This window comes from Coturnix japonica, chromosome Z (genome assembly GCF_054131305.1).
Source record: "Coturnix japonica strain WE chromosome Z, WE-NBRP24, whole genome shotgun sequence".
NCBI classification, from domain to species: Eukaryota; Metazoa; Chordata; class Aves; order Galliformes; family Phasianidae; genus Coturnix; species Coturnix japonica.
The window spans coordinates 39,895,480-39,967,568 of NC_140702.1; the positions used below are offsets into that span (position 1 = coordinate 39,895,480).

Below are 72,089 nucleotides of genomic sequence, written 5' to 3' on the forward strand. Positions count from 1 at the left end.
GCTAAACAATCCCAGCTCCCTAAGCCTCTCCTCATAAGACTTGTGCTTCAGACCCCTCACAAATTTTATTGCCCTTCTCTGGACACATTCCAGGGCCACAATGTCTTTCTTGTAGTGAGGAGTCCAAAACTGAACACAGTACTCAAGATGCAGTCTCACCAGAGCTGAGTACACATCACCTCTTTCTTTGCTCCTGCTGGCCACACTATTTTCTTATACAGGACAGGATGCTGTTGGCCTTCTTGGCCACCTGGGCACACTGTTGGCTCTTGTTCAGCCAAGCATTGACCAACACACCCCCAGGTCCCTTTTTTTGCTATGCAGAAGCAGAAGCTCACCGTTGCCTGTACAGTTCTCATCAGTGTTGATATAGCTGTGAAACAGATTTATAGTCCTATATCTTTTCCATACCATTTGGTGTTCTATCTGGACATAAATAAGTAATGAATACTTGGCCCCTAAAGTTCCCATCTTTATTCATCTCAGTATACATAAACATTCACTCTCATTTTGCAGAGAAATCCTTTGAAAAATTTAAAACCTAGAGATCCATAAGTTTAAAATTTATCTTTTGATTTCAGAAGGATTGCCATTAGGATTGTCAAGTATTATCAGTGACAATATAGTGTCAGGATTGTCAGGATTACTATCACTGCTACAGTTTTCCTGAATAAGAAAAGATAGTATTACTGATATCTTCTGTTCTACAAGGTAAAAGCTGTTATACTATAGCTGCCAGGATCAATATTCCTATTCCACAAGCAAATTTAGACTCAACTTGGTTATACTGTACCTTTCCCTTTGCCTGTTGATAGGCAGCTTTGATCTGCTGACGTTGAGCATTTGTTCTTTTAGTCAAGATGTCAATGATGGTGGCTTCATCCACACCTATAAATTACAAAATGATTGATAGATTAGAAATGTTACAGTGCACCATCAAATAACAGTTGTAATATTTGTTTGTACTGTGTCACATTTTGATTGCTTGACACAGCAAAGTTTAACCAAAAGGAAAACTGTACTCATCTATTGAGTTACAAGAGATGCCATGAAGAAACCTGGTTGATTCCCATAGAACTCAGAAGCCTATATTTCTACAGTTTAGTATAAAAAAGACTGAAAGTGATCTGAGGGCAAAACTAAACATATATACACATACACATACACATACACATACACATACATATACATATACATATGCATATACACATACATACATATATATATATATATATATAACAGAATTAGACAGCATACTTATTTAAACTCAGCAAGCTAAACTGAAAAAGGTTTCAAAGCACAATTATAGTGTCAAATGTTATCTTCATTAAAGAGAGAAATGTAATAGAAACACACACTACTTAATAATGTAATGTGGGCATATCCACTGTCTATGATTCTATGGAAATCAAATTATAAAAAGACTCAATATAGTATGGTATCTTTTGTGTTTTTTTTTGTAGTTTTGTTATTTTGTTTCTTTGGTTTTTGTTGTTGTTGTTGTTTAATATTCTCCAGAAATTAAATTCAAGAAATTCATGAACTTTACTGTGGTATTAAGACCTGAAATTGTAATTCAATGTTAGACTATCAAAGAGCAAGGATTTTTACCAGGTGAACTAACTAAATGTCTTTCTGGGCTTTTAAATTTGAATCAGCTCTACTGCTTTCCATTCCCTGTGGCTCTGATATTTCATTCAGAGCTATTCTCAAGATTTTCTAAGGAAGCATCCTAATGTAGCGCACTAAGCATTTACTCCACTTACCCTTTACAGTAATGGCTTTATCCAAAGCAGAAACATCAGCTGAAGGATCAAAGTTTGGGTACGAATGTACTGCAGAGCCACCTTTTGAACTTTTCTACAAAAAAAAACAAAAAACAAACAAACAAAGACAAAAAAGCTAATTGAAACAACATTTATGCACATAAATAGTTTTACTTGTCTTAATAAGTCATGCATTTGGGATTGTTTACCAAGGACTATAAAGGAAAAAAAAAAAAAAGCTTTTCATTGTAAAATAGGTACAATATGGTATGATCACTGGATCTGTTTTTATTTTTGTTGGATTTTTTTTTTTTCCAAATTCCTACTATTAAACAGAAAATAACTTTTATATTCTTTTGAATTCTTACAGACTTTTTTGGGTAATTTGTGTCCTTCAAAATAAAACACTCCTAGAATAAAATAAAATAAAATAAAATAAAATAAAATAAAATAAAATAAAATAAAATAAAATAAAATAAAATAAAATAAAATAAAATAAAATAAAATAAATAAAATAAAACACTCTCCTAGAATATTCTAGGAGAATATTTCATAGCTCCCATAATAATGCAATTATATTAGTTTTAAAGTCCACATAATGACAATTAAATTCTACAGCTGCTCTCAGCAAAGTTCTACTAATTTTCTCTCTCACTGCATGCAAATTGACTTGTACATCGTATAAAGTGACTATGGTAGAGGTAACATTGTGTGTAGAAAATACAGTCCAGGTAAAATCAGAAAAATCAGAAAGTGAGAAATCCATGAAGATCCACATCACAAAACATTATTTACTGAAAATCACCTCTACATTCTATTTTCTTCAAGATGAAAGTTGCTTTAAAGCTCTCCTTTGGCATGCCTCATTGCTGACATTCATTTGGAATTCTGTTATGGCAGGCTGGAGTGCAATGGAAAGAGATCTGAGGAAGACTCTCCACATGCTCCTATTGTGATAGTTCTTTTCTCATCACCGTAATATTCCTTCTAATCAGGATCAGTACTGATCATCTGAGATGTTTTACTACATACAATGATCTTTCCCACCCATGTGACAGTAAGTCATGTAGTAATGTTTATTTCCTCCTTTATGTTCCAGAGCTCCAAGAACTGATGTCCTGTTTTTCAGATTAAGCATACATATTTTTCTTATGTATGTCATCAGAACAGGCTGTTACACATTCACACTCTATACGTTAGATTTAATGAGGATGACTTCAATGTGTCAGTAACCGTCCACCAGAAGTGGCAGTTCCATTACAGCAACTAGTTCTACCTTGAAACTGATTTGTACAAATAAAGGTCTTTTGTTTATTTTTTAAAATATGATTATAATAAATATGTGAATAAATTATTAAAATATTACTATATTAGGATGCAATCAAATTGGCTTCCAGTTCTAAACAGATGGAATGTTGCCACTGCTTTTCCTTCCTTTTTGTGTATTGAAGACAGTCAGTAGCATATGGTATTAAGACACATCTAAAAGCACTAGGAAATAAGTACATGGTGATAGCACTTACAATACATTCCTGCTCCTGGTTGTCCATGAACCATGCCTGCTTCAGAAATTCTGATACCATAGCCATGTTGATAGAGTCTCTGGGAAGAGATGCATCAAGTTATAAAACATTTTTCCTCATTTTCATCACCAATGGAAATCAAGATTTGACATTCATAAAACCTTTTCTCTTGAACTGTGATGTGCAGGGCTTTGTTTCCCAAGTAGTGCTATTGGAAGATGGTACACTTTTGTTACACTTCTCAGGTGACACTGTGGTTGGAAACTTACTACTCAGTTGTACACACTTAAGCTACTTAAAGAAATTTTGGATCAGAAATAGAAAAGTAATCTATATGCATGGTTGGTATGGCAATGTCTAAGTACTGATTTTCAAAGGAATGTTAACAGAAACAAATTAAACCTCTGTCTTTCTCATTTGTTAAGGTTTTTAAGTTGCTCATGTATATTTCTAACTATTTGATTCTGTTAAACTTCAGTGTTAAACAATGTTTATGTTGTTTATTGAAATTGGAGGCCTTGTGTGTTGTATTAAGGCAGAAAATAATTCTCTTAAGTATACCCTCGTGTACTTTCTTAAAATATCTCCTTAAGAAAAATAAGTAGAAATAGTCTCACATACACTATCACATACACTGTTCCTGATTTCTTACATACTTCCTCCAGTTCTACAGAATAGATTGTTACTCCTTCAAAAAGAAAAAAAACAAATACAAAACAAAGCAAACAAAAAAAAAAAAAACTTTTCACCACTCAAAAATGAATGACTTGACACTGACCAATGAAAATATTGAACTGTTTGTGATACAATGACATCATTGTGAAGAATATTCTCTTTCCTAGTAAAATCAGTGATGAAACAGAGCATAAAGTGATCTTTTATCAAATAAAGTATTTTTCAGTCAGCTCAAAGTTGATGTTTTTTCATCAAAATACAACTTTTCCAGTGGAAACTCTAAGGAAGTGGTTTTAATGCTTTGTTCTAAAGCTTACATGTAAACAAATGGATAAAAATATCTCTGCTGGTTAAACTAATTTAGAAAAACTTTTCACATTATGAAAAAAAAAAAAGAATAAATAAAGCTATTTTCAGTGGCATGCACTGTAATATAATGAAAGCTTTAGGGCACAGGAAATATAGAATATATACAAAATTATTTTTAAAAAGTAAAAAAAAAAAAAAAAAGAAAAAAAAGAAAAAAGTGATGTTTTCTCTGCAAACATATGTTTGTTATTTATGTCCTGTGATCAATATGAATGAAACAGGGTCATTTAAAGCAACAAACTCCTAAGACCATTCAATATGGTTGCAACTCATCTGTCTCTTTTCCTTACAGGAAAGTCATTCACAGTTCGCCTCCAGCTCAGCTCCACCCTTTTCTCCTATTGCAAGATAGGATCAGCCTACATTTTCTCTTCCCTAGAAACTTATGATTTTGTGCCCTTCCGTCCACCCTGAGGGCACAAAAATCTCTTTCTACACTGCTCAAAAACCTGAAACTGGCTCCAAGACTATGTTTATGTTATCAACAGTAGGTGTCATCTAGGAAAATGATCAGAATATTGTGCGGGTTGTGAAGACCATCTTCTACAAATATCACTTCCCAAGGATAAAAAAGACATTCTTATGAAACCCTAAAAAAAAAAAAATTAATCAAGATTACGGTGAATCCTTTATTACCATTGTATTAACATCACAAGTATATTTGGTCAGATGAAGTACTGTAATATCTGGAGTTTTGTTGCATTTTATAAAAGCACATATAAAGACCACATGCAGAAGGCTGAAACTGTTTTAAAGTCATCATTCTGTGTTGAGTCAAGTGGACCAGCAAGGACATGTATGTATGTGTCTGCAACTAATACACCCACTCTGTACTCCTGTTTCAAGCTATAAAACAAAGATTCACAACACCAGACCTGAGAGGGGTTGGAACAAAAACTTCATTTTGGTTGGTAGAATAACACTTCTAAAAAATAAAGTTGATGGAGCTGGCTCCAGGAAGAACTGCTAGAATCTATGTTTCTGCCTGCCCTAGAGATTTTGCACCTTGGGATAACCAGAAAGAAAGGCTACTAGCCTACCCTACCTTGGGTTTCTCAAGCCTCTAAATCATTATACCTGCAAACAGATCATGTAAACAGTCAAAGTAGATGAGAGTTGAATGTATATTCAAATTGCTATTTTAATTTAATGTGAAAAAGATATGGAAGAACTGCTGATTTTCTGCTGTATCTTCTCCTTCATTCTTAAATCCACATCAAAATCTATGAAAATGGAAAATGAAAATATATGTATTATCTTCAGAGATGTGCAAACAGAGTCATCATAGAAAACCAGGGTATTCCACAACCAACATCTGTTTCAGAGTTACTCATTTTAATGAAACATGTTCCTAGGACACATCTCCTACTTCCCAGGCTGGAAACTGTAGGCATTCAGTTGAGAGGATAGAAGATTGTGGATTTATAAATTCTCAGTTTGGAAAAATAAAAATAATAATAATAATAAAATTAAAATAAAAAATAGAAAAGTAATGCTTTTCACGCATTTTACCATTGAGAATTTGAATGATCAATGTTACAACTTGAATAAAAAATGAGAGATTCAGATAGAAAACTCTAGCTGTTGCTTCACAATAATCAGTGTAATGTCATTCTCATTCTATTTCTCAGTATCCAGAGTTGGACACACTCCAATTTTTAGAGGTTTTGAGAAAATGCACAATATTTGTTGCAAATATTTTACTTTGTATCCTCAGATACAGCTATGTGTCAAACTACACTACTCTATGCTTATTTAACCATAAAAGACATATAATTTCTGGTATTGTCCAATGCTAGTTACCAGGATTTTGATAAAAATTCCAGGTAACAAATTGTATCAGAAAAGCAGGCAGTAGACATAACAAAGTTTCCTTTACAGTGGGAAAGTCTACTGAACATAAATAACATGTCAGTGAGAAAAACAACCTCATCTTTGGAAAACCCAGTGGAAAGTGTTAGCAGAACAAACCCTAAATGATGTATCTCCTGCATACGTGGCGTTTGCCTAAGTTATGAGCTGTAAAAACAGAGTTCTTCTCTTATGTCTCTCAGAAATCCTTTGCCTCATTTTCACTCTTTTATGAGGAAGGATTTCTTTACTGTTCCAAAGCAGCAAACTGTTTCTGTAGTAGCAGCTGCTTCTGAAGTTAGCATACAAAGCACTATTTTTTTTTCTGTATTACTCAGTTTTACTGCAGAAAGAAAAAGCACAAGAAACAGCCTAATCTAAATAACCATAATTTTAGTCATTTAAGCAACTTATCTTTAATTTGTTGTGTAAGGATGAAAGAAAATAAAAACAAACAACACCAACAAAAACAGTGATTGTCCAAGACCTCCTCTGCAGATGAAATATTTTAAAAACAGAAAGAATTTATTTTGCCCACACCCATCTTTTCCTGTGATAGCAGATCCAACCCACAGAAAATTGAACCAGGTCTCTTGAAAAACACACTAGACAGTTCTTAAAGTCTGTCAGGTCTACAAACAGCACTAAAGAACTACAAAACTTACCTTCCTCTTCACAAGTATTACTTTTTAGGATGGCGAAGCCAAGATAAGTGTGCAGGCAGCTAGTGAGGCTTTTATTGTGCCAGGCAGGAAACCCCACCTAGCAACCAGAGTGTTTCTACAGCCCCAGCAACTGGCTGCTTTTTGCTAGCAGCTAAATCTGATTGCTGTCCAAAACACGGAACCACACAGCAAAAAAAGTCATTGCAAAACTATGTGCTGGGAAAGCAGGAACAAAAGGGGAAAAGACAACTAATGAATGCTCTTTGGTAGCTTTTCTCCCTTGCCTTGCCCACGTCTGTCACTGTAGCAACTGACTTAAGTCTTTCAGTATTAGAAGAGAGAAGAAAAATATGCTGAATTAAGTTTTGACATATCTGAAACAATTTTGAAGTTATCTCCTTCCTCAGAAAACTTTAAGAGAAAAGTCAAGAAATGAGTAGAAAAGAATCAGTTTAGGTTCAACTGTCTTCCAAATTCCAGTGTCTATTATCTCTTCTTTTTCTGTTCATGAACTCAGGACAGAAGTATTCCAAGAATAAGATACTGAAACTGAATAACCTTACAGTATATCAAAATAGCCTTTTTTGTTGTTGTTTTGTTCTTGTTTTTCTTTTATGGAAACAAAATACCTGGAGCCAGGCAGGCTTATTAGAAAGGCAACAATTTAGACTTACATAATTACAATTTGTTGGAACATTCAGATTATGCTCTAAAGTTCAAAGTGTGAGAGAACTTTGCACAAGGCAAGTGAGTTTTCAGCCTGCCAGAAGCATTTTTCTACAAGCGCTTCCTTGCTGTGCTGACCAGACACATCTTCCAAAACACGTCCTGCACAACACCATATTGTGCATCACTAACATCTCAGGTTGGCTCAAAGCATTATGCCAGTGAAGAAATACCAGTTCCTGAAACAGACACATTTGTAGCTACCTGTTTGGCCTCCTAAATGCTTGTTGCCTCGCTTCCTGCTGATCAGAAGGGTGATAACTTCAGAAGGAGGACGTGTGTCTGATGCTGAGAAACATGTATGAAGAGAATGCCAAGATGAACAGATTTTGAGAATTACAATGGATTCCTGCCAATTCCTTAAATGAATCATTTAACTGCAAATTTTTCTTAAATCACACGTATAGTATAGCAAGCACAAGCCTTGCTCTGCTCAATATAGCATTACCTAGTTTTGTAGAAGCTGTAAGAGCCCTGTGTGTGTACTCTGGAGTTTGGTTGCCAGGCCTCAGTCAGCTAAGGATCAGCCATGCCAGGGCCCTCATCACACTGGGAGCAAGGCCAGAGCCTATGTAGTGCTGTGGGAGGTGGTGCTCAAGCCCATTGTAGGAGCTGCACCCCTGGACTTGACCTTGCCCTAACCACCACCACCCTGGCACCTAGCAGCCAGTCATTCCCATGCCCATCTCCACCCCGAAGGAGATGCATAGTGCCCAGAGATGGAGCTAGCCTCATTCCTGACAGGGTTTTAGGACAAAACAGGATCCCAGGTCCTTCCATATTATCTGCATAGAGAGCCACTATCAGCTCTCAGGGTGTCCCCAAATTCCCAACTCTATGATGAGAGTTTGCACTTCTTTTTTTTTCCTCCAAAATTCACAAAGTATTTGACAAGGGTATTTCAGTTATTTTCAGTATACTGAATAACTGAGGACAGTAGGAGTTGACAGTAATACTATGAGCAAGCTGTCTACTTGCTTTCCATTTTGCTTATTTATTTATGAACTGTGAAGGATAGATTACTCCTGCCCTCCTAACCTTCATATCAGTACTAAGCCAACAGTCTTACCTCAGTCATTTTGGATATTTATGCAATTTGCTCTTTTTATCAAGGGAATGTTTGCATGTTTGCTTTGTCTATAACTAAACATTTATATTTGCAATGTTTAAATGGAAAAGCTGGAAAAATGTGTGCATTCTGGGTATTCCTAAGTTTTCTGAAGTGCAGAAATAACAACAACAACAACAAAAAAAAAAAAAAGCAAAAAAAAGCAAAAAGCAAAAAAAAGCAAAAAACAGTTTACACAGACTCGGAGCCTCCTTGTTAGCTATTGGTATTTTCTGTGGAAAGAAATTAAGACAGAAATATTTGCTCCAGACCTGAAAGAGAAGGAAATATTGTGTCACAAGTATGTAGTAACACATTCCTCCCAGGCTGACTTTGTTTTCTAAAACTCTTTCTCAATAATCAGACTATTGTTCCATTTTCCCTGCAGCATTTTAACACTTGTTTTCTACTCTATTGTCTATTAGGCCTGTGTTTCTACTTTCGGACTGATCTGACATGAAGGCATTTCACTTCAGTTCTTTTCAGGATCTGATTGTATGAGCATTTTCTACTCATTTAAAGGGTGGAGATGTTGAGTCATCTTCTTCCTGAAGCTGAAGTGAGTCACCAACTGATAGCCAGAGAGCTTAATTGTGAAAAAAAAAAAAAAAAAAGAAAAGAAAAAAAAAAAAAAAAAAAAGCTTTAGCATGCAATGTTTAGTTTTTAATAATAAACCCATCACTTGTTTCACAAAGTTGCAATTGTGCAGATCTTCAGGATCTGGTATTCCTTTCCTAGAAGTGGCAAAACATGCAGCCACTGACACTGTGTAAGAGAGATAAAAAACCCTCTTTATTTATTGTTAAACTAGGTAAGATGAATCTTAAATGCTGCAATCACTATTTTGATATAATAGCCAACCCTATATAGAATACAGTTTATGCTGAGAGAAAGAGAAATGTACTCAGTATGCAGTAAAAGTAGAAAAACAGTCGCTTTTCATGATTTGGTTAATTCAGTTTTACAAAATATACGTTCTGAGGCTGACTCAAGTGAGCAGATAGAATTACCCCGAGTTTTTCATACTACACTAGATGATAGCACAATGATTCAGTAATTTAGTTGAAGACTGAGAGGAGCAACAATCCTTACATATATTCCAGAGGGCAGCACTTCCCCTTCTCTAACTCTGTGTCTGTTCTACTGGGAATTCTTTAAAGAAGAATTAAGTTTGGGAGTGTTTGGGAAAGGAACATTCTACGTGTGTTCAGACAAATGACTTCATTTTACTAGCGACCTTCAGATTAACTACAATATAAGCATTAAATGAAAACTGATGCTAGCAAACTGAATTGTTCTGAATTAAAATAGTATTTTCCTGCAAGAACTGAGGCAGACAAAAAGTCATAAAACATAGATCTCTGCCTGTTTTCCACCAGATCAGTCACTCCTTTTGTGCAAGTTCAGGACAAGCCAGAGACACCTACAATCTAAATCTCTCATGTTCTGCACGTTGTGACTTTAATTAATCCTCACTAGTGTTTACCCACATCCTATGAAGCTGAAGAAAAAAAGACCATTCCACTTCTTTATACAGCAAGGCCCTACAGGGCAACTAGCTGTACTCATATTTCAAATAACACATACAGTAGTATAGACTATGTACATTCAAGAACATGAAGTATTGGTGCTTTATGAATTACACCACTCCTACCACAGGCAGCAGTACTTTCAAGAGAGCATTCGAGTGATCCTAGTGCACACCCAGTGCTTCTTTCATTAATACATTTTGACTACTTTACAAGATTCTTAAAGCAAGCCTCAATTACATTTTTCTGAAAAATATATTTTCTGTGTACCAAAGTACTGCCTTCTCAGATTTTATCTCTTACTTTAATATTACATTAAATTTCAATTAGATTAGACTTCAGCTGTAGAGAAAATAATTATATGATAATATTTTTGATATTATTCACATCTAATTTATATGACTATAGACAAATCTACTTACAGTCTGGCTGTGATCTTTTGTATCCATATTATCTGATGTTATAGGCTGGGTGGTATAGAGTTTCAATATAAACATGTTTTCTTTATAAGACATCATTGAAGTAAAAATAATATATATGAGACAGCTAAACAAAGCTGTGTTTTATCTGTGTGTTATCTGTTAAAGAATTTATTTTCATTAATGTATAATTTCTCATTAAGTTCATGGTTCAGATGCAGGCCTCTTTGCAAGACTGCAAATAAAAAAGATTAGCTAACAAATGTTTTTGTTATTCAAAAATGATTCATAAATATTTTTGAAGAATTTTCTAACTGGGATTCTGTTCTTACACTGCACAACATATTTATCATTAATCTCTCTCTTTCATCTTGGATTAGCTAATAAAGTTGTAATGAAACACTGAATCCTTATCCTCTGACAACAGGAACTCCATACAATTTTTGTCATTAGTTATCTTTAACACTTACTACTTATTTAGTCACAGTAAATAACTTTCCGTAATTCTAAGGAAATGTAAATGAACAAAATGTAAAGGCAGTTTTTGAGTATTATGGTAGGCTGTAGCTTGGCTATTCCAGAAGATACAAAATGCTAGAGAGCTGTTCCCCTACCTAAAGAAAAAAGGAGAAAAAAGCCCATACGGTATTTGAAACAGGCAAAGCAACTGCCTGTGAAGTAATGACAAGATGTCATCATTTCAGGAATTAGACTCATCTTACATGAGCTAGCACTTTATCAGCCATTTAATATAACCAGGAATTATCTTCAGGATGCATATTGAGAAACACGTCCAAAAGCTTTTTTGACTTGTCAGACTGCCTTCGAAGTAGAAGCCCTGAAATCACTGGTTGTGTGTGCCAAAGTAATTTATATGAGAAAATTTTTGACCTTCTAGGAAAGCTCCAGGAAAAAAAACTTTGGAAATCCTGGTTGCACAAATCCTCCTCCAAATCACAACAGAGCAAAACAAACTTTTATGGTAATAACGTTGTGACTATGGTAGTAATTCACTGAGGAAGGATTAATGTAGTACACTTGCAGTGGGAAGTGCTTTGTAGGTAAGATGAGAAAGTGGAAACACACATGTTTTTTACTCTCCTAAACAGTCTATAATGCCAATCTGAGGAGCATTTATAGTAACAGAAGTGGCATTCAAGAAAAGGGTTTACAAATGAAAGAACTTTAAGCAATTGAACTATATGTAAATTCTGTGGAAATTTCTGTGTTCTTAATGATCAAAAAAAAGTGGACCTAGAAGGGTAGAAACTGAGCAGTGTTTTCCTCTGAGCATAAAAAAGAGTTTGGACAGTGCTCCATATCTTAGAGATTCAACTCTACTACAAATTTCTGTTGTTTTAACTTCAAAGTAGTTATGACAACAATAACAAAAATTTAATGAACAAGTAAACAGCCTATGGTGTTGCCATGTGTAGATTAGATTTATTTATCTTGGGTCTTATTTGCAGTTCTAATATTGATTTGATCATTCAGCTTAGCTTTACATCTACTGCTATTTTCAAGCTCTCTTTTTCATTTAAAGAAAGTTAATACATGATGCATTTCAAAATATCTGCCTGCTCAAGTTGAGCCTAGAGAATGATGATGGGATTGAGGGTGAGGTAGAAGTGCATCTACACCAATGCATGCAGCATGCGCAACAAACAATATGAGCTAGAAGCCATTGTGCAGAAAGCAAACTATGACCTAGATGCCATTACAGAAATGTGGTGGGATCACTCCCAAGACTGGCTATATAAGCCCTCCAGAAGTGACAGATGAGGAAGGAGGGACGATAGCATTTTTGGTGAAGTCAGGATAGGGGCAGCAAATCCAGTACCCTGGACTTCTGGAAGGATGATTTTGAAGTATTCGGGACACTGGCAGAGAGAGTCCCTTGGAATTCAGTCCTGAATGATAAAGAAGTCAAGGAACGGTGACCATACCTCAAGAAGGAAGTCTTAAAGTACAGGAGTAGGGTATCCCCTAGTGCCACAAGATGATCCAGTGGGGAAGAAGACAGGCATGGATACACAGAGAGATTCTCCCAAGGCTCCAGGAGAAAAACAGAATGTTCCTTCTGTGGAAGTAAGGAGAGGCAACTCAAGGAGAGTACAAAGAAGCTGTTAGCATGTGCAGGGAGAAAATCAGAAAGGCAAAAACCCAGCCTGAACTCAACTTGGTCATTGGGGTAAAAGAGAACAATATACTCTTTTCTAAATATATTAACAGCAGGAGAATCTCCATTCATTACCAGATGCAGAGAGGAACATGACCAATGTGGACAAGGAAATGGAGAGTCTCAATGCCTTTTTTACATCTGTCTTTAAAAGTCAGACCATCTATCCTTTGGGTGCCCTACCCCCTGTCCTGGAAATCTTGAATGGGGAAGCATAATAAACCACACATGATTCAGGTAAAAACTGTTAGAAACCTGCTACTCCACTTGGATATCCACAAACCCATGGGGCCAGATGGAATCCACCTAGGGGTACTGAGAGAGATGGCAGAAGTGATTGCCAAGCCACTTTCCATCATCTATCAGCATTCCTGGTCAATCAGAGAGGTCCTGGGGGATTGGAAGCTTGACAATGTGGCTCCCATCTACAAAAATGATCATAAGGAGGATCTGGGAACTGTAGGCCTGTCAGCCTGGCCTCAGTGCCAGAAAAGGTTGTGGAACAGATAATCTTGAGGGAGATCACATAACATGCGAGGATCAGCCAGGGAATCAGGCCTTGTCAGAAAGGAAGGCAGGTCAGAACCTGGAACAGAGAGGCTAAAAGACAGTGGAGAGGCAACAGACCTGTTGGTATTGGCTGATACTCATCTGGACATGAGCCAGCTGTGCACCTAGATGGCCAAAGCCAGTAACATCCTGGCTTGTATCAGAAGTAATTTTGCCAGCAGGAGCAAGGAGGGGGTCATCCCCTATACTCTGCACTGTACATTGAGTACTGTGCTCAGTTTTGGGCTCCTCACTACAGAAAAGTCATTGAAGCTCTGGCATGTGTTCAGAGAAGGGCAGCAAAGCTGGTGAAGGGTCTGGAGTGCAAGCTGTATGAGGAGCAACTGAGGGAACTGAGATTGTTTAGTCTGGAGAAAAGGAGGCTCAGGAGAGATCTTATAGCTCTCTACTACTACCTAAAGAAAGTCTGTGGTGAGGCAGGAGTCAACCTCTTCTCCTGTGCAACTATCAGCAGGACTAGAGGGAATGGCCTCAAGTTGTGCTAGGGAAGATTCAGGTTGGACATTAGGAAATACCTCTTCTCAGAGAGAATGGTCAAGCACTGGAACAGGTTGCTCAGGGAGATGGTGAAGTCATCATCCCTAGAGATGTTCAAGAAACTTTTAGATGTTGTACTGAGGGCCATTTAGTGGGAAATATTGGTGATAGGTGGATGACTGGACAGGATGATCTTAGAAGCCTTTTCCAAACTTGATGATGTGATGATTCTACGATTCCATCTTGTAAGGAAACTATTCCACTTTGTATGTTTTAGTATGTTAAAATTAATACATGGTAGCAGACGTATTGACAATAACCATCCAGGTTAAATCAATAAAACATATCTTACTCTTTGTCTACAGTGAGGAGTTCAGAATCACTTCAGTCAGGCTGAGACCTGTTGAGAGTGCCACAGCCCTAACCTGGCTCTGGAACAGGAATTACATGATAAATTAATAATAGTAAATTATGTTTTGCTCATTGTCTACATTCACAGTATGAAAATGTTAGGAGGAAAAAAAAAAAGAAAAAGTTGAGGAAATTAAATATTTCATTTTCTTCTGACATATCTGACACTAGCTCCTTCACATAATGAGAGATTTTTGCAGTTGGGAAAAGTTATCCAAGACATCTTGAGTATTACTATTTTCAAAGTAGCTTATTTGGCAAAATTAGAAGAAAAATGTCTGTGCAGAACAGTCAGAGCTAACTTCAAAATCTCAGACCACAAAACTGACTTCTATGGAACATTAGAATAGTTTCACCTGAGAAAAAAACTTTAACATTTCATGTGGTTTTTCCTTAAACCTTCACACACATAAAAATCATTCAATCAGTCAATTAAACAAACAAAAAACCCAAAAAGAACAAAATGCAGATACAGAACAATCTAAGCTGTTGTATTGTTGTATTTTTTCTAGTGTTCTCCACTATATATTTCACATCCATTTAAGGATATTTACTGTTTGATTTTCAACAAAACAATTTGCTTCAAGATATTTGTTCCAGAGGACTGTATTTAATTATTGAACAGCAGAAATATTGAGTTTCCAGCTAAAAATTCAGATATTTTCAGTTTTCATGTTTCAGTTTTATTCTACACTGGGTTGATCCAAGGCTGCTGTTGCTCGGGAAAAAATATCATTTAAGGAGCACAATGGATTACACAGTGCAAGTCACAATTATTCATGAGAAATTTTAAAGGTATTAGTATTACTGTTATTTGGAAGAGAAGAAACTCCAAGACCTGTTTCTATTTGTTGTAATTTTCCTATTATTCAAATGCCTAAACGTACATAACTCAGAGCTGCATTTCCTAAAAGAGGAAAAATGCAGATGTGACATGTAAGATGGGACCCAGTTTTATATTAAGGTAGATTATTTAGCCCTGGACTTGCAATAAGATGTTTGAAAGAACCCAATAGGTTGGGAATATACATAAAGGAATATGAGTTTCTTAGCCCTAGAAATTTACCTTCTTATAATTGAGCATAAAATATTATTGATAACCAAACGCCAACAACAAGAATGAAAAATTCAGTCTGAAGATGACAGAGATTTAAGAAAAAAATATATATCGATGTGAAATTGATTTCTGAGGGGATTGAGAAAGTGATCTTAAGACATTTGTGCCCTTGACAATTTGTTACTTTGTTAGCCAGCACAACCAAATTCAAGATTAGGAATTATACATCCCTGAAAAGTTTAAGTAAATAAATAAATGTTATAATGATTGTTGAAAAATACAAGTTAAAAACTATCAGAACATGGTTAAATATAACTTTACATCTTCTTTATTTTATTTTCCTATTTATCAGCTTCTGAAAATATGATCTGTCAAAAGCAATTTTGTATTCATATAAAACTGAAGTTTTGAAAAGTCAAATACCTTCAGTTGTTCAGAGGATTATTTTCCTCATGTCCTTCCTCCTTTTCACCTCTTTTATTTTTTTCCTCCGTTAGCAAGAGACCAAAGAGAAAAGGAGATGTTAAAAACACTACTATATTTCTGTTTTCATGAAAAGAGAGATCACAAGACAATTCCTTTCATATATGAAAATAACTTCCAGAGAAATCTTTTATGTAAGTTCCATATCACGTTTTTTTCATCACAACACAGTTTAGCTACAGTATATTCAAAATAGAACTCCAGGGAAACTAGTCATACAATTAATTAGTTTTGTATTATTTGAAAGAAGATTTCTAACAAAAAATGCCTTCAAATAACCCACAGTGAAACTGCTTGTTGAGTTCATGATACTAAAACCTCCCTTTTAAACAACAATCTAAATGCAAGCTCTCATTCTTAATCCACTTTGACACAAGGGTGGAGTGTGGAACAATAGCAGCATAGTAAAAATCTGGAGTCACTAGTATCACTTGACTAAGCTTGATCACACCAGTCTGCAAAAAGATTATTGTGTGTTTGCTTTTGCAACTGCTGAGTAGTACTTTCTTCTCCCATTTCCTGCAGCTGCATTATTCATATTAATATAGGAATAATCATAAATTGTGTGTCCGGGTGATTCTAAGAGAACAGTATGTTTGACCTGTCACTCAAAACAATCTACCAGCTTCATTAGCTGAGGCACTTTAATGGTGATGATAAATATGTTTTACCTTTAATTAGATGTGAGTAGTGGACTTTATGCTACTATAAGGCAAAGCAAACTTTGCTCTGGTGTAATAACACCTCAATCAGTAAACGTTTTATAAACTTGTGAAATTAGGCTGAAATTACATCAAACTCCACTTTACAGATTTCCTTTACAAGTTTTGTAACTACTGGAAACGCAGTAACCATATTTCACTTTTTTTTTTTTTTTTTTTTTTTTTTCCCAGCTGAAACAAGGAAGTGAAGAGTTTTGTTAAATATATTTATGTAAACATCCTAATCTTGTGAATAGTTGTGCATTCAGTTATATAACATATGTCTTTAGATTTTTTCCATAGAATCAAGTAATGACCAGAATTGGAAAAGACCTTCAACTAGTCCATCTGCCACCAATGTTTTCCCACTAAGCCATCTACCTAAGTCAATAAATATCCAGACATTTCTTCAATAACTCCAGGGACAGTAACTCAACTACCTCCCTCAGCAGACTATTCTAGCACCTGATCACACTTCTGAAGAAGAAATTTCTTCCCAGTGTCCAACCTGAATCTCCCCTACAGTAATTTGAGGCAATTCCCTCTAGTTCTATTTCCAGTTATGTGGGAGAAGAAGCCAATGCCACAACCTCACTAGCTCTTTTCATGAAGTAGTAGAGAGCCTCCCCTTCTCCAGAATTACAAATCCCAGTTCCCCCAGCTGGTCTTCATGGCAGTCCAGACCCCTTACCAGCTTTGTTGCCCTTCTCTGAACATGCTCCAGGGCCCAAAACTGAACACATTCCTTGTGGTGTGGCCTCCTGAGTACAAAATACAGGGAAATGATCCCCTCCTTGCTCCTGCTGGCAACACTGATATAAGCCATGACATCACTGGCCATGGCTACCAGGGAACACTGCCAGCTTATGTTCAGCTGGGCATAAATCAATTCTCCTCAGGTTTGTTTCATATACTCAGTCTTCCAACCAATCTGCTCCACATCTGTAGCACTGCCTGGGGTTGTTGTGGCCAAAGTGAAGGACCCAGCTCTTGGTCTTGTTGAATTTCACTCTCTTGGCTACAGCACAGTTTATCGAGATTGTCCAGATGACTCCACAGGGCCTTCACCTTCTTACCCTCAGGCAGATGAACACTTCCTCCTAACATGATATCATTTGCAGACTTACTTGGGGTGTACTCAATCCCCTTGACCATGTTATCAGTAAAGGTATTAAACAGGGCAGACCCCAGTACCAGCCCAGTATGTTACTGCTTTGAGTTTCATCTGGCAAGTTTTGCTCTGGCAAAGCAGACATTGGTAGCCACAGAAAACAGTCAGTGGAAACCCAATCCTCATCCCCCGTTTTACTTTCTACAAGTATCCTCTTGCCTGGAAAAGCTTTTGTATCTCTTTTTGTAGATTAAATATTTAAGCACATAGAGTGGGAGGCTGACAGCAGATGGTAATTCACTCCTCTGAGGAAAAACTGGCCCTGAGAGCTGATCAGTTACAATGGATGAAGGTAATTTTTAAGGCTTAAAATTTATTTAGGAAAGAAAGGGATTTATTTATCTTGAATTATGGCAAACAGTCCATAAGAGTGAAAGGGTAGAGACAGACAAATTTTATATTTAAGAAAATGAGGTAAATTTAAAGATATTTTATTTTTAAACTTCTTATCTGTAAACAATAGTCAAAGAACAGTAGATGAGTTCGGTTTGAAGTATATCTAATCATTTTTCAAAGTCTGTCCTCAAAATACATATGTTCTGATGATAGTGATTAGCTAGAGAGTTGTATACTTACCATCATAAACATTTAACAAGGTGCAATAATTGAAGTTCTTCTACTTAAAGCTTCTCTGGTCTCTAGAAATATTTGTAAAATTTTAGAAAAACAGGATTAAATTTCTGAAGCTTAACAAGACACTGAGTATTATTTCATCCACAGCAAGTGACAGTACATGCTCATACTTTTGTACTGTCATTTAGGCATGCAATTATAGGACATACAATGTTAGAAAATGAACAGAAAAGATTGAGAAAAGGACTGGTAAAGGGCTTAGACAGTGGCTTTTGTTCAAGACTGAAAAGTGAGTTCAGTATTTTAACAGCACAAGAATATTAAGTTCAGAAATTTTCAAATGTCCAATGAATTTGTAAGGCAAGCAGCAGAGATAAAACTAAGGAGTTTCATTTGTATGGTATGCAAAAACTGTGCCAACTAAAAGGATGTTTAATAAAAATTTGATTAGTGATTAAAATGTGTTATTGGTACTTGTACTTTCTTTTGTATTATGTATTTAATCTACATATGTGATATATATACTTATTTTCTTTCAAGCTAAGAACTCTTTCTGATGCTTATTTCTCTCCTGGAATAGTAATTGTATGTTTGCTGAAAGAAAATAATAATAATAATAATAATAATAATAATAATAATAATAATAATAATAATAATAATAATAATAATAATAATAGTAATAATTTATAAGGCAAGTAATTTACCTGAGGATTTTTTCTCAAATAAGAAAAAGTAATGCTTCAACAAAAGGATGAAAAATTGAATATTTCTCAGTTTTTTGTTGTTTCTACTAGAGTTTCCACAGAGACAGCATCGTAATCATGATGTGTAAAGAGCTATCATTAAATAGCACCTGTTCTTGTCATTTTTGCTACACGGAATATCTCTTACAAGATGTTACTGTGAGTGTAATGATTTCAGGAGTTCGGGTTTTTTTATTCAGGCTCTGAGATGGCCATATACTGGGCAAAAGCTAAAGCAACTAACCAGAGCTATAAAAATTAAAATAGCTAGCATCAGCTACCATTTTTAGTTTGGGACTTATCAGAAATGTATAGAGGTGAATATGTAATTGAAAACTGAAAGTAAGATTATGTGGGTCCTTTCAAACTGTATGTAATTACAGTAAAGGTGAACAGCTATGCAAAGCCAGTAATGAAAGGAGTGTTTGCCTTGCTCCATCTTAGGGAGCAAGCTGTTGAGAAGACGGATGAGGGAAAGATTTGTGGCTTTTTTTCTATAACCTGCAGAACTAGGCCTGAAATAATGATAGAACAATCTGTTCTTACCTGTTATTAAAGACCATGGTTGAAACATTCCTGCCCATATTAGTAAAAGTATTTTGTGCTCAGGTATCAAATAAACTTCTCAAGTAGCATGTTTAAAATTTAAATGTATTGGCAAAATGAAAATTAAAGCTCATCACGGCTTGTTTAGAAGTAAATAGCACACTATTAGTGAGGCATTAAGACCTGCTTGTATTTTCAGGTAGCAGAGTAATAAGCAAGAAAAATTGGTAATACCTTGTAAATATCAATCTAATATCTTGTAAATATTATCTAATCAATATAAATGAAGCAGAAGTCTACAAACAAGTGTAAATCTAGGTTCTCAGTTTGTTGTTTTTTTTCCAATATCTCAGTGATTTAACATCAGAAACATACTCCCTCATAGAGAAAAATAACCATAAAATGGATAAATGGCATCAAGAAAAAGACTTGTGGTAGCAAAATGTTAACTGCTGATGGCAAATGTTTTTTCAAAACTAGTAACTTCTTAGTTCACGGAATAATAGAATACTCTGAGTGAGAAAGGATCTACAGGGATCATCAAGCTCAGCCGCTGGCTCCACACAAGGCTACACTAAAATCAATACTCTGCCTGAGAGCACTGTCTAAACATTCACTGAACTCTGGCAGCTGGGTAGCTAGTGCCTGACTACCCTCTGTTGAAGAGCCTTTCCCTAGACCCATAGTTCCCTGTCCTGGCACAGCACCAAGCCATTCCCTTGTACCAGATCGCTGTCACCAGAGAGCAGATCTCAGAACTACCCCTCCAGTCCCAGTAAGGAGCTGTAGGCTGCCACAAGGCCTCTCCTCAGCCTGCCCTGCTCTGGGCTGAACAAACCAAGGAGCCTCAGCTGCCTCTTATATATCTTGTTCTCCAGGCCATTCACTGTCTTTGTTGCTTGTTCCTATATGTCCTCTTTATGCCAGTGTGTCTTTATAGACATTTTTATATTATAGACAGTTTTAACATTCAAAGTATTAACAAAACTGCCTGTTTATGTTTCTCTCATGCAATAAACTCTAAGTTGAGAATGACAAGTTAAACAACATCACTGAGTGTCAGCTCTGTTAGGCAATGCCATTGGGCAAGACTGTTGCTTAAGGCAGTGTAACCTGAGAATGATAGAGAAAAATATGTGGTTTGACCAGCATGAATAAGCAGAAAAAAATCACAGTGCAGTTTTGACCAGAAAAATCTGTAAAATGCCATCAGAAATTCATTTTCAATTTACTTTTAGGAAATGAGATGGAATTATAAAGGATATTCCTCCCAGAGTGTGAAAATTTATTAATGCATGAATCTTCAGCTTAGTAACATCGAATCTAAATTAATATAATTATACAGTAACTGCAATCCTTGTTAGAACTGCAGGCTTTGATACTCTACAATAAGTTGATATCAGCATAGTGCAGTACATGGTAAGAAGGGAGGAACAGATTAGTTAGTAAAACCACACACTCTACAGGCAAACAAGAGAAGCAGACACTGTCCCCTTCATAATCATGGGAAGAGTCCACAGATGAATTGAAATATACTGAATCTTGCACCTGAGTTCTGGTACTTGACTGCTTGTAGAAGAGATCTACAGAAGCAGTAAAAATGACAATTTGTGCTTCATTGTAAGCAACAAGGAAAATTAATGTGGTCTTGATTGTCACTGCCCATTTGTTCAGGTCTTAAGGAGAGCTATTATTCTTTTCCTACTTCGGGTTTCATGCCTCATTTTCTGGTTAATACAGAAAGACTTGGTGCATCTGCCTGAGCCAAAGGAGTAGTTTTTTCTTTTGCTACAGTTTTTCTATTGAGCCACACATAAAAGACACTGTTATCAGTGCTTGGAGTCTTCTCTTTTCCTGCATTACTACTTCTTGCAACAAGTCACAGAGGATGGGAAAGGTTCCATTCAACTGTTTGGTGCATTTATGAGAAAATCTAATGTAAACACCTGCTTATTTATTTTACTTATTTATGGTAAGACCTCCTTAAAATGAATGGGTAAAATTAGAGGTACTACTAACAACACCAGGGTGGGACTCAGACCTAAGCTAATAGCCGCAACTGCTCCTCAAAAATCACAAATGTCATAAGTTGCTGTGACTGTTCCACAAACAAATCTGTCAAATAATTTTGCTTTTTAAAATAAAAATTACAGTGTTTGATATTTTGACATAAGCAGTCATGAGACACATGAGAGATGAAATACTGGTTTTTTTTGTTTGTTTGTTTGTTTTCCTTTTCTGCCATAGTCTTGAATTGTTCATTTATTAATAAATTAATTTGGGTTGAGCTGATTATTTAGTAAGATGCAAGAATATTTCACTCTATACATTATTGGTATAAATTCTGCATTTACAGAGTGAAGGACATATATATAAGCCTGGTTGATTTCTCCACACCTTTACAGATTCCTTTTTTTGATATCAGGAGAATCTCTCAGCAGTCTAAGCTGTGCCTTATGTTGCAGCAGTTGAGAATCACGTAGCATTTGTAATTTCAATTAATAGCATATTTAATGATTTACAAAGATTTTCAAAACTCTGTTATCCTGGTTGGCCTGCACAGGCTGTAGATCTGAAGCTTAATTCCTTCTGTTTTGAAAACACAGACACATTTCCCTGTTTCTTATGTGACACAGCACAGAAATGTAGAACAGTTAGCATTAAAATATCAAGGTTTATTAGAAGTTGATGTGAAGGGAACCTCTGGAGAAGGAAGCCTAAGTATGAGTGAGATGATTCTTACTCCTAAATGTTTGAACCATTTCTACTGCTGGAATTATTATTATGCATGCAAAGTAACCTACACTGCAGTATGAATAATGATGCATTAAATTAAAACTGGTTCAAAGATATAAAAGCTCTATGTGAAGTTACAAAACGTGCAGAGCATGACTGTGCTGTACCACAATCAAACTACTAATTTTAACCTCACTCTATGGAAATTTTCATCAAATAATCTGTTATATTGGGTGTTGGAGATTCTGTAAATTTGTTTTCTTTTATATTTGTTATGCTTATGGTCTGGATTTTTTATTTTATTTTATTTATTTATTTTTTTTTCCACTTCTACTTAGACCAGTATTCATATCTTGAAGAAAATATTCCTCTGTCATTAGTACCGTGGTTCTGGAAGAAGAAAAGGAATTCTGTATCTCCTACTGATGAAAGTCAAAGAATAACTGGTAACGTTAGCCTCTTCACAAACATTTGCACACACCAAATGATTAGTAAATTACCAAAATGAATATGGTACCACTGTAATGGTAGGGTTAGATTTGTTAATTATCTGTTGAAAATTTTAAGCAATATGGTACATCTCTTTGAAGCACAGGCTGGTAAAAAGATTTCAAATTGTCCTGGTTGATATTCTCTATCAGTCTCTTTGGCAGATAGGCTGTACAGATAGGCTTTAATTGTAATAATGGGATAGATTAGAATAGAGCAGAACAGGATAGGATAGGATAGGATAGGATAGGATAGGATAGGATAGGATAGGATAGGATAGATTAATATAAGTTGGAAGGGATCTTCAAAGGTCATCTAGTACAACTGCCTGACTACTTCAGAGCTAAATAAGAATTACAGCATGTTACTGAGGGCATTATCCACACACCTGTTGATCACACTCAGGAATGAAGCATCATTCACCTCTCTTGTTCCATTTCTTGACTACTCTCCTAGTAAAGAATTTTTTCCAAATATCCAGCCTGAGCTTTACATGGCAAACATTTGTGCTTTTCCACTGTATCCTGTCCCTGCAGACTAGGGAGTGAGGACATGCAACTTTATGTTTACAAGCCCTTCTCTGGGTGCTGTAGCTGATGTCACTTGGCCTTCTCTTTGCTATACTGAGTAATCTGAGTGTCCTAGTTTAATAATTTTGTAATTTTGCTATCAGTATTCCACATCATAACATCATATAAAGCATGAATAATTTTACTGAATTTTACTGAAGAAGACTCCATCTCCCAGAGAACAACATGATAGGTCACGGGACCTGGACACTATATTAACTCGGTCGCAGGCTAGACTGACATCTTTCGAGTTCTGGCATTCAGGGGTGTGTGTGGGAGCCTTCGCCGTTTCGCCTAGATTTCACAGTAGGCCTCTCGGTTTCGGGACTCATTCTCTCTCCTATTTTGCTTGATTCGTTAGCTCAATTTTCAATTATATTGTATTATATTGTGTTATCCTGTATTTTGATATAGTATTTAGTAAATAAGTGTGCCTCCTTAGATCGTTGCCACTGTTTTCTTTTCCTAATTAACTTTTTCCTTTCAGCCTAGGGCCCCTGCAGGGCCCACGGCCGCCTGTCACGGACACAGGTGGGTTTTTCGTTCAAACCGTGACAGATTTTGGTGGAGAATGCGGGCAAATTGAGTTGCTGTTTTTCTGTGTTTTCTTCTGTTGCTCTTTTAGCTTTTAACAGAGCTACAAGTTTTTTTTTTCCTGTTAAGGAGCTATCTTAGGTTTTCAATTCTGCACCTGTGAGCTTGACCTTGAAAGTCCAGGTGGACTGCCAATACCCCGGTTTATTTTATAAACACTGCTGAGCTTTGCTTTTTTACTTTTTTTTCCTCTCTATTGAAAAAAAAAAAAAGGTTTTCTCTAGTAAGTTTGTTTTACAAGGGACTGCATGTCATTAGTTCCTCTTTTATGATGCTCCAAACATATTGGACCATGTTTAAGCCAGCAATTTTTTCCTATGAAGTTATAGGAATGTATAATAGATTGAAAGCATGGTTAGCAACGCTTACTTGGTATTTGAATGCAGCTCCAGAGGGAGCAACTAGTGCAACTAATAGTACAGAAATGGTGGTTTTTGAGTGTGCTCTTCCTTTTTTCTTTGCATCCTTTAAGCAGACTTCGAATGACCAGTTGTCCCAGTGGACCACACTGTCAATTGTGTCAACCTCCCTGCACTTACTGTCAGTTATTGTAATAATCTCACTCAGTATCTGGATTTATAACCTCAGGAGGAAGTCTTCCCTAGAACCAGAGAATACTGAGTGGCAGGGAGGGTGGAGAGACTTTGGAGAGACTTTTAGCAGACAGACATCTTTAGTGTCATGGAGCTTTACTCCTGAACACTGAAAGAATCCTGAGAGTTTGACCGCATATTTGAGACAGGAATGTTGTGGCTCAGGCAGATCTAAGGAGGCACAAATGACTTGGGGCCTAGCTAATGCTTATTGGGCCTTATTCAATACCATTCCTGAGAGGAAAGATTTTGAGGTTGAGAGAGAGAGTCTCAGGGCCAAAAATGAGAGTATGCAATCCAAACTCGACACCCTCCAGTCCGAGCACAACGCTCTCCAGTCCGAGCACAACACCCTCCAGTCAGAGCACAGTGCCCTTCGGTCTGAGTGTAACATCCTCCGGTCAGAGCACAACGCCCTCCGGTCCGGGTACAACACTCTCCAGTCCAAGTATGATGCCCTCCAGTCTGAGCACGGCACCCTCCAGCCCAAGCACGATGCCTTCCAACCCAATTGTGACACCCTCCAGTCCAAACACAACACTCTTCAGTCCGTGCATAACGCCCTCCGGTCCGAGCATAACACTCTTCAGACTGAGCACAATGCCCTCCGGACCAAGCACAACACTCTTCAGACTGAGCACAGTGCCCTCCGGACCGAGCACAACACTCTCCAGACTGAGCACAATGCCCTCCCGACTGAGCATAACGTCCTCCGGTTCGGGTACAACACTCTCCAGTCCAACTACAACAGCCTCCAGACTGAGCTCGGTGCCGTCCAGTTCGAGTGGAACACTCTCTGAAACCAGCTATGTGCCCTCCGGGGTGAGCTGAATGTATTTAACCAACTACCAGGGGCACATGTAGTCCAATCTGACCAGCCACTGGGGACACCAGACACAATGTTGGTTGCCCCTGTAAGAGGGAGAAAGACAAAACAAGTTTCAACTCAGTTAGAGAAAATGCAGAAGGAGTTAGAAGAGCAGCGGGAGTTAGGAGAGCAGGACTCAGGAGAGCAGGGGGACTCAGGAGAGCAGGGGGAGTCAGAAGACCAGAGGAAGTTGGAGGAGCAGAGGATGTTAGAGGAGTAGAAGAAGATGTTAGAGGAGTAGAAGAAGTTAGAGGAGCAGAGGAATTTAGGAGAGAGGAAAAAGAAGGAGGGTTACCTGGAGGAAATAATACAAGAGTCAGAAGAAGAAGAGGAGCCAAAAGTTAGATTTTCTTTATGAGAATTTCTCGAGTCCAAACTTCTAGATGGGGCAGCCTCATCAACACAGTTGCCACTATCAACACCTGGGACTCTTCATAGAGCAAAAGGTGAGCAAAGTATTACGACCATTATTGATCGATCTTTTAAAATGAGTGAAATTCGAGATCTAAGAAAGGATTTCACACGTCAGCCGAAAGAACATACGGTCACTTGGTTATTTCGATGCTGGGACAATGGTGCCAACAGTGCGTGGCTCGATGGCAGTGAAGCTCGCCAACTGGGTAGTATTTCCAGGGATTCACGTGTGGACAGAGGTATTGGCACATGCCAAAATCGGTCCTACACCCTCTGGAAGCAGATGTTGATAGTGGTAAGAGATAGATTCCCCTTTAAACGGGACTTGGAGCCTGAGAAAAAGAAATTGACTGATATAGAGAAAGGTATCCAGTTTCTGAGAGAAAGTGCTCTGGTGGAAATGCTTTACAGCCCCCACTTCAATCGTAACTATCCAAACCAATTACATGATCCTGAAACAGTCCAGGTTCCACGACAAATATGGCGTGACTTTACAAAGGCAGCTCCAGAAAAGCATGCCAGTGAACTTGCATTAGTATATGGCAAAGGGAAATGGAAACCCCTTGTGAATGAACTAATTAGCAGACTTCAGGAACTTGAATTATTTATAAGCGCTACAGAACTTAATCTGTATACTTCAGCCATTGTCAAAATAGTGGAAAGATTAAACAAAATGGAGGGAACACAAAGTGATATTATTGACAAATTGGCTAACGTGCCTGATGTAGATGAATCCGTGGTGGTACCAGATGATGGAAACCAGGATTTCCACGATCGCCTATTGAGAAAGCTAAACAACATGAATTCCTCTCGACCTGTATCATCGAAAATCTCAACCATAAAAAAGAGACGTCCTCGTATTCAAGCAAATGACAACGATAAGACTACACGTCTTGCCTTGTTTTTCCTCTGTAGTCATGGGGAGGACATGAAGAAGTGGTGTAATTCATCCACTTCTGCACTTCAGGCATGAGTGAAAGAATGACAATGTGAAACAACCAACAAGGTGAACTCTTCCAAGAAGGGGAAAGTTCCAGTTGCTGCAAGCCACCGAGGTAAACAATAGCGGGGCCCTGCCCCCAGCCAGGGTTTGGGAAAGGGACAATAGAGTATACTGGACTGTGTGGATTTAGTGGCCTGGCACATCTCAGCCACAGAAATATAAAGCCTTAGTGGACACTGGTGCACAATGCACCCTAATGCCCTCAAGTCACCAAAGGACACAACCAATATATATCCATGGAGTGACTGGGGGTTCCCAAGAATTGACTATGTTGGAGGCCGAAATAAGCCTCAATGGTAACAACTAGCAGAGACACCCTATTGTGACTGGTCCAGAGGCTCCATGTATCCTGGGAATCGATTACATTAGGATGGGATATTTTAAGGATCCCAAGGGGTATCGATGGACCTTTGGGGTAGCTGCTGTAAACACAAACGGTGTTAAGCAGCTGTCAACATTACCTGGTCTGTCAGATGATCCTTCTGCTGTGGGGTTGCTCCAGGTAAAAGACCAAGAGGTACCAATTGTCACCAAAGTGGTTCACAGACGGCAGTACCGCACCAATAGGGACTCATTGCTCTCCATTCACAAGCTAATTCGCCAATTAGAGAATCAAGTCAATTCGCAGAGGTAAAGGCTGTTCAGCTGGCTTTAGATGTGGCTGAACGGGAGAGGTGGCCAATGTTTCATCTTTATACTGATTCATGGATGGTGGCAAATGCCTTATGGGGGTGGTTGCAGCAGTGGGAAGATGATAACTGGCAACGAAGGGGTAAACCTGTTTGGGCTGCTGAACTATGGAAAGACATTGCTGCCCGAATAAGGAACACTGTTGTAAAGGTGCGCCATATAGATGCTCATGTGCCTAAAAGTAAGGCTACTGAAGAACATAAAAATAACCATCAGGTTGATCGAGCTGCCAAAATTGAGGTGGCTCAAATAGACTTGGACTGGCAGAACAAAGGTGAATTATTCCTAGCTCGGTGGGCCCATGAGACTTCAGGTCATCAAGGAAGGGATGCAACATATAAGTGGGCCAGAGACCAAGGGGTGGACTTAACTATGGACGCTATTGCTCAGGTTATTTGTGACTGTGAAACATGCGCCATAATTAAACAAGCCAAGAGGATGAAACCTTTCTGGGGAGAAGGGCGATGGCAAAAGTATAAATATGGAGAGGCATGGCAGGTTGATTATATCACCTTGCCACGATCTCTCAATGGTAAGCGTTATGTACTCACCATGGTGGAGGCAACCACTGGGTGGCTCAAAACATACGCAGTACCCCATGCTACCGCCCGAAACACCATATTAGGGTTGGAAAAGCAAATCCTGTGGCGGCATGGCACTCCGGAAAGAATTGAATCAGATAATGGGACTCATTTCAAAAATTCTCTTGTAACCACTTGGGCCAAAAATCATGGCATTGAGTGGATTTACCATATTCCCTATCATGCACCAGCTTCTGGTAAAATTGAATGATTCAGTGGGTTGTTGAAAACTATGTTGAAAGCAATGGGTGGTGGTATGTATAAAAATTGGGAGAACCATTTAGCAGAAGCCACCTGGTTGGTCAACACTCGAGGATCTAGTAATCGTAATGGTCCTAACCAATCCAGCTCCCTACGTACCGTGGAGGGAGATAAGGTTCCTGGAGCACACATAAAGAGCGTGTTGGGAAAAGCAGTTTGGGTCCTTCCAGCGTCTGGAAAGGGCAAACCTCTCCGGGGTACTGTCTTTGCCCAGGGACCTGGGTGCACGTGGTGGGTAATGGACAAAAATGGGAATGTCCAATGTGTAACACAAGGGAATTTGATGTTGGGGGAGTGCAGTGTGCAGAAATCCAATGATTTCTTGTAGATATATAGGTAGAGTCTCAGAAAGTATTTGACGAATGTCCAATTAGGTACAGGACTTAAGATAAAGTGGATTAGTGTTAAGGAAACACTTTTTTCTATATACCTTAATTAGGCATTCTGTAAGCAAGTTTTCCATCTGGGCTCTATATCATGCACTGGCCATGCATGTGTAGAGCACACATGGAAAGAAGTATAAGTCAAAAGGAAATCTGCTGTGGCGGCTGGGAAAGGATGAGTGCACCTTAATGTGGGGGATGCCCTACTAGCGCTGCCTTTCTCCTCCACCGCTGACATGTTTTCCTTTTTCTGGCAGTTTTGCCATTTTTCTCAAAATTAATTGTCGTTTAGGTTATAGAGTTTTGTTCTCAACTTAGGGATTTGTATGGAATAAATATAAATTTTTGAGAAAATAAGATTATTCACAACTATACGTATGAGTGTGTATTTGTGTATTAGCATAATGCAGTGATGTAGAATAAGGGGTGGAATGTCCTAGTTTAATAATTTTGTAATTTTGCTATCAGTATTCCACATCATAACATCATATAAAGCATGAATAATTTTACTGAATCTGCAACTTACAGAAGAAGACTCCATCTCCCAGAGAACAACATGATAGGTCACGGGACCTGGACACTATATTAACTCTGTCGCAGGCTAGACTGATGTCTTTCGAATTCTGGCATTTAGGGGTGTGTGTGGGAGCCTTCGCCGTTTCGCCTAGATTTCACAGTAGGCCTCTCGGTTTCGGGACTCATTCTCTCTCCTATTTTGCTTGATTTGTTAGCTCAATTTTCAATTATATTGTATTACATTGTGTTATCCTGTATTTCGATATAGTATTTAGTAAATAAGTGTGCCTCCTTAGATCGTTGCCACTGTTTTCTTTTTCTAATTAACTTTTTCCTTTCAGCCTAGGGCCCCTGCAGGGCCCATGACCCCCTGTCACGGACGCAGGTGGGTTTTTCGTTCAAACCGTGACACTGAGTGTTCTCAGTCTCTTCTCACAGAACATGCTTTCCAGCCCTTGTACTAGCCTTTTGTCCACCTTCAGCCACTTTAAACTTTAACACCTTTGTTATGTTGTGGAGACCAGTACATTTGCATCTGGAAATACCATTTTGAACCAGAATGGAGGTCTTTGATAAGCCATAAAAGGAGGTTTTAGGCTTGGAATCTCTTGCTTCTTAGACTGGAGACAACACAATTGGGTAAGCATCATACCTCTGATTTTTGAAACAGTACTTACACAGTCTAATTTTTGTTAAGCTAATCTATTGTGTCCTAGATGAATTTCAGGGTTCCAGACAATTTTTCAACCCAAATCCTTTTCTTATATCTCAGTGTGTGAGTGAAGGGGAAATAGAAGAAAAAAAAAAATAATTTAACAAACAAACAAACAAATTGGATGAGTAGAAAATAAGTGTAACATACCAATTGCTAGTTTCAGACTTGACAAGAATGACAGTAACAGGCACTAACTGGCACAGTGACATTGTGATAGACAGACTATGAGACTAGTAAACTAGAATAGTAACTTATCAGTGTCCTTCTATGTTGTGCTTCACTGTACTGTACCATCCTTGCTTCTGTGTGCCAGATCAATCTTTGTGTGTTATGGCTAGAAGATTGCGTGTTAGCAGTTACTATGTCACTTAAGTAAAAAAATCTGGCTCTGGGTGAAAGAGCATTTGTTTCAGTGACTAACTTTGTACTCTGAAATGGTCAACGTGCTGCAACTAGCCAGTCTAGGCGGGTCCCTATGTAGTTTTGGGGCAGAACATGAATGTACCTGCCACCCATAAACATGTGTAATAATACTGCAATAGTCTTACAACAATAAATAACACACCTGTTAAACATACACCTATGCCTTCCCCTGAGGTTGGTTTAAGACCTAACAATTCAGACACTTCAGCTGCATAAAAGTGACCTAACTACATGGTTCAGATTAATTGAAAGAGGAAGATAATATGTTTCTCTCAGTGAGCCATACTGTTTCAAATACTAGAACAGAGAAATTTTCATATGGCTTTGCCATTTTGCAAATCTGTGAAACCAAAACTGAATACATACTTAATAAAGAAACAACACTTGTATCACTTTTCAATAGATGAAAGAAACAGACACAGAGGGATTTTTTAAGTATTTATCATACACTGATTTTGATATAATAAGTATTATAATATAAATATAGCTAACGTAATAAGTAATTGGAAGTAACCAATTCAAAATATGATCCTTTTTTGCTTCATGGTTATCAAATTTCTGAACTTAAAAAGTAATAACTCCAAAGTTTGTAAGATTCAACAAGGTGTTCACATAATTATCTCAAATACTAGTTACTGGGAGAGAAGAAAGCTAATTCATCTCTTACTGGAATCATTAAGTGTTCATTTACCTTGCTTTTGGTATAATAAAACAGACTGTGCTGATTTTCTTTTGCAGTTAATTTGGTCTGATTGCTCTTATCTTACAATTTCTGCAAAATTTAGGTGTTATGTCTGCATATTTTCTGCAATGTATGACTACTCTTCAGTGGTTTCAATTAGAAGAAAAGCCAAATGGCAGACAATCAATATGAAATTAGAGTCCCTTATCAATACTGTATTGATGCTTAAAAACACAGTTCTTCTTCTCTAACAAAAGCAACTGCTACCAACTTCCTTTATCTTTTAATAGAGTATTTGTGCAACTACAATAGCAATGCTTTTATCTTTCAGCTAACACTGCTAAGGATGGAAGACCTAAGGAATATTTCTTGTTTACAAAGAAAACAAGTGCTAGGCCATTTGTCTTTACTCTGATACCTTCTGGAGTATTCTCTTTCTATAACAAAGCGCAATATGGCACATCTGCTTTATCTGTTTCCCCATCTGTCAGGATGAAAGTAGAAATTGAGAGTGAAGTTCACTGGTGTATTAGGTTCTCCTTCATTCTGATCACTTAAAAATGGACAGTCTGATATGCAAATACTTCTCTGTCATGAGAAAAATATGTATTTACTTGCAGTAAAATAATATTAACTTAATAGTTATGTAATTATGTCATGGTTTCTATGCTGGCATGGCTTGATATGTCCATTATTTTAAGGAAAACATTTCTGGTACTGCAACAATGAGGTAAAATCTATGAGACTTTGGGAGTTACATCTCTTCAAAGAAGTAGTCCTCTTCAACTTTGTTTTCTCTCTTTAAGTAGTATTATGAACAGACTTTTCTGTCTTTTCTGTTTATCGGAATTGCTAGTAGCCACTTTTATAACAGAAAATAATCCTCTACCAGAGAACAGTCTGTGTTAGTAAAAATGTAAAAACTAAGTAAATATAGCAAAAAAATAGCCAATTGAAAGTACACATGGGGTGTGATAAAGGTACAAGATAGACCTCAGAATGTATAGGGTAACTCCCAGGTATTAGAGCAGTCATTTTTCTTGCACTTGGTGTGAAAAAGCACAGAAATAACATGGCAGAGAACCAAAAACTCACAGGTACAATTGCATCTGAAATGCACTGTGAATTCATAAACATTAAATATTACTGGGGAATGTCCTAGCTATAAATCAGGCATGCCAAGAATGAATGCTGCTATTTTAAAACATGTTTTTTAGTAAAAAGAGGGAACAATAAATAATAATAATAATAATAATAATTTTAAAAAGAGACCACAAACCAAGCTCTTTGTTCTTTTCAGGCATTAGCTTCAAAACAAAAAGTAAGATTTTATCTAACACAAACAGCTACGTTTCTCAACATGCCCTGACATTAAGGTCCACAACTATCCCAGTAGGAATGTTCCTTCATCTTCCTGCTATGGCTGGTTATGCAATGAAGATGGTTATCTCCCACTGTATAAAGAGCTCATGTCTGACTGAAGTGAAAGTGAGAAGAATTCTTAGCTTAGATGTGGCCTCACAGAGTAACTGTGAGACATACAGTAACACTGTAGCCAAGGCAGCATCACAAACTAGGCCTTCGTGGGAAACCAGATTTTCTATTCATAGGAATAAAGCCTGGTAGAACTTTTGTGTCTGTCCCTTGAATCTTTGTAAGGTGTGATCCAGAATCATAAGCATCTTTCCTCATTCTATCCTCTAAGGAAGTACCTAATTCTAATTTTTTTTTTTTTTTTTTGTTCACTATTAGTGAAATCTTATGGCTTTCAAATAATAGTTGCAAGTATCTCCAGGTTCACAGAAAGATAAGTGATCAAAATCTCTTCAAAGTCCAGTAGGTGTTTATTCTTTAAGTCTGGCTGGATTTGAAGCTTGAAATCACAGTGATTTGCTAGACTACATGAGTGTAGAGGAGAAGAGGTGGAGATAGGCTCTAGCTTTTTATTGCTCTATTAGTGAGGATTTAAAAATAATAATAATTTAAAAAAAAAAAAAAAAAAAGAAAAAGGCATCTCTTGCTTAAGGCTTCTGTGTAACCTGGGAAATGAAAAGTAGAGAGATAAAAAGATTTCCAGAACCTAGTAATCTACATCTATAGAGTATTGATTCATGCAGTGGACATACTAGAAGGAACAGCAAGTCTGAATTAGAAGGTGAATAATAGATAAAATTCAAAACGAACCAGTTTGCATGGCTTAAATTGAACATATTTGCATACCTTTTTTAAGAGTTTTATTTCAACATTTTTCTACACAACTGGAAAATATGAGGTAAGGATTTTCTAATACTGATTCTGATCACATGCACTTCTCTTTTTCTGCAACAAGTGCAAAAGCTGTTATGATTACTCCTCAATGTGATGACTGAAAATGTGAGAACAGTTTAGGTTTCTCATTAAACAGTTAGCAGTTGGATATCTACACAGAACAACAACTAACACTTAGGAGAGGGTGATAAGAATACTGTGTGCTGAATTACCATGTACAGAAGACAGATACAAAGTTCTTGTATGGTAAGGGGAATTAAACCTTGTAAGTAAAAAACATACCCCTCAAAAGCTCCAAAATAATCTTGGACATGGAACCAGAGATTTAAAGCTGAAAAGGAACAGAACATTGAGATTCAATTTTTGGAGGAAAGTTGATGTGAAAATTAACCTTCTTAAAAGAAAACAAATCTACTGAAATTGTACCCTAAGGAGCCTGTTTACCTACATTTCTGAAATCACAGCTTAAGCAATGCTAGATGGAAATAGATGATATACCAAGGAGGAAAGTGATGATAAGATGCAGTTTTGTAGAATGAGCCAATCCTCCAGCTCAAGTCCCAGTGTTACATCTAAAATGCTATAAAGTAATAAACATAAGCTAAACAGAATTACAGAATGCTTCCAATATTAGTTACTATAAGTACCCTTATTATATAGATAAGACAGACATTTTCTCTATTTTTTTTCCCAAACATCTTGCTCTGCTAGATCAAACATGGATTGTTTTATTTTATTTATTTATTTATTTATTTTCAGAAGTTTTTGGTGAAATCTTTTACTTACACAGACAAGATTGAGTCAACGTCCTTTGTCAGGAAAACTATCTGGTTTTGTAAGTAGTTTCTATAGTGAGATCCTTTCCAACAACAAACAAAGACAAATATCTAATGATGTACTTACAGTCTGGAAAAAAAAAAAAAAAAAAAAAAAAAAACCAAAAAACTAGGTAACTCCTTACATTGTAAAATTACTTTCTATTAAAGTAAATTCTGATCCTGAGATGAACAGTCCTGAGAACTACTCCCATTGACTGCAGACTAGTCAGCCTGGTGGAGGTTCATTTAGCTTGAGGCAGCTTCCTGATTGCAAGAATGAAAAAGAATATCAAAGATAATTAGATTTATTCATTTCCTTCTAGATCACTATTATTTGTGGTACAGAAATGAAACTGAAATTAGATTAAGGTATTTATAATGTAATTTTGTAATTACTATTATTAAAAGGGAGTAAAACATCTATTTTGTGTCCTGACCACAGTAAGAATTAAGCAGGTGACAAGCCTCTCCATGCTCAATGCTGTATTCAGAAGCTGCTCTTGTTTTTAATCCTAGCTTAAAATTCATTTATTTCTCTCTTGATTTTAAGTTTTCTTCTTCTGTGAGAGTGTCTCTGTCTCTCCTGCCCAGTAGAATAAAACTGTTATGTTTCAGTGTTGCCTTACTCAGACTCTCGTAAAGACAGCATCAGAGTCTGTGTGAGTTTGATTTCTGTCCAGAGCTTTTATGTTTCAGGTTTTTTATTATATAGAATCATAGAATCACTCAGGTTGGAAAAGACCTTCAAGATCATCAAGTCTTCCTACAAACTTACCATACTACCCTACTTCTAACAACCCTCCACTAAATCATATCTCTGAGCACCACATCCAAATGGTTTTTAAACACATCCAGAGATGGTGACTCAGCCACTTCCCTGGGGTGCCTATTCCAGTGCTTAACAACCCTTACTGTAGATAAGATTTTCCTGCTTTCCAACTTTTTCTTACCCTAGAGCAACTTGAGGTCATTTCCCCTCTTCCTGTCACCTCTCACCAGAGAGAAGAGACCAGTCCTGCTCTCGCTGTAAGCACCTTTCAGATATTGGAAGAGAGCAATAAGGTCTCCCCTCAGCTTCCTTTACCCCAGAACAGACAGGCCCAGTTCCTTCAGTCTCTCCTCATAGGGCACATTCACCAAGCCTTTCACAAGCCTTGTTGCCCTCCTTTGGACCTGCTCCAGCACCCCAATGTCCTTTCTGTATTGAGGTACCCAAAACTGAACACAGTACTTGAGGTGAGGCTTCACTATTGCCAAGTACAGAGGCAGGATTTCTTAATTCCCTAGTCCTGCTCACCACACCATTCCTGATGCAAGCCAGGATGACAGCAGCCCTGGTCTCATAAAACAGAGCAGAGGTAAAAAAACTGAAACCCCTGCCGGGCATACCAGGCTTGGAGCCAGGTATTAATCTGTTGGCCCATCATATTAAGTTCCTCATAAATTGCTATATCTGGAAGGATAAAGGAGAACACAACTTGTGCTCCTGAACTCTTTACCTGTCACCCTAAGGTATTTCTTATTACATTTATCTTGCATGAAAACCAGTGCTTGGTTCCAGCTTTGGTAATTTTTCACTCATCTCCCACCTTACATTTCAGATTGCTTGAACGTTGTACTAATTTTGGCTGAAAAAGAGTTATTTTTTTCTCATGGTAGTGTGGTGATGTTTTTTGGAACTGTGACCAAAACAGAGCTGACAGCACAGGGATACTTCAGTTGTTACTGAACAGTACTTACAAAGAGTCTCTTTCTTCTTTTTTTCTCCCAGCAAGGAAGAGCCACAAGAACCTGGGAAGGTGGAGGGGGAACAGCAGACCCAAGCATATTAAAGTGATATTCCCTATCATATGATGTCTTGCTCAGCAATAAAAACTGAAAATAGCAGGAAGGGGAAATGTTAATTGTTACCGCATCGCTTCTCTTGGGTAACCATTACATGTGATGAAGCCCCAGTTTCCTGGCACTGCTTAAACATCAGCTTTTTAGTGCTTAATGCTTGAACATCAAGACCAGAGAGTTGATTTTCTTTTTGCTCAGTCTGCACATCTTTTCTTTGCCTGTTACGTTGTATTTATCTCTACTCACAATTATTCTTGCTTTGACCCTTTCTGATTCTCAACTCATGACACTGCATAATATGGTTACATAATACTCAGCTGACTACAGGATTTAACCTGAAACAGAAGCTATAAGAAAATATTAATCTGTTGTTTCCTTGGTTCATGTTACTGACAACATGAAAAATGTGGCTGAGCGTTGTGATTGTGAGAGAAAGGATTAGAGAAAGCCGTCCCATATTTGTTATATTGTGATTATTATCATTAATCCCTAATAGATTACAAAAAGTCTGTTCAGTTTTCATCACTGAGGAAAATCAACCTATATGACTTTCTAGAAAAGCAGAAATAATTAAGGAGAAAAAGCAGCAGTGGGACAAGAGATTTATTGCTGAATGTAGTTTGTGTGAAGAAGGTGATGAAATGTTGTAATGGAACCCTGAAAGACAAAAGTGTTCTCCCTAGGAAATTATTAACAGTGATAAATTGTGCACCTGTCTCAAAAATAAATAAAAAATAAATAAAAATTACCCCATATAATGAAGAAAAAAATTACAAGAATAATATATGAAGAAAGCAAAAACTATCTTTCTGCTTTGCTAAAGCATCAACAACAAAAATAAAAAGTCTACTGGTAGTGGAGTTTACAGTTTGGGCCAGTGGTGCATCTGATTTTAAACTACACAGTCTGCATGGTAGAGCTGCAGTCATTACAGCACATACCAATGCTGAAGGGTAAAATGGTAATTTGGGATGATCTTCAAAAGATGAAGTAGTGAACAGTATTTTAACAACTGCTCTCTTGTGTTGTATTTCAGTGTTCTGTAGTCTCACACAACAGATAGATTCTACTCAGAATAGGAAAGCACTCAGTCAAGAAAGAAGGTAATTCAGTTTCTTTCTAGTTGGTTTACCAGAAAGGCATTTAGCAATACTTTGAAGAGCTCTTTATGAAAGAGCAGTGTATTTAGCTTAGATATGAGTATTATCCTTTTTAGAAGAAAAGATCAGATACGGATACTTTATCCTTAGAAAACACAGTACCTGCTTAAGATGCATTTCTCAATCTGCAGTATGAAAATGTTGCATCTGCTTTGCTAGATACATACAACTTCATCCAGTCCATGTAACTTTCAGCATTTACTTTGCCAACTTCATAATTCTTCTTGGCATCCATTACCTCTGGAAGAGTGACTTTAAGGCATTCTTAGTGTTTCTAAGCCAAGATTTTACGGATTTTAAGCTAAGTGTGATGTCAACAAACAGCAAGCAAATATCAATAGTGCAGTCTATAGCTATATATCAGGATACTTTGCAATGACACAACTTCAGTTGCTGAACTTACATGGAATTATGTCTTCATTTCTCTGTATATGTTCTGATTGATTCCTGAAAAGCCCACCTTTTGTAATTATGATTCAGAATCAGGAACTTCCTTCCTTCCTAGCATAGAAGTTTGTCTAGCCGTTCTATACACGAAAAAGATCTAGAAAGCACACGCGTTTTTCAAAAGAATTTGTGAGACTGGCACAGAAAAAAATTAAGCTAACAGAACATTTTGGTGTGTTTTTTTTTTTGTTTGTTTTGTTTTCTTTTGTTTTGTTTTGCTTTGATTTTGTTTTTGATTTAGATTTTTTTTTTTTTTCCAGAAGCATGGACAGACAGTGTTACTCCTTCAAGCTCTTCTATTCCTGAAGATTTAGTAAGAAGTGATCCTGAACCTAAACCGCAGAACATAATTCACTCATCAGCTCCTTTACCAGGCAGCATAATGAATATTTCAGAAGATATTCAAGAAAATCCTTCATGTGGAATTAAAAGTGTTATGATTGAAGAGACACCTGTGCAGGGTGAGCAGCACTTTTTTCCTTAGATGTTCAGACTGAGAATATACTTTTTCCCAGTAAACAGTGACTCATTTTACTACTACAGAAGTAGTAAAATTTAATAAGCGTTATAGTCCATATTGCATAATCAGTGTGAGAGTTTCTGTTATTATTCAGTATAAAGGTACTGGAACTTGTTCTCTAGGTCCCTGTGTAGAAGAGATGCCTCTTGGCCTAATGTCCATTAAAACAAAACCAATAGGAGAACAGAATTTTATTATCTATTGTTTATCTGTAAATTCTACAAAGTGTCTAACCTGCCAGATTCTAAAAACTACCAAATAATACAGTTTTAGTCATTGAGAAATAATATTTCTGGCTAGTTTGTGTCATATAGACTATGCCAGATAAGATTAACTGTTTGCAAATAGCTCATTATATTACCCACCTCATATGTTTAAAAAAAAAAAAAAAAAAAAAAAGTGTTTTTGCCAAAAGTAAAAAGAACAATTGAAGTTTTACTCTGAAAAAGGTAAATGTTATACTTTGATTCTAGTTATACAGTAAGAAATGAAAGACTTCTGCTTTGAGGACACTTAATCTCTTAAAAGGGATTAAGCTGCCTATTGTTACACTGGTTTTATATTCATCTTAAAGATGACATTAAATATAAAGGGAAAGAATTTATAGAAATATGTAGTAAATGTAGTATCGAAGAATTCTGCACAGCAAAGTTTGCTATCACTGATGCCCCGTGGTTTTATTGTTTATTTGTTCGTTTGGTTTTTGGTTTTTGCCAGAAGCAGGATTCTGGTTTCAAATAGTCTCTAATGTGTTGTAGAGAAAGTCAAATAATTAACAAACAAATAAATAAATAAATGAGCACAGGAACATCAGTGAAATGATGAAGTTCTTTCAGAAGTAATTTCTCTCTATTTTAGCATGCATTCTTTAATGACATATATCAGAAGATATAACCTAATGTATACATAATGATGTACATAATATGCAGTGACGTGAAGGATGATTTCAAGAAAAAAAACTTCAGATAAAGGGCACTCCTTCCAACACATGTATATTTAGTTACGTCTTTTACATATCATCAAAACTAGGTTTTAGAAAACAAGAGTTTTGTGGTTGTATATAAATAATGACCTGATGATTTCACCCAGAACCTGGATAAACTGTATTTTAAGGTAGTATATTCTGTTACAATATTCCCAGTTAAAAAGGGAAGCAAAGAGGTTAATTCTGGAATTTTTAAAAAAATCACTGCACTTGGGGTATATGAACATTGCTTCTGGAACTCAAAAAGCGTAAATCTAGATCTCCTCAGTGGCCAAAAATCCTTCATTTCTGATAAATGTTTCAATCTACTAAAAGAGGAAAAAGACTTCTTCCAAATGCTGTTCTGAATTTTACTCCAGAGTACTTGAGAGGATGCTCATGTTTTGTGGGTTGGTTTGGTTTTACCTCAGCACTCACCGACGGATGTGGGCCATATATTTCTTCTTAAATGATGTGAATACTACAATACATTTAATTTCAATGATATTGGACAAAATCTAACATTTCAGATTTTGACAGAAGACGAGATGCAAGTCTGAAGGATAGTCTTAAGTTTCAGCATACCAGGCTCTAATAGAACCACTGAAAAATCAGTCAAATATTGCATCCTTTTCCTGCTTGTGGTTCTCTCAGTGATTCCCTTATCTCCTACTCTTCACTATCACACTTACTCATTCAATACTCATTTAATACTGTTAGTCCCAACAGAATTAACACATACCATATTTTAATTTGATTATTTATTTAAGAGAATCTGAGAATTGCAAAGATTTTCCCTCGATTTTTTCTGTGTAATTTATTTATTTGTTTGCTTGTTTTACAGATGTGGAGGGAAATTTTTGGCTGCACAAGCTTGGAATGAGTATAAACAAGTGGTCACAGCTGAATTCCCTGACTGAATTGGGTGAAAACAGAGCTCTAGAAAAAGGTATACTTCTAAATATATATATATTTAATTTTTTAACTTTTTTTTTCCCCTGCTGCATTTACATTAACTACATTACATAAATGTTGAGATTACTACTTCTTTTGTTATTTTTCTTTCTTTTATGTGAGCCCAGATTTCTGAATTTGACTAAGTATCTTGATTTTTTATGTCACTATTTTAAGTATTCTGCCTACATTCATTTGTAGTTACACATCTTTTAGTTAATCTAACTTAAGATACTCAAAATCATTTTCTAGTAGGAAGTTAACTGCTGTGCTAAGACAATTAGAGGGTCTGATCTGTAAACATGTAATAATATGTTTCAAATTTAATAATAATAATAATAATAATAATAAGGACAAGTACAGGGGACAGTTTTTATACTCTGGTATAAACTGAATCTTTCAAAACAACTTGTAAAAAGTAGTTATGAAGAAGGTATTGAAGTGTTCTACTTTTAGCTGTGGTAAAAGCTAGTTTTATTAGGAGGTAGCACTTTTCTACGTTAGTTTTTATCTCAATTTTTGTTTGTAGCCTTAGTGTATATCTGTAACAACAGAGTCATCATGGACAATTAACTGTCAAACAAAATAACTAAGAGAAACAGTGTCTACTGTTTGAAACTGACAAGTCAGAGTGGTTAGAACTCTTCTCCTGAAGGCCCATTTCATTTGCTATCAGGCAAATATATATATTTTACAACTACATTTGCTGTTCCAATTGTGCATTTCAGTTCTTGCTGATAGAAATTACTTACAGCTACTTACTTCCAGTTGATAACATAATTTTTTGTCATAAAACAGATCATCCAAACACATCTGAAGTTTGTTCTGATCTTGACCACAAAGTTGCTGATCTGGAAGAGTGTAAAACAAAAGAAGAGTTTCCATATATCCCATACAAACTAGCTACACTGTATATTCTAAAGGTAAAATAAAAGTAAAAATTAAAAATGAGTAATAAGTTACAATACAAAAAATTACTAATTAAAATTCATCTATGCATGGATGTACTAGACACATTGTTCCTTTCATAAACATTTTCATTATAGAAATCTAATTTACACTATGTTATTGTTCAGTAGATTTTTTTCTTCATATTAATAAATCCACACTTAAATTTTGAACACAGAATTTAATGTCAGAAAGGAAATGCTATCATAGCTAAAATTAGATACTGAATTGCTTAATTTTGCCTCTACCAGGTAGTTGTCTAAAGTTAACAAACAAAGTACCACATCTCTTTAGGATGGAGAAAACCTTTGTCTTCATACATTATATTTCTCACCATGACACTTGATTGTTACAATTGGTTTTTGATTTGCTGTATAAGGTCTTGCTTCGATTTCAACATTTCTGGTGTCATTAGTAGAAAACACATTAGCCTTACACAGCCCTCTGTTTATTATTCATTATTGGTTTTTCATGTCAGCACCAATAAAGTGAGAAAGAGAAGTCCAAGGGACTTCAAGGCCTTGGGACAACTGGCTAAGTATGAGGAGCACAAGTAATGTTTTCCTCTATTTCTCCTGTAGCAGAGAACAACAGTGGAAGGAACAGGCAGACTCTGTTGATGGCTCTGAAGCTGGTGTTACTGCTAATGTTTTGGGTTTCTTCTTTCTGTGACAGTATATAAAATATCAGGCCTGCTGGAGGCTGTGGAGATGAACCTTTCTCAGAGGGAAGAAAGGATTTTAGAATAGGAATTAGAAAGGCTGATTAATAGAGCTTTAAACTAGATTCAAAGAGGGAAAATGATAAAATCTAAGCTATAGTACAACTTGCCAACATATGAGGGCCTGCACTCTAGTGAGATATTTCATTATGCTTCACCAAGTGCTGGGTACAACGTAAAATGTTCGCAGTGTTTCTACAGTGATGCACCCAGCATGAGTAACAAGCAAGAGAAGCTAGGAGTTTAGGTTCAGCCCTAGAGGTAGATGTCAATGGCATAAGCAAACCCTGATTGGAAGAGCCCTCTAAGTGTTATGTTGCAATGGTGTCATGGTTTGAACGAAAATCCACTTGTGTCCGTGACAATGGCCGTGGGCCCCACAGGGGCCCTAGGCCGAAAGGAAAAAAAAGTTAATTAGGAAAAGAAAACAGCGGCAACGATCTAAGGAGGCACACTTATTTACTAAATACTATATCAAAATACAGGATAACACAATATAATACAATATAATTGAAAATTGTGCTAACGAATCAAGCAAAATAAGAGGGAGAATGAGTCCCGAAACCGAGAGGCCTATGGTGAATTTAGGCAAAACAGTGAAGGCTCCCACACACTCCCCTGAACGCCAGAACTCAAAAGACATCAGTCTAGCCTGCGACAGAGTTAATATAGTGTCCAGGTCCCATGACCCATCTCTCTCCGTGTTGTTCTCTGGGAGATGGAGTCTTCTTCTGTAAGTTGCAGATTCAGTAAAATTACTCATGCTTTATATGATGTTATGATGTGGAATACTGATAGTAAAATTACAAAATTATTAAACCATGACATTCCACCCCTTATTCTACATCATTGCATTATGCTAATACACAAATACACACTCATACGTATAGTTGTGAGTAATCAGCAACCTTATTTTCTTAACAATTTATATTTATTCCATATCTAATTCATACAAAACCCTAAGTTGAGAACAAAACTCTATAACCTAACCCACCATTATTTATTAATTTTGAGAAAAATGGCAAAACTGCCAGAAAAAGGAAAACATGTCAGCGGTGGAGGAGAAAGGCAGAGCTAGTATGGCGTCCCCCACATTAAGGTGCACTCATCCTTTCCCAGTCACCACAGCAGATTTCCTTTTGACTTATACTTCTTTCCATGTGTGCTCTACACATGCATGGCCAGTGCATGATATAGAGCCCAGATGGAAAACTTGCTTACAGAATGCCTAATTAAGGTATATAGAAAAGTGTTTCCTTAACACTAATCCACTTTATCTTAAGTCCTGTACCTAATTGGACATTCGTCAAATACTTTCTGAGACTCTACCTAATATCTACAAGAAATCATTGGATTTCTGCACACTGCACTCCCCCAACATCAAATTCCCTTGTGTTACACATTGGACATTCCCATTTTTGTCCATCACCCACCACGTGCACCCAGGTCCCTGGGCAAAGACAGTACCCCAGAGAGGTTTGCCCTTTCCAGACGCTGGAAGGACCCAAACTGCTTTTCCCAACACGCTCTTTATGTGTACTACAGGAACCTTATCTCCCTCCACGGTACGTAGGGAGCTGGATTGGTTAGGACCATTACGATTACTAGATCCTCGAGTGTTGACCAACCAGGTGGCTTCTGCTAAATGGTTCTCCCAATTTTTATACATACCACCACCCATTGCTTTCAACGTAGTTTTCAACAACCCATTGAATCATTCAATTTTACCAGAAGCTGGTGCATGATAGGGAATATGGTAAATCCACTCAATGCCATGATTTTTGGCCCAAGTGGTTAGAAGAGAATTTTTGAAATGGGTCCCATTATCTGATTCAATTCTTTCCGGAGTGCCATGCTGCCACAGGATTTGCTTTTCCAACCCTAATATGGTGTTTCGGGCGGTAGCATGGGGTACTGCGTATGTTTCAAGCCACCCAGTGGTTGCCTCCACCATGGTGAGTACATAACGCTTACCATTGCGAGATCGTGGCAAGGTGATATAATCAACCTGCCATGCCTCTCCATATTTATACTTTTTCCATCGCCCTTCTCCCCAGAAAGGTTTCATCCTCTTGGCTTGTTTAATTATGGCGCATGTTTCACAGTCACAAATAACCTGAGCAATAGCGTCCATAGTTAAGTCCACCCCTTGGTCTCTGGCCCACTTATATGTTGCATCCCTTCCTTGATGACCTGAAGTCTCATGGGCCCACCGAGCTAGGAATAATTCACCTTTGTTCTGCCAGTCCAAGTCTATTTGAGCCACCTCAATTTTGGCAGCTCGATCAACCTGATGGTTATTTTTATGTTCTTCAGTAGCCTTACTTTTAGGCACATGAGCATCTACATGGCGCACCTTTACAACAGTGTTCCTTATTCGGGCAGCAATGTCTTTCCATAGTTCAGCAGCCCAAACAGGTTTACCCCTTCGTTGCCAGTTATCATCTTCCCACTGCTGCAGCCACCCCCATAAGGCATTTGCCACCATCCATGAATCGGTATAAAGATGAAACATTGGCCACCTCTCCCGTTCAGCCGCATCGAAAGCCAGCTGAACAGCCTTTACCTCTGCAAATTGGCTTGATTCTCAGTGGCCTCTGCAACTTGTCGTGTGGGGCTCCATACAGCAGCTTTCCATCTGCAGTGCTTCCCTACAATACGACATGATCCGTCTGTGAATAGGGCAAATTTCTTTTCATTTTCTGGTATCTCATTGGATGGTGGTGCCTCTTTAGCATGTGATACCTCTTCTGTAGCCAGTGTTTCAATATTTTTTACTTAAAAAAAGTCTAGTCAATCTTTCCATTTTGGCTCTGCTACCTGCTTACAGATGTTATCATCAGTGCTCTCCAGGAACTTCCTGGACTGTGTGCTTGGCAGCATTTCTTTTCTGTAAATATCAGGGTGACTGAAGTACAACATGAGAAGCAAAGCCTGGAATCATGAGGCTATGAGGCCTGACTAACTTTCTCCTCCTGATCAGCCAGCCTGTAGTAAACACCCACAATGCTGTCACCCATACTAGACTGTCCCTTAGTTCTCACCTGTAACATTCCACTTTTTCACTGTACTTCCTAAAATGTACAGAACCATCCATGGCAGCATTCTAGACATACAAACTGTCCCATCATGTCTCTATGATCACAGTGAAATCATGGTCCTACAACCACACACAGATCTCTAGTTCTTTATATTTTTCCTCCTTGCAGTATACTTTGCTATACTGGTGGTTTTTGGTTTTGGTTAGTCAGCTTCTGTCAAAAGAATCTGCATGGCATTAAAATGCAACCAAGGATAACTATGAGTAGCTATAGAATTTTATACTTTACACACTCATGTTCATTACTGTTGCAATTCATCTGGTAATATCTGTCAGACTCACTCAAAATGCAACACGTATCAGCATTATGTAATTTTACAATGCACCAGCAAGACAAGAATGCAAAACGTAGCAGAAACTGGGATGGGAAGTAGTGGAAATTTCCTTTTGTGACTATAATGAAATAGAATGAATAAAACTGAGTCACTAAGGATCCTGAGGCAATTTTAAGCTTAAATGACTCATTTTTCAAATGAGAAAATAGCATCACTTTGCCAGTCCCTTATGTACATACCAGTCAATGAGAAATTACTATAGTGATTCTTATATCAATTTTGAACGTTTTAAAAATTACCTTAATGGCATACCTTAATGCAACTGAGTGCTTTGTTACCAATTTATGTTATCTAACTCTTAAATGGAAAAATGTAATCTCCACTGTTCAGCCTTCTTTTATTATTATTAGGTTTTTCCCCAGAAATAAGTTTCACAATACTGGCTTTCAAGAACTCAAAATAATTGTAATTACTGTCTTCTGTATTCAATCCAGATCAATATTCTAGAAAAACAGAAATAAACCAAAAAACAAAAAAAAAAAACAAAACAAAACAAAAAAAAAAACAAAAAAAAGCCACCAAAACAAACAAACAAACAAACATACAAAAAAAACACTTCAAGTGAATAAACAGACCTATGTTGTTGGGTCTAATTGTTTGAGCCTCAGTGTTTCTGTCTAGAGTCCAGGCTATTTACATGCTTTCAAGTTCAGTCCTGTCTCTGTATCGTTTATGTCATTTTAAGAAATGTACATCGAAATTGTCTGATGATTCATTATAATTGGAGTTCATTTTCTGGTGCTCTGAGTTCATCTTTTCTTTCATCCTCTGCAGGTTGTAAAAGACATGCAGGAAATGAAAAGCAAACACATGAAGATAATCAAACAACTAGACAATTTTAAAAAAGAAAAACAGGTAATTATTCAGGAGCATGAATATTGTTGTGTCATACTATTTGTCAACGTAAAACAGATGGAATCACAGAATCACAAAATGGCTTGGTTTGGAAGGGACTCATTATGTTTCAACCCCCCTGTCACAGTCAGGACCAACTACTTCCAGATCTGATACTGGAACAGGCTGCCCAGGGCTCCATCCATTCTGGTCCTGAACACCTCCAAGGACGGGGCATGCACAGTGTCTCTGGGTAGCCTGTTCCAGCACCTCACCTCTCTGAAGAATTTCCCTCTGACATCCAATTTAAACCTTCCCTCCTTGAGCTTAAAACTATTCCCCTTGCACTGTGACTATCTCTTTGAGTGAAAAGTTGATTCGCTTCCTGTTTATAATCCCATTTTAAGTACTGGAAGGCTGCAATGAGGTCTCCTTGCACCCTTCTCTTTTCCAGGTGAAACAAGTTCAGTTCCCTCAGTCTGTCTTCACAGGGGATGTGCTTCAGCCCTCTGACCATCCTCAAGGCCCTTATCTAGAACCTCTCCAACACCTCCACATTTATCTTGTTCTGGGGGCCCCAGACCTGGACACAGTACTCAAGGTGAGGCCTCATGAGGGCAGAGCAGAGAGAGAAAACCACCTCCCCATCCCTTTTGTCCCCCCCCCCCCCGCCCCCCTCTGATACAGGCCAGGATAACAACGGCCTTCTGAGCTCCAAGTGCACACTTTTGACTCATGTTTAGTTTTTCATACACCAGCACCTCCACGTCCTTCTCCACAGAGATACTCTCAAGGAGTTCTTCCCCCAGTCTGTATACATATCTGGGGTTACTCCAGTAAAAGTAAAAAACATTGTGCTTTGCTATTTTAAACCTCATTAGTTTTGCATCAGCCCACCTTTTGAGTCTGTTGATGTCCCTCTAGATGTTTTCACTTCCTGGTGTCAACCACACCACTCAGCCTGTTGTCAACAGCGAACTTGCTGAGGGTACATTCAAGTCTGTTATCAGTGCCACCGATGAAAATATTGAAAAGCACTGGTCCCAGGACAGACACCTAGGGGTCACCACTCATAACTGGCCTCCCTCTACACATAGAGCCATTCAACATAACCCTCTGTCTACAGTTCTCCAACCAATTCCTTTTCCACCAAATAGTTCACCCCTCAAATCCGTATCTCTCCAGTTTAGAGTTAAGGATATATTGAGGGACCACGTCAAAGGCTTTGCACAAGTCCAGGTAGATGACAGTCATTACCTTCCCTTTGTCCACCAGTGTCATCATTCCATCATAGAAGGCCTACAGTTTTGTCAGGCATGACCTTCCCTTTGTAAAGCTATGCTGGCTGTCTTAGATCACCACCTCATGTGCCTTATCATGCCTTCTAGGAGAACCTGTTCCATGATCTTCACAGGCACAGAGGCGAGGCTCATCAGCATATAGTTCCCTGGGTCCTCCTTCCTCTCTTTCTTGTAAATGGGGAGACATTTCCATTTTTCCAGTCCCTGGAGACTTCACCTAACAGCCACAATAAATGGCATGTGTGTATATGTGTTGGATAGTGGCTCAGCAACCACATCAACCAGCAATTTTAGAACTCTGGGATGCATATCATCTGGCCCCATAGACTTGTATACATTCATTCTCATGAGACATTCTCAGACTTAGTCTGTCCTTACAGCAGGGGGGAAGAAGGATTTACTTCCTTAGTTCCCACCTAGAATCCTGGGGTTTTGAGATTCAGGGATGTGAAAATACAAGAATCCTGGCTGACAACAAAGACCTGAGGCAAAAATTCATTTAGTACCTCAGCCTTTTCCATATCTGTCATAGTCAGTTATCCTTTCTCATTTACCAATGGAGGAGCGCTCTTTTTGGCCTGCATCTTCTGGCCATTGTACCTATAAAATCCCTTCTTGGTGTTTTTAATATTCCTTACCATGTTCAGTTCCATCTGTGCCTTGGCTTTCCTAATCACCTTTCTGCAAGTCTGGACAGTGACCCTGTGTTCTCCCCAGGTTACACACCCTTATTTCCACAGCTTGTACATTCTGTTCCCTTCCCCTAGCCTTACCAGCAGGTTTCTTTCTTCCCTTCACACTTTCTTATTTTGAGGGATGGAGAGCTCCTAGAAGGGTATACTTGTAGAGTGGCCAGCTTTATTCCATTTATTTGTCTCTAAGGACAGTTTTCCAGGATATTTATCTCATCCAGCAATTCTTTAAACATCCTGAAATTCATTCTCTAAAAGTTCAGGGTCCTGAATCCACTCTTTGCCAGGCCTACGTTACTTGAGACAACAAACTCAATGAGGACGTAGTCACTGCAACCTAGGCTGCCTCCAGTCGTAACATCTTTAATGATCTCCTCTGCACTGATGAGAGCCAGATCCAGCAATGCTTGTCCTGTAGTCAGTCTATCCAAAACTTGAAACAGGAAGTTATCATCCACACACTCCAGGAGTGTCCTGGATCTCTTGCAGCTCACTGTGTGGTTTTCCCAGCAGACATCCAGGTTGTTGACAACCCCCATCAGGACAAGTGCCTGTGAGTGCAATGCCTCCTGCAGCTGAAGTGAGAAGGGCCTGTCAGCAGGCTCCTCTTGATCAGGAGGCCTGTAGTAATAGGCCCCTACTACCAGGTGCCCGTTATTATTTCTATCCCTAATTCCAACCCAGAGGCTCTTTACCTGCTCCTCACTGTTTCTCAGAGGGACCTCCTTGCAGTCAATCTGGTCTTAAGCATAGAAGGCAAAACTAGGGAATAAATTTATTTCATTCACATTTGCTTCTGCATTTAGTTGCACATTGCATCCTATCTCCTAAAAAGGCTATTTCTTCAGTCTTTTTGAATATATTAGTATATTCCCCATTCTGAATATTTATGGTCTTGTATTTGCAGAGATTTTCTAGACTTTTTGGTTAATAAATTTTCCTGTTAAATGTCACTTTCTTTTGATGACTGACACAATTGTATCAGTTGTATCTGTCAAGAATGATTGTTCCCTAAAAGGCTGTCACTGCCAGTGTGAAAGGTATTTCAGACTTCTCTGTGGGCATGTTCTCCTTTACTTTACACTTGGCTCCCCTTCCACCTTTAAAGATTAAATCCATTCTCTCTTTAGCTTAGTATGTGACAGTTTTTGTGAAGTTCATGAAGTTAATGAGCCCAATGAGGATAAAGTTAAAGAAGCATCAACCAAAAAACACATTTCATAGTAAGGTGTTATACAACTACAATAATTCAGTCTCTTCCAAAATATGAATAAGATTGTTTCTGTTGCTTTGAGTCTTGGCTGACACACAAAGTAATGTTTATATAACTGGTTCTTTCAACATTCAGATGCAGACACTGGTCGCTATGGATGTTTCAGTTTTGTCTTTTAGTGCTATGTAAACGTGGTTTAGAAAATTGCAGAATCCTTCCACCTGTAAATGTCCACAAGGCTACAGTGAGGATCCATAGGCACCACTCTTGTGATCATAGCCCCACAGTATCATGCTTTCCTTAACAGAATCATCTGTCCATTTCATTAGTCAGTAATTCTCCCCAAATCTGAATTATATACATCTTTGTCTAGATTGTATTGAAAACTTTTTCTTCAGCCAGTGCTTCTTTAATTCATCAGATTATTTCTCTTGCCAGTAAAGATCAAGACAGCCATTTGGTTGCTGGTTACATGCATGTTTTTCATAAAAATAAAATTCATTCTGTCCAGAGAGTACACACAGAAGAAAGATGCAGAAGATTTTATTCTACCGAGCGCAGATAGAAACACAGGAACTATAATGTGTTTTAGTTAAAATCTTTGAGAGCAAAATAGTTCATAGACACACTGGAAATATTCATATTTTTTTAAGATTTCTAATTTGATTATATTTATTACACAGTTCTGCTGGCTTATTTAGAAAGACTGTTTTGCTGAACTGTTTTCCATGCTGCTTGTCTTTAACTTCCCAGATTTAATTTTCTTATTAAAGTTAAATTTGTTGAAAATTCCTTAGCCATGCCTAGAGAGAATTCATTAGGTTCTTTTCTCAGAAAGACTTAAGATTTCTGCAAAACAGAAGAGAAAAAATAATTACCCGGGCAGTATTTTTGCCTTGAGTCTACATCCTGTAAAGATACAAACCTCCCATGAGCAACACAAAAATTTGGAGATTAAAAAAAAACAAAAGCAAACAAAAAAACAAACAAAAAATTGGAGTAGGAAAACTAATATTTTGCTGTTGTACAAAATGTTCTGTTATTGATGTTTTGCTCTGTATTCATTTTCTCTGTTTTCACTCTGTATTCATTTTCTCAATAATCCTTTCTAATGTAGGAGCAGACTATAACTACCGTAAAACTATATGGTGACAAAATCAGGAGTCTGAAATCTCAATTAGAAGCTTACCGAGAGCTGATGAACAAGAACAGACAAAACTGGCAAAATACAGCTAAGGTAAACAAGAAGTGCAATTTTAACAGAAGGATAAGAGCAACAGAAGCCTACAGAGGATGCAGAAAAAGATTGCAGAAGTCATGTTTTCTTTTTACTGAGAGTAAAATGAAGATACATTTTATGGAACTACTACAAAACCATAGCTGTCTCCGTCTGGAGATGAGTGAAACCTTACACAGTATGTTTTCAGAACAGCTTTCATATCCACAGTAAAAACTTGGTGTTAAGTTTTCCCATACTGTTTTACTTAGACACTTGTGAACAATTATGTTTTTATGAATGAATCATGTCAATATATTCAATGAATATTAAGGATATCTAATGCTTTTTTAGTCATGATCAGAAATTAAAGTTTATCCCATTCTTCTTTATATTCTACAACTAAGAAAAAATTCTGCATGTCCCCTGTCTCCTGCAGAAATGCATTTAGAACCTGATCACATTTGCCTTCTGAATTGATCAATTTCTATTTTGATTTTTGTGCAAGATCCCCAGGACTTAGCACTCTGGTTCAAATGTTAAAATTTCTCAATTTGTATGGAAGAAAAAGGACAAACAATCAAATAAATAAATACTGAAGATCTTTTTGAAGGTTGAGTATAGAAATTCTAATTACTTTGCCTTATCCTATTTCCTTCAGGGCCTGAGGGAAAGTAACAATCAGCTAAGCCAAGAGAAGGAAGATCTTCTTCACCAAATGAAACAACAAACAGAGAAATGGGAAGAAAAAAAGGTGAAAACAGCGAGTTTGTGTTTCTTTGTGAAGTTAAACTGTGCTCTCATCTCCATTTCCAGTTCATGCTGTTCCCAACAGCCTAAGGGTTCTGAAAACAACAACATGCCTTTAGACACATACATCTAAATCAGCTAATTCATCTATTACAACACTGTAATGCAGCTGGTTGACCTAAGCAGTAAAAATAACTTGCATGATGTTTTCCATGAAAAAGTGGCATGATTGAAATTCTGCAGGCTTTGCAACATTTATTTCTAATAATGCAGTACCAGTTTATTAATGATCTGAGGTGGCTGCAGGTGCAGAAAAAGCCTGTATAAAGCAGTAAGCTCTAAGACCTATAGCAATGGGTTAAAATAATCATTTCTACCCTTCTTATTATGGCCAAACTGTATTGCAGCAGCCACATTGTCAGACAATTTAGTAATACTCAAACTTTGTTCTTATTGAATCATTGTCAGATGTTTCTGTTTATCACAGAAAAAAAAAAAAAAAAAAAGAAAGAAAAGAAAAGCATAGCACTCTACCCTTATTATTATTATTATTATTTTTTTTTTCTGTTGTAATAATTCCTTTAAAGGTGGGGTTGGGGAAATAGGGAGGGTACAGTGTAGTACCAGCCCAAGCTATAGCAAATAATTTTATACACTTCAATAAGCTGTCTAAGCAGTCCCGTGAAAAGTGAAAAACATGTAGGTATGCTTTCCACTTTGATAAATGTTTCAAGATTGCAAAAAGAAATCAAAATTTTTGTTCTTGTAATGATTTTCAGTGTGTTGTACAATTTTGCCCAGTCTGGCCTGCTAGATTCTTAGTGATATCTTCTCAGGAATGCTTTCCAATTAAACACAAAGGTATATTTCAGATTTAACTATTACATACATCTCTTCTGATTTTTAAGGCATTTCAGAATAACCATAGATTCTGAATTTCTTGTCACTGGAGAAAATAATGTGCTTTTGTGTTGTTGTTGTTGTTCGTTTGTTTCTAATATAATCTGTGAGCATCATCTTATTAATGTCTGTTACTTTGTGAGTATGTTATTACATATAATATATGCAAGTATTTCTGTAATTTTGAAATCATCATCTTTATATCAATCAACTGTCATGGTGCTACAATAGGACATATATTCAGGATCATTTGACTCTCTGTTGAAGGAAGAAAAAAGTCTTAAAGTCAGATTCAATTTATAAAGTAGAGTGCAGATTATTATAGTATGTCAGAGAGAAAAATAGGGAAGAGTATTTTTTTACTGTGCAGCACCACCGTCTGAAGAAATTTTGCATATCATCAGTATTTTTTTTCTCCTGTTTTATTATACATCTCACTATTTGCTTATTCCCAATTGACAAACAGTGAAGAATATAGTTTCTTGCAATATCTTGGAATGTAATATATTATATTTTAACAAAGAACAGCAAGTAGTGAAGTTACAGTTTCTAAGACTTACAGGAATAAGGAAGACCTTTTATGAAACTATCAAGATCTGAAGGAAACAAACTTTACTGTGTGCTGGCTTTGCATTCTGTGAGCAAACGATTTTGTTCTTCAAATTTCTGGGAGACCAAAATGTGTAATTTTTATCTCCTTAATTCTAGTAATGTACGCAAATATAATCATTGGACATTTTGGTGCATTTTCTTGTGAAAGAAGTAAACTCTGAGAAGTCTCTGTTTTACTTCTTTTCTCTATTCTTTTACAGCAACAACCAATTACTGCTAATTTCTCTAGGATTTGACAACATTATTCCATTGTTATTGATTACTACATGTATACTCACAAGGGAAATAGAAAAACTGATATGAGACTCTTTTCTTGCTTTTCAGGTCTGGATCCTTGAAAATCTGTCTAAAAAAATCAGTCATCTTTACACCCGGCATACACTGAGTGAGTTCTGTATTTCGGACAGCAAACTTCTTGATCTTCCTATTTTCCCTCCTGTTTTTCTTATGCTGTGGTGTATACCAGACAAAATCAGTATAAGGTCTTCCATTGGAATTCTGTATTTCAGATCAAATTAAAGAAGAATTTTAGAGCCAGAAATGACTATCAGTACTCCAAACTATTTAGCATAACTAGATTATTCCAGTCAGGAAGACTTCTGAGTAGATTTCTTCAACATTTGAGTAGAATACTCTAACAGAATTCTTGATTCTCGTAATTCATTTGTGTATTACAAATTCTTGATTTCTTAATGGAGACCATTTAGTGCACTTAGACAATATTGCATCTAGTGCATCGTCATAGAAACACTCAACATTTTATTGATTACATTTTCTACTGTTTTCAATGTAGCTTTGCAGGAATTTCGTAACATCAGCCTACATGTGGGAAGAGTGTCAGACCTCGTGAATTTCCAGATTAAAATCCTTCAGCAAAAATATGAAAAGACCGAAGTAGAAAAAGCAGATGTACCGATTTTAAAATCAAAAGCAGAACAAGTGAGTAACACAATGGAAATTAAACTGTTTGGTTTTAGAATTATTTCAGTTGTTTCAAAATATGTTAGACTGACTAATTCTAGAAAGGCTGAAGGGAGCTAGAAGTCTAATTGACAACGAAAAATACAGGAAAATATAAATTTGGTTTAAGAATGAGAAATTGGTGATGAATAATTCAAATATTTCAATATGAAAACGGAATCTAATTCTTCTAGAACCAAATAGTGTGCTGTTGTCTTCATTGTAACATTCGTGTACATTTTACTGCAAAGCTTTTTGCAGATCTCTAGTATGAATTGTAAAAACTATACACCAAAAACTGGAAGTAAGCAACATCTACTTCTTTTAGATTTTTTCCATTTGTGCTTTAACTTGATGAATAATACCTTGAAAAAAAAATATTTTGATGAAAAGATCTTGGATTAGCATTAGGAAAGATTAATCTTTGTTGCCTCCCAGGTAGCTAATAAAGAAAAGTCTGAAAGCACAGTGGAAATAGGACCTCTTTGGCAAGCACATGCCATCCTGCAAAAGATACAGGAGTCTTTATGGAAACAAGAAAGAGAAGTTACTGAGCTCCTGGAAAGTGAAAGGAGATATAACAACACAATGAAACCTCAAATTACAGTCCTAGTATTCTTGCAAAATCTGGTCAAGAAGGTAGGAATGCACACTCTGTATTTTATGAAGTGTATTTTCATTTTCATTAATTATTGTTAGCATTAAAAAATAGAAAAAAAATATTTTATACAAACTGATTTAAAGGCTAAGTTGAAATTTTCCGAATTACAGATGGAATTCAAGATCTTTAGACCCTCACTGAAAGTCAGCCTACAGAAATCTGATTAGACCAATCTGAATACTTTATTTTAAAATATAAATTAATGAAATTCAAAAATGTCACCAGGAAAGAAAATATGTGTTTTTCTTTCTTTCCAGTTCTTAACTGAATGACATGATTTGAAAACAGATGTATAAGTTTTGCAGAAAATTTAATCTTATTTTTCATCTATTGTAGGTTCACACCATATACTCTGATGTCCCTGAGGCACAGCAGTACCTCAGTCAGCTTGTCAAGAAGAATGAGGTTGAAAGGGCTGATTGGAAAGGAGCCTTTAATAATGCTCAGGCTGACATTTTGTCCTATGAGGTATTTTGTGGAAATGAACCTATGGATGACAAAAGGTATATAGGACTGTTTATTAAAATTTTAAATAATATTTAATAAGTAATGGGCTGTTTCCATATGGAGAAAATACATTTTAAAGAATTTTATCATAATTCATAATTTTCATGCATGGTTTTGAAATTGAAAAAAAAAAAAAAGACCAAACAAAAAACACAAAGAACAATCAAAATATTCTATTGTTATATTAAAAATAAATCAGGGAGCTTAAAACATCTTTTATAAAGAACAGGAAAACAGTTCAGCAGATCTGTCTTATGCAAATTTTAACCAGTGTGTCATGAAATATGCTGAAATAAGCTTATTTGGCAAAATGGTTATAATATCAACTTCTTTTTCTACATTTTTCAGGATGCTTCTTCCTCATACTCAGGGTAATTGCACTGTTCTTGTAGTTTTAATAATTAGTTCCTTACAAACTCTTCATTTTATTTTGAACAGTGACAGGACGCAGCTGTCAACAAAGCTTTTCAGAAATTTTGAGAGAGCAAAGTCTGAATTAGAATTTGTTGAAACAGAGAAGACAGTTTTTGATTGTATCCAGACAGGAGAAATCCCCAACTGGATTAAAAGGGATTGTCTTTATGTAGCCTTGACAGGTGAGAAATCCTTTCATCAATTCAGAGACGGCTAATTATCCTCTGCCAACTGAATTTTTGATATAAGAAAAGAGAGTACAGCAGTAGCATTTAAATTCATACTGCAGTAATGCCATATAATATCTAATAAAACGCCTCCAGTTATATTCATTTTAATTAATTACTATATGAAATTTGGGGCTTTGTTTTCATATTTGTTCCCCTTTGCTCATCTTTTCTTTGGTGTCTTTATCATTTTAAAACTAGTTGTATTGTGTACAATGTGTCTTTCAGTGTGTGTTCAAAGTAGACAAATCCTCTAGCCTGAACACAATGGGAATTACAGAATTCAGAGGATATTATCCACTACTGAAAAATCTTAGAAAATATCTACTGCATGAATTTAATACATTAGGCTCTAATGAGAAGGAATGATTTTCCAATATTTTGCTTGGTCTTTTCTATGATGTTGCAACACGGCATGGTTTGGTGTTCTAGACAGGGAAAGAGAAAGGGCTATGACTACTATTCTATTTTTAGAATTATTATTTGTGATTTAAGATATTTACTGTGATATGCCTTTGTCATATATGACTGCATACTTACTGGAACTGCCCAGAAGACCATAATGATGTTTGCTTTAAAGAGACAAGTCAGCATTCAGAGGAAACCATGCAAAAGTATGAAATGGAAATGAAGGTAACATATTACAATATGTTATATCATATGATTTTAAATAATTAAAACAAAAAAAAAAAATCATCCTTTTCTATTTGATTCTCAAGGGATTTGAGATTTTCTCTTGGGTATATCTTAAAGATTAGTGATACCTCTTTAAAATGACTTTTTCCTGCTGAAGTTGAATCAGAGAATCACAGACTCACAGAATCATAGAAATTTATGAGTTGTAAGGAACCCTTAAAAGTGATCTAGTCAGACTTCCCTGCAATGAGCAGTGACATCTACAGCTAGATAAACTTGAATGTCTTCAAGGTCAAAACATATGTAGGTTGCTTCAAAAGTAATGCCTTATATAGGAAGAATACAATATCACTAGATGACAGAGCAAATTCTAAGGCGCAAAACTCTTATTTTACACCATTAGGTTTGCATACCGCTAGCACTGAACAAGAAACTCCACGTCACAACCATAAAAATCTCCACCAATAGAAATGACCCACTATTTCTCAGCTGGTATAATGGTGTCATTGATAGGAAAATGTTGCCATTACAGTCCCTAATTCATCAGAGCATATTGTGGGTGTGTTAGGATAGTCTGGACGAGACTGGCAATATGCTTCAAACTGATATGGGGCCTCACATCTTATTGTAAGATGAAGTTTTTCTTCTTTTCTGGCCTAACTCAGAAAGTTCAAGCCTTCAGCATGGTCAGTATTGCAGTGTAGAGGTGAGAGTTGATGATCTGTATGGGTTCCAGGAAATATAGAAGAATCTCCCCTTTTCTATCCCAAAAGACAGTGGACATCACTTTACCTGCTAAAGGCTGAAACTTGAACTTTTTCTTCAGTGGAGAATTATAATCATTACTCCTTATGCTGCTTTTTTTTTGATTTTTGCTTGTAATGGTGAAAACAAATGTTTTCATCATTGCATCATTGTATTGCATCATCATCAGTAATGATGTAATACAAAAAACTCAGAAAACCTATCTCGGAGTGGTTCAGTAGGTCCTGTTTCTGTTGGTGTATGAGCATTTGTGGAACCCATATGATGCAGACTTTTAAACATTCCAACATGGCCACAGCTTTTTCAACATATTGAAGGTGATAACACATTTCCCTGATTGTAATCCACCGATTCATGTAGAAGAGTTGATGCATACACTCCCAGTTTCATGATGTATCACCTGCGCATGGCCATACTGAACATGATTTATCTTTCACGTCACTGTTGCCACTGCTGAAGCTCACCACTCACCACTTCAGTATGCTCACATCCACTCGTTAGTCTTCATAAACTTTCAGCAAGTATTGATGAATGTCAGTGGGTGCAATTTTTTTCATCATGGGAGAATTCAGTTCCATACTTTTGCTTTGTATGTACTTTCTCATCAGACATCATTCTGTCAGAGTACCCCTCTACTGCCATTGATCCACAGCAACAAAAATGTAACAGAATATCAGTAGAAGGCTTCTCAACTTCTCTTGCCATAACACCAGCATCTGCTTCTGGTGCTGTGAGGTAACATAACAAAATAGGAGGCATTATTTTCAGAGCAGTACTTGTACTTTAATGATACAACAGAAAATAGAGTGTAATAAGTGCCTTGATACACTGTTGTTGTTGGATATCAAACTGAACAGTTCCAAAAATTCTCATAAAATATTTCTTTTACATTGGCACTAATACAAAAGCTATCAAGTTAAATTAATACACAGAATTTTTTTATTATTAAGTGTTGTACACAATCAGCAAAATATTTATGTTTACAATTATTAATTATGTCACTTATATTTTTAGGTGGCCAAGAGAACCATGAAACAGTAAAAAACACACCAACAATGGAACAATTTTCCTCTTTTAAGGGGAGACACTGAATGGACATCTTGGATAATGCAGTTAGTAGCTTTGTGATAAAAAAATTAATTGGAAGAAATTCAAGCCCACTGTTCACTCTCAATAAACTTTTGTAGGAGTTTAAGTGTTTTGAAACTTTTAGTCATATTAAGAAATATTTCAAAGACATTTTTGAAAACAACAAAACACACACACACAAAACCCCCCACTATTATATCCTGAAAGAGTCTGACTAAACTAAAGGGCCTAGATACTTTCTTTAAGCAGATACAGATCTATCTGTTTGTAAGTGGATGGGATTCATCTAAATAAACTTCCAGTGTCTAAAACTGTGCATCTAACATGTACCTATAAGAACAGAGAGATGGCTCCAAACTGTATGTTTCCCCATAGTGCAAACAGCTCTGTTCCATGGTGAGAAGGCTTGGGGTGAATTGCTTTCTGGGTGTTAAAATGTTAACAATAAGCATAACCTGTCCAATTGAAACTAGGAAAACAACAAAATAACTTTTTGTTTATTTGTTTTGTAGTTTTGGTGTTGGGCTTTTTATTATTATTATTATTTTCAATTAAAAGATGTACTCTTAGCTTTAAATGTTTTGGACAAATAAAAGCACATTTCTACGCAAAAGGAAAATTATGTTTGTTTTTAAAGACCTCGATGAAAGATGCATAGCCAGCTAGTAACACTCACTGTAATAGACCACCATTCCACACAAAAGCCTTCAAGGAAGTCCCTGACATGGGACTTCTTTGTCTTTCCCTTTTTAAAGTAATTACGTAGTGGGAACATTGTTTTAATTCTGTACATAATAAAACAAAGGGAATGAATCACAGTGGACCACACCATATCTGACAGATCATGTTATGGCACAGCTGTGAATTTTGCATATGGGCTGAGCTGAAAGTATATAACAGTAGACTCTTTTTCAAACAGATGTTTTTATGTATTGATGTCATGGTATATGATTCTTGTTATTGGTATTTAAGATCAAAACATCATGTAAAGCACTGAAATGCCCTCATTGAATCATAGAAGGCCATCACATTGGTCTGGCATGAGCTGCCCTGTGCTGACTATCTTGAATCATTTGCTCATCTCTCACGTTCCTTAAATATGTCTTCCTGGATAATCTGTTCCATGATCTTCCTAGGCACAGATGTGAGCCTTCTAGCTTGTAGTTGCCTGGGACCTCCTTCGTCCTTATCTTATAAATGAGAGTAATGTTTCGCTTTTTCTGTGTCTTCTCCTGTGACTTCTCCTGTCAGACACAACTTTTCAGATATGATGGAAAGTGACAGCAACAACATCAACCAGCACTATCAGGACCTGAGGATGCATGTTGTTCGATTCCATAGACTTGTACACATTCAGACTCATGAGGACTTCCTCTGCCCTTATACTGGGGGGGTAATTTGCTCCCCCAGTTCCCACCAAGAGTTCCAGGGATGTGAATTTCAGTGAAGTGAATAATGTGAGAATCCTGGTTGCCAGTTAAAACTGAAACAAAGAACTCACTGAGTACCTCAGCCTTTTCCATATCTGTAGTAGCCAGTTCTTCTTTATTGTTTAGCAGAGGAGGTACACGTACTTTGGTCTGTCCTTTATGATCAGTGTACATATACAACCCCTTCTTGGTGTTTTTATTGGCTCTCATCAGGTTCAGTTCCATCTGTGCCTTTGCTTTCCTAATTCTATCTATGCATGTCTGGACAGCATCCCTGTATTCCTCCCAGATGACACATCCATGTTTCTGCTGCCTGTGCATGTCCTTCTTTTCCTTCAGATTGACCAACAGGTCCTTGCTGAGCCATACACTTTCCTGCCTCCCTTGCCGTTTTCCTAGCTCCAAAACAGCACAGAAAAGCACAAATTCTAAGTGTGTTTTAAATTACATACATTATTTGAATTAGTTTAAAGTATTCTGAATAATCTGAAGTGTTCCTACAATGCTAGTCTATTCTTAATCAAATGTAATTATTGCACTGCACTAGTGAAATATGGTTTGTTTTTTTTTTCATTATATATCATTTCATATGCTGGTTCTCTCCATTATAGCTTGCGCCATTACAGACTTACATAACATAACTCATAGTCAATTTACTCTCTGAAACATTTTTTCACTGCAAGAGCTTTACAACTTGTGAGAAAGTAATTTTAAGTAAAGTCTTAACAGCATCCAGAAGATGAAGGTGGTCACATACTCTTGAAATGCATTTCTATCAGCTACATGCATGTGGTAAGACGATCTGGTATATTATAAAAACATGCTCAGGAGAAAGCTGTCATCTTCTAGCCAGATAAAAAAAAATTGTCTTTCCTAAAGAAAACCCACAGTGACTGCAAATGTGTGGATTGTTCTTCTAATGAAAGTTACCATCTTTTCCTGCAATCTTTGTTTCTCTTGCCTCTTTAAAGACCACCACAACTACAAGGCCTACAACTATTCAGACATGGTTTGCTAATCCTTGGCACCTAGTTCTGAATTGATATAGCCAGTACACATTCAAACCAGAAAAGCCTTATCTTTCCTTATGTAAAGTATTTCTCAATTTTCTGGTCTTTCTCTATCTCATTTGAAGTTACCATCTAAAATTCTTCTGTACAAAAACAGGAAATATTCAGCTCTTTCTAGAAAACAAATTGTATTACCTTCTCCTCCATGGTATAAATCTTCAAGAGATTAGCTACTTTCAGAGTTCCATTTTCACTTCTGACATGTTTTGAAGTAAAATCAACCAGCTTTATCCTACTCCCACTTAGGTAACTCTACAATCCAGATTCTAGGGAGCATTTTCATGAATGATATCTGTTATTTTTGGCTTTCAGAAAGTGTCCACTGCTCCACACTACACACAGATATGATGAAGCTCTACATAGATTTGTTGACCCAAAACTTGTATCTGGTATCTTTGTGAGAGAAAGTGAATGTGAGCTCAGGAATTACTGCACATGCAAATCATAGCATCTTTTTTGCTGTTCTGCCTCAGACAAGAATGTAGCTCAGTGTTCTGAAAATACTTCAGCTGCCTGATTATTAACTTGTTTCCAGGTGAATGAAGCTAATTAGTATAAAAAAAATGCACCAATTTCATCAAAAAGGTGAAAAAATGTTCTGAGAAATGTCAAATATCACAAGAAATAATCAACAGGTGTTAATTAAATGTCAAAGATTTGTACAAAATTACATGATATCAAACACAGTAGAGAAAACACATTTCTTAAATCATTCATAGGAAAGTATTTCTACTCCTGAGTTTTGAATGAAGATCTATCCTTTTCCTTTACATTGTTCAAAATATTGCTGACATTAATTTTATGTCTGCTCTACAGAGATGACTGCTACAAAATCAGGAATTTTAGAGACAAAGCTAGTGAGAATTGTATATTCCAGAAAAAAAAAATGAAAATCTGAAGGCAAGAAAAGGTTCCAAAATGAACTTCTCTCCGTCAGAGCTCAAAACATTGTTCAGTGGTTATTTTAAAGTGCTAATTTTGTACCAAGGTAAACATTTTAGCTTCACACCCTTCCTTTTATTATTTTTTTCCTTTAAGAAAAGATTGAAATAGAAAAAGTTATAGTTATTAAAAATAAATAAAGAAATGACAACTCTGAAACACTGTTCAATCACAGTCAATCAGAGAATCAAAAAAGCTGTCAAATGTAGGTATCTGTGTGGTTTGTTTGAACTAGTCTGCTGAGTCAACTCCCTACTGATACTGCCTATATGCTAAATTGAATACCAGTTTTATTAAAGTTCTAATCTTTCATTCTAAAAGTTGTGCACTAAAACTTATATTCCTTTATAACTGTATGTCTGTTCATTATGTGCTTCTTCTAATCTGAAATACTTACTCTAAAAAGAACACTCTACAGAAGAAGCATGCCGATGACAGTGTTTTTATGTAAACAGTTTGATAAGTGTATTGTAAATATATAATGCTTGGAACACAATGTCTGCTTCCAAGTGCCATTAATATAATTATGGCCTATTTCAACTGAGCTGTTTGTCTACTTTTCTGCAGTAAGACCAGTGGGATGGAATGCAAAAGAAAAGAAACAAGGATGTAAATTTCACTAAAACTTAGATACATTATGGTGATGATACTCAAGTGAAAACCAGCTGATGTAGATGGTAAAGAGGGTAATTTTGAGTGCAACATGATGAACACATCACTGGTCAGTATATAGCACCACTGACCACCAGCCCAAGCATTAGACGAGACTAGCCCAATGCCAATCCACCACTGGGGGATTAAAAAACAAAGCAAAACAATAAAACAAAAACAACAAAACAGCAAATATTTGCAAAAATCATATGCTAATTTCATACAGGATGTACATAAAATACACCAGTTGTTTTTCTGTAGCAGTTAGAATGTTGATGTATTGGCAGTGAGATACTTAACAGCAGTTTTAAATTACCTTTAAAGAACTGAAGTCTTGGAGTAAGCTGGAGCTGTGTTATGAGTCCATAAAGTGTTTCTAGCTGTCTACAGCTACTGATCTGCAATGTAAGGCAGACGAATATTATACAAGGTCTTCTCTGAAAGTAATGCCTCCTGTTTTATTACTTTGGCCCAGAACATCAGAGGTGGATGTTGGTGGTATGGCAGTAGAACCTTCCCACCAGTTTCCCATTACATTTTACTGCTGTGTAACAGAAGACAGCAGAGGGGCAGTCTGACAAAATGGTATTTCACATGGAAGTGCATATGAAGCAAAGGACTGGAAATTAATTCTGCCATGCAGGAAAAAATGGCAGCCACTGACAGTCATCAACACGTGCTGAATGTTTATGTTGACACGTAAGTGGATGTCAGCATAGCAAGGTGGCAAGTGGTGCATTTCAGCAGTAGCAACAGTGACAGTGGGTCCTCTGCTGGTATAGGTTTTTGTGAGTGCAGCTTGCAGGTTCTTGATCATTGCTGGAAAAATGCAAAACTAATAGTGGTGACTATGTTGAAAAACAGTATTTTGTAGCTGAGAATTTCCTTCATCAAATAGTGTTATGGTGCCCTTTTTAACTATTGCAATTTCCATGGAAATAAAAGGAAGGTATTACTTTCAGACGACTTATATACATAAAGCAGAGTAAAACAAAGTGAAGCAAATAAAATAAAATACTTTTTAAAATTAAAACAACAACCAAAAAAATTTTTAAAAATATAACTTTTGTAAAGATATCACTCTCCAAACAGAAATTACTTTTTAATTAACTCGGTTAGTTTCATTAAAGAAAGATCTCTTGTAACAGTGAAGGATTCCTCTTCTTTTTCTAAACTGTATGAATGTCTGACTATAAATCTCAGATTTAATCTTGCCTTTGCTTTATTCATATCTCTGCAAGATTACTGAATCAATTTTGTGATAGCTTTTACATATATTCATAATTATGCACAGGTATAGAAGTAATTTCTTTATAAGACAATAGTTTTCAATTATTTTTAACATCAATATTAAGGGGGAGAATTAATTTTAATGTTACAGTTTCACAAAATAATATCTCAGCAACTGTTACATACCTTGAATTATATCAACCAATAAACCATAAATAAATAATTAAGAATATGAAAATAATGTAAGTTCTGTTTTCTTTTGAAAAGAATCACAGAACATAGAATCCTTAGAGTTGCAAATTTATGTCTAATTTTCTTAACATGGAAGAAATCAAACAGAAATATTGAATCCAATTCATAAAGCAGTGAATACTTTAAATACATGTATATGTTTCGTTGATGAAATTGCATGTAGACATCTGGTAAACATTCACTAACTATTTTTAAATAAAATATTCGATTCTGGACAAAAATAAATAAATTGGTTACAGAATACAAGGTAAAATAAACAGAATGTAGGCACATTAATAATATCTATCGGGGATGGCAACGAGGTTGAGTGGCAAAATGTAGGTTTGTATGAAACAAACAAACAAACAAACAAAAGTGTGTCAACAATGGGGGGATGTGGGGGGGGGAGGAGTCCAAAAACCTCTGCATGACATTCTGTCACCTGTAATAGCCTTTGCAGCAATCCGAGAAACATGAGATCTAAAACTGCTTATCTACTGCTTATCTACTTATCTGCTACAGTTATTCCTGGAAGATCAACTAACATTTTTAGAATACGTCCTGACTCAGAGTAATTACTAGAGCATATAAATGAATATAAACTCATTGATTGTATGGAAACAAAAGATTATTATATACATTAGTTTTTACTATGTTATATTATGGATCAGATCTTAGTATCTTTATGTCAATCACTTTTTGAAATACTCCTTACTGGAAGAAACAGAATAGTAAAAACATTTGGTCAGAGCTAAAAGTCATAGGTAATTTAATCTGCCTGGAAATTTTTAATACTTTGTTTCATATAGATTTTGTTGCACAAGACTATAAATCACTTGTTTAAATAAGAAGTCACACCCTTTTTTCCCGAGGCTTACTTTGTTAGTCTTCCTATGACTCCACGTACATAAAAATGTTACTAGTTAAGGGTGGATGTGACCTTTCTAACACAGGACAGATCTGCAGAAACACAAATGAAAGCTAGTTTATTGTGTTTTGAATATCTAAAGAAAAAAAGAGGTTTTGATTGGTTTTGCATTACTTTGAACATTTCTAGGTTAGAAGTCATGAAATAAAACCTATGCATTTCCTGTGCAGGTACATCTTGCTTAACAGTATAGAATCAAGAAGTGGTATTACTAGAAGACAGAATGTACACAGGAGTTATGTACAAATATGTACTTATTGTGTGATGAGTAAGAAAAAAAAAAAAAAAAAAAAAGTGTTTATAACAAAATAGCATCATAAAATCCTGGAACAATGTTTCCACAGAGAACAACCCAGAAAGAAAAAATGTTCAAGTTGTTCTTCACAAAATAAAGGGTAACGCTTCCAGTATGACTAAAAGTCATATTCCATTTTAATACATAGCCTTTCATAAAACTTTCACAAAGCAGAATCCCAGATAAAACAAGTATGACAGGCATAAGAAGCAGTTCTGACAATTACAGACACAAGTCATTCATTACATACAAAAGAGAAAGGGAAAAGGAAAGGGAAAGCGAAACAGAAGGAAAAGGGAAAGGGGAAAGGGGAAAGGGGAAAAGGGAAGGGGAAGGGGAAGAGGAAAGGTGAAGGGGAAGGGGAAGGGAAAGAGAAATGGAAAGGGAAATGGAAAGGGAAAGGGAAAGGGAAAGGGAAAGGGAAAGGGAAAGGGAAAGGGAAAGGGAAATGGAAAGGGAAAGGGAAAGGGAAAGGGAAAGGGAAAGGGAAAAGGAAAGGGAAAGGGAAAGGGGAAGGGAAAGGGAAAGGGAAAGGGAAAGGGGAAAAAGAAAAAGAAAAAGAAAAAGAAAAAGAAAAAGAAAAAGAAAAAGAAAAAGAAAAAGAAAAAGAAAAAGAAAAAGAAAAAGAAAAAGAAAAAGAAAAAGAAAAAGAAAAAGAAAAAGAAAAAGAAAAAGAAAAAGAAAAAGAAAAAGAGAGGAAAATAAAGGAAAATATTTATATCAATAAGATTGAGCTACACAGAGTCACAGAAAAGGAGGAGCTCAGCATTTATAAATATCCACCAAATGCACAGTGAAAAGAAGATGGCAATCAGAAAAGATTGCACTTGATAAAAATCAGGTACATTTTTGTTTTGAGTCTGTACAGTGGGAGTGCACTTATCCCTTGATGAACCAGCTACTTCATGAGAGGCACTTGATAACTGCTTAAGCATTATGCTCAATTTAATATAATCTTTTACATAGCATGAGGTCCCAGTTCAGCACAATGTAATTTCAGAAGCAAAGAGATGTAAATATGTGGGTTTCAGGTAACTCAAGGCTTTTAAGATATCCTTCAGTCATATTTTCTTAAAAAGTTTGGTTACAGAAACACACATACATATTTGTGACATATGTTCATCCACGTTTCCATTCTAATATATGCTACAGTATCTTATAGCTGAAAATAAGCATCAGGCAAATTCTCCTTTCCAAATATTAAATGCATTGTTTCCCTTAATACAAATATAAATCTGAAGCAAATGGGAATTTGCTCTTCATTTTGTGGTCTCAAGCAGTGATGGTCCTGTAGACGTGTACTCCAGCTTCTCCTACAGCACCTCTGGTATCAGGCTCAGCCTTACCAAACAAAGCTGCCTGCTGCTATTCTTCTATACTTGAGGCAGAGATGAGTTTTACTTGAGCTGCTTCCCTCCCCTTCAGAAGCAGACTGTGACATGGCCATTGCCTTAGTCCCCAGGCAAAAAAGCACTAAAGTCTCTGCCTTAAGTCTCTGTAGCCTTGCTGTTTGCATTGTGGTGTGCTCAAAAGCAATACTAGAGGTGTGTTCTCCTAGCCTTCACCCTTGCAATGCATGAAACAGGATTTGCTGGAGGTCACTTCTCCCACCATTACCTTTTCTGTCTCTGTCTCATTACATCAGTGGCTCATTACTTTGCCTTCTCTACTCACCAAGTTCCTGCTGTCAACTGCATTTCATTTCCACCCCTCACTGAATTCCTTTGTTCCTCTGTTTCAGCACCCTTTGGCAAAAGTCACAACTGCACATTTAACACAAGGAATCATTTTTATCTCATTGAAATACACAGAACTTTACTAGATAATTTAAAGTTGGCTACAGGCAGAAGGCAATTAAACTCTGTCCCTAGTCTTATAAACAATTCAGGACACTAATGGCATGCACCACAAGGCAAACAAGCTGCACCATGTGACAAACAGAGCACTCTTTGTGAAATTGTTTGGGTACTCCAAGGGAAAGCATACCTCGTGTCTATAATGTGCTTGCAATGCCAGAGAAATTAGGGGCCTCTTGCTGTGACAAGTCCTTTTACTGGAGAGATTGTGGTAGATTTGGTTCAGTGATCACACCCAGCGTTTCTGGGGAGGCTAGGAGTCTGAATACAGCTACTTTTAATTAATGCTGAGAAAGGACAACTGTTGTATTTTCTCAAATACTGTTGCTTTGTAACAGGTATGATCATGATCCAAACAGAAGGCAAAAAAGAAGGTTAAAAGCATTTCTGCTTTGTATGAGACAGCCAAATGCAATGTTATGTTGACAAATAATTTGGAGGAAAAAAAAAAAAAAAAGAAAAAAAGAAAAATTTTTTTTTTAAAAAAAGCTTCAGAAATTATTATTCTTTAAAATCTGCAGTGGGATTCCCTTCTGGTTGTACATGCTTTTGTTCTCTTCTGAAACAGAAGATGAACTATCAAAAGTAAGTACTTATCAAATTTGGAAATAACTCATATTTGGAAATTTTATGCCAGTCAAACTGAAGCTGCCTTTTGCTAAAGATATTTTCATTCATATGCATATACTGTGATGAAGATATAATTACTTATCCTTTCTCTACAAAGGACACTCTAAAATGTGATACGTAACTGTTAATAACATTAAACTGAGTTTGAAGTTTGAAATCTCTTCTTTAAATTTGAATTAATTCATTGTAATCCACTGCTAGTATTCTGTTCAACTCTCAGTATTAAAAGTAAATGATTCACCATAAGCAAATGACAGCACATGTACTTGTTTGTTTAGCCATAGGAATGATGACATAATGCTTCTTCAGCAAATATAAGCTGTTTTTTTCCTTTTAAAAGTTACATTTTTTCTGTCTTTTTGCTTTTATCTTTCTTTTATATAATATTTCCCTAAAGGACTTTCTCTTTCCACTTTGCTGTATCAATTAGTACCTAAATTCTAATATACTGATATTTGACTAAATCCATACTACCATATGCAGAATATGTATTTCATACCTCATTTTTCCATTGTTTTCATCACATCATTTGAACAAGACCTATAAGCCACAAACAAATTCTAAGATCAGACTAATGTCTGTTTTGAGTTACTTTAAATAGTGAATTTAGAATTTTTTTTTTTCCATGTTTCTGCTTATGGACTGCAATTTCTGTTGTAGTGTACAAAAATAAGCTCTTACGCAATGCAAAAGTTGAACTGAAAAAAATGATAGCAGAAAATTTAACATGATCTACAGTGCTACATTTATCAAATCCTTGAACTGTACAGCAAAACTAAAATTCCAAGTAAGACACATTTGCTCAGAACTAAAGAAAAAGGTCACTTGATACAAAGTTTAAATACCTTCTGTTCTCACAGTCAATTCTGCCTGGGTAGTAATTGGGTCAAAATGCATTGAAATTTATGTTCTCAATGAAAATGATATTTTGAGCTGCTTAAGTTTTAACTGCTAGTTCAAAACTCATAGAAAAAAAAATTAAATTTTGGCTTTCTGAACTGTTGTTAGTTGTCATAGTAAAACCATTGAGACAAATATTTTGACATGAACAAAGCTGTCTCCCAAACATTTTTTATGCCCTGCCCAGAGTTCATTCATTTTTCAGCCAGTTCACTGATTATTTAACAGTTGTCAACTGAGAAATCTTGGGTAGATCTAAAATCAGTGTTCTAAAAAGTTCTTAAAATGTTCTAAAAATAATGTTCTAAAATATTCTAAAATGACGTTCAAAAATAAACATCACAAAACAGTGTTTACTTTGTAAATTTCTAGTCCTATGATAGGATCTATTATCTGTCTGTTAGTTGAAGAAAACAATTTTTTACTACTTAGGAAATGCTTACAGTTTCATAATCTGTTTATACCACAGCAAAATCTAAAAGTAGTTGGAAATTACTTTCCCTCCCCCCACTGAGTGCAGTTACTAAGAAAATACAGGTTTAAAGACTGAAATAGGAGCTGTAGATGATGGGTGAACCTACGTAAGGAGGCATCTGTTTTTATCTTTATAGATTTTATCTGCTTATTATTTGCTTTAAGAAAACAAAATGGAAATGTTGCTAGTTTCAGTCTTCTAATATAGGAAAGGTTCTAAATACAACAGAACAGGAAGGTAGACAACAAATAACCATAGCATATTTGATACTGAGAGTTCCAGGAGAGAACAAACTGGACACAATCTGCCAGTTTCATTATTTTTAATGGTGTGTCACAATAATTTAATCTCAGATTACTTGCAAAATATATTGATAGACTACACAACAATGGCAACAGTGTTATTATTTTTTCACTTTGGATTTAAAAAGATGAATAGTACACTTCATCATTTTAAAAATACTAAATTATTTCAAATTTCACAAAGTAGTGTTGTTACAAAATGAAAACTGAAAACTAGAAAAATGATTTTCTTTCCCTTCAGCTCATTTACAGTATCTACCACAGAATAACAAACATAAAATTATTTTGAAATGTTATGGAAATCCCGGGAAAAAAAATTCCACTGTCTAATGGTGAAAATGCTTTAAAATGATGAAAATAAAAATATCAATTTTACTTAAAAGAAAATTCATCTCGGCTTTATTAAAAGTAAGCGCATCAGCCTCAAAAGTATCATTTTCTGTGGAAAAGATCTCATTTGAAAACATGACTTCACCATTTTCACATTTTTAGTCTTCGTACAACCACAGCATCTGCAACAGAATCATAGAATGGTTTGACATGGAAAGGACCTTAAATACTGGCTAGTTCAGACACCCTTGCCAGGAGCAGGGACAGCTTCCACTAGACCAGGTTGCTCAAAGCACCATCCAGACTGGCCTTGAGCACTTCCACAGATAGGTCATCCACACCTTCCCTAGCAGCCTATTCTGGTACCTCACCACCCTGATAGTGAGGTGTTTCTTTCTAATGTCTAAACAAAATTTGTATTCTTGTAGTTAAAAACCACACCCTATCACAATATTCTCTGTTAAACAGTCCCTCCCCATATTTATAGTAGATCCATTTTAGGTATTGGAAGGCCACTATAAGGCCAGCTCTGAGCTTTCTCTAGGTTGAACAACCTCTAATATCTCAGTCTTTCTTTGTATGAGAAATGCTCCAGCCCTCTGATTATCATGGCCATTTTTTGGACTCACTAAAATAGACCTATGCCTTTCTTTTTGAGTTTGGGGGTTCTGGTATTCCAGGTGGGATCTTAAGAGAATGAAGTAGGTGAGACTCGCTTCCTTCATCCTGCTGCCCATGTTTCCTTCTTTTGATGGAATCCAGGACACAGTTGTCTTTCTTGGTTACAAGTTACAACACATTTAACTTTTCATCTAACTGCACACTCAAATCATTCTCCACAGGGTTGCTCTCAATCTACAATAGAAAGCAATAAGCCAGTTATTGCCCCATCCCTACAACTCCTCTACAAATATGAAGGACATATTTGGTTATTTGAAATCACAGTTAAATCACAGTTAATCACAGTGAGTTAAAAATGTGTTGGGTTGACCACAGCTTGCTGCCAAATGCCCACTCAATTCTCTTTTGCTCCTCAGAGGGATATGGGGAGAAAACACGGGCTGCAGTTCTTCAAGACTGGGTCTGTAAACAGTTTTTTAGGTTGAAAGTACTCCAGTGTGAGTTCCCTCTGGATTCCTGACTGCAGCTCCTTACAAGATAAACTGTGTCGGTGTGTTCTTTTTTCCACAGACCGCAGGTCCTGAGTGCAGATCCGTGTGTTATTTCCACACACCACAGCTTCTTTCAGATCATAACTACTTGCTGATATGTGAATCTTCCATGGGCTTCAGTGTGGGCTTCCATATGCTCCAGCATGTCCTTAATGATGAGAGTTATGAAAAACAAATAGAAATCATTGTTAGGGCCATTGTATATACACAGTGTTATTTAATTTAAAACCTGAGAAACTAGAATTTTGACCTTACAGTTTCTGCATTTGAAATCCATTATCATTGTGTCCTCATGAGTTCACTCTTCAAGAAAAGCCTGCAATGGACTGCAGTTGTCCACATAACAGAAAAACTGTCAGGAGCAGGGAAGTACTTACTCGAGGTCTGGTCCAAAGCCCCTTGAAATCTTTCATATGCCAGTTCATCTTAACTTTTATTTCTCCATGGTTTGCAGTGTTTCAATACATTTTTGGTTACTTTTAGAAATCACAATATTTACAGAGAACACAAGAACAATAACTGCCTCATACTCCCTTCTGCATTTCATATTTGCCTTTTAGTCTATATCATAGAAAGATTCAGAGAGCCATTCAGGGTTGAAGGGACCTTTGAAATCATCTGACCCAACCATCTGCTCTGGGTAGGGTAAACTTAAGAATGTTTCACAGTACTGTGGGCAGCTGGATTTTGAATATTTCCAATGACATGGACTCTACAGTCTGCATCCAAGACCACACGCTAACCCATAATTCAGTGAACAAAATACTTATCATTCAGAATCATCACCATATACAGCACCTATGATGCAGCACTTAGCATAGAAATTTAACTTCAAGTTTGATTTTAAAACAGTTGTCTGACATTGAAGTATTCTTTAGCCTGCAAATATTCACTAGAAGCAAGAACAGGAAAAATATTGTTAGTGTGTATCTTTGCACCGTGTTTTACACTAAATAAATCCTTAGAGGACTGGCAAACAAGTCTTGGAAAGGCTTCTACATAAATCAGCCACATATAGTTACATAATAAGGACTCTTAAGTCTGGAAATGTACCTTACTGTAAGCTGAAATCAGAGTAAAACATTTAGTGATAGCACAAAGCAGATGCAAAAGACAGTCCAACTAGCAAGTAAATCATTAACAGCCTGCGAACATGAAATTACTCTGCGAGAAGATTAAGGAACTCCCAGATGTTCAGATAAAGCAGAGATACCATTTTACTCTGCAGAACAAAGTTCAATTTTACTTAAACTAGCACCAGAGCTTATACTGCAGCTAAACTCATCACACCACTACTACATCAGTATCACCCAAACAGTTTATCATTCACATAAAGAGCTGGCTTACAGCATGATTTTCAGATACTGCTAATAAACATAAGCAGCATTTAAGCTACATTTAAGCAGACAGGTAGCATTACAGTTCTGCTGTCTCTATACAATCTAAAATACGGTTCTAGACATCCCTGAAACATAATAAAAACAAGCACATTAAGCAACTATAAATGACTATAGACCATTACTCAGAAGAAATCTGAAAACATACAGTAAAATGGACACTTCTTCAGACAGGATAAAGATAAAAAGTATATTGAATAGCTGCTAACTTGCTCATCTTTCATTCTGAATTTCTATGATATTTTTCTGGAAGACCAGAAATAAAATAAGGTCCTTAAAAGGCAGAGCAAAATGAAGCTTATGAAAACTCCTTAGGTAGGCATGTTTTTGTAGAGT

At 36.5% G+C, this 72,089-nt stretch overlaps 2 protein-coding genes across 4 annotated transcripts in view; one reads left to right on the forward strand and one right to left on the reverse strand.

Moving 5' to 3' along the window:
- ANXA1 (annexin A1) overlaps positions 1-6,894 on the reverse strand; it is a 16,211-nt gene extending 9,317 nt beyond the window's left edge. Inside the window, exons 1-5 of one of the 3 annotated variants that reach the window (XM_015849151.3) lie at positions 6,850-6,894; positions 5,411-5,556; positions 3,290-3,368; positions 1,767-1,860; positions 794-888 (exon numbers count right to left, since the gene is read on the reverse strand). In XM_015849151.3, coding sequence (XP_015704637.2) covers positions 794-888; positions 1,767-1,860; positions 3,290-3,355 — 255 coding nt within the window. In that variant the 5' untranslated portion in view covers positions 3,356-3,368; positions 5,411-5,556; positions 6,850-6,894. Of the gene's footprint in view, positions 1-793; positions 889-1,766; positions 1,861-3,289; positions 3,369-5,378; positions 5,557-6,849 lie in introns of all 3 variants that reach the window. The other 2 variants (XM_085529712.1, XM_015849149.2) reach the window with 2 other exon arrangements.
- An 11,069-nt stretch (positions 6,895-17,963) lies between these two features.
- Positions 17,964-57,866, forward strand: LOC146753936 (uncharacterized). The gene is made up of 15 exons (XM_085530067.1): positions 17,964-17,973; positions 22,618-22,725; positions 37,856-38,056; positions 39,924-40,028; positions 40,832-40,956; positions 45,912-45,992; positions 50,295-50,414; positions 51,055-51,147; positions 52,980-53,040; positions 53,449-53,594; positions 54,054-54,254; positions 54,613-54,779; positions 55,228-55,379; positions 55,978-56,057; positions 57,840-57,866. The coding sequence occupies exons 1-15, from the start codon at positions 17,964-17,966 to the stop codon at positions 57,864-57,866; spliced, it is 1,677 nt and encodes a 558-aa protein (XP_085386193.1).
- The last annotated feature ends 14,223 nt before the right edge of the window (positions 57,867-72,089 follow it).

Bases quoted from the DNA above. Each gene is read 5' to 3' on its own strand.
- LOC146753936 (XM_085530067.1), top strand. The intron at 40,957-45,911 runs GTAAAATAAAAG...CATCCTCTGCAG, and splicing joins CTACACTGTATATTCTAAAG to GTTGTAAAAGACATGCAGGA. The intron at 51,148-52,979 runs GTGAAAACAGCG...CTTGCTTTTCAG, and splicing joins AGAAATGGGAAGAAAAAAAG to GTCTGGATCCTTGAAAATCT.